At 32.3% G+C, this 63,581-nt stretch overlaps 2 protein-coding genes across 10 annotated transcripts; one reads left to right on the top strand and one right to left on the bottom strand.

Moving 5' to 3' along the window:
• Positions 1-19,022: 19,022 nt before the first annotated feature.
• Positions 19,023-59,177, top strand: LOC119644678 (DNA-binding protein Ewg). Of its 9 annotated transcripts, XM_038044356.1 has the most exons (9): positions 19,023-19,611; positions 32,183-32,387; positions 32,482-33,269; positions 33,330-33,563; positions 33,686-33,988; positions 34,386-34,517; positions 34,628-34,772; positions 45,396-45,523; positions 58,499-59,177. In XM_038044356.1, the coding sequence occupies exons 3-9, from the start codon at positions 32,487-32,489 to the stop codon at positions 58,694-58,696; spliced, it is 1,923 nt and encodes a 640-aa protein (XP_037900284.1). In that variant the 5' UTR covers positions 19,023-19,611; positions 32,183-32,387; positions 32,482-32,486; the 3' UTR covers positions 58,697-59,177. The 9 variants fall into 9 exon arrangements, with proteins under 9 accessions (XP_037900284.1, XP_037900285.1, XP_037900278.1 ...); XM_038044357.1 differs by lacking the exon at positions 33,686-33,988 and having other exon boundaries at positions 19,040-19,611; positions 58,499-58,696; XM_038044350.1 differs by lacking the exon at positions 58,499-59,177 and having other exon boundaries at positions 19,040-19,245; positions 45,396-47,469.
• Positions 40,715-44,088, bottom strand: LOC119644680 (WD repeat-containing protein JIP5). The gene has a single exon (XM_038044358.1). It carries the CDS (start codon positions 41,773-41,775, stop codon positions 41,212-41,214), a length of 564 nt encoding a protein of 187 aa, XP_037900286.1. The 5' UTR covers positions 41,776-44,088; the 3' UTR covers positions 40,715-41,211.
• Positions 59,178-63,581: the final 4,404 nt, after the last annotated feature.

The raw sequence follows: 63,581 nt of genomic DNA, 5'->3' as shown, positions 1-63,581 counted from the left end.
AAGGAAAGGAAATCATGATGCAAAATGTGGTAAAATGAAAACAAATAATAAAACGTGCTTTCGTTTTGAATGGTATTTTGCTTTGAAATGCTATTCGTTCGTCTCAAAGTGGATATCGATTTAATTAAATATTTGCGTATCCATCATCGTGTTGAAGGGTATATTTATTATTCCATAAGCATCATTCTTAGTTTCAATTATTATTAATTCTTATCATTATTATTATTATTATTATTATTATTTATTATTAATTTCGCCTGAGAAGTAAATTCTAAGGCTAAACTACTAATCCCTCTCTTAAAGCACTAGCGCATTCGAAGGCTATCGGTTTTTATTAAAAAAAAAAAACTCTACCGTAGTTGAGATTCGAACCTACGACCATTGTGATTTGCTAGTCGAGTTTCCTTGCCCTCGACCACTCAGCCAAATTAGTTTCAATTAATTTACATACATTATTAACTTTAAATTCTATGATGATTTTTATTAGGTTTGTCCGTCTTCCGTTTTGGCGGTAAATTTCATAAAAATATGTTATATTATTTGACAATTTTACTCTTTTTTTTAAACAACTTTTTGCATGTTTTGCATACTTTAACCAATTCGCATTTGTTCATTCAGTTTGTTCATTCAGTTTGAAAACTAATTATTAAATGTTACACGTAATTCGTTTGTTATTTCGAAAAATATTGAAATAGCATAACTTTTATATATATGCGTTGCTTATTGTATTTAATTGTTGCGTAGCACTTCGAATTGATCGTTCAATGATGCTTTAAAATTACTTTTAAGATATTTCCACATTTTCTACAAACATTAGGAACATTTGCTTCGAAATCCATGCGACGCGAAAGAGCATTCCTAAATTTCTGCCAGCTGCTGTAAACTTCTAACATCGATATTCGCTACTATGGCAGTCAGTTTATATGGTAATCTTTAAAATTTTTTCCGCTCAGGATCCATGAAGCTTGATCAATAAGTTAACGTGCAAGGAAGTTTTTCGAACCGTTCAAGAACTAATTACAACACATTACGGTTCAGCTACCTAATGTGTCCATGTAAGAGAACAATCCGAAGGAAGAGAACATAACGAAGTCAACAGACTGTGTCGCCTAGACACCACCTAATGATCTAATAAGAAGCGTGTCATTTATGTAGATATAACTTGCAATTATGTTGCAAATATAAACAAAAAGCAGGGAAGCTTCCGAGATCCTACACCCCTCTGATCATCAGCATCAAAATCTAAATTCTTAAGTATAACTGTCTGTCCGTCTGCATAAATATTCTCCTGGACGTAAAAATGATGCTATCAATATTAAATTTGCCAGCAACATTGGACGTTTTTGCTTTGCAAGTTCCTATTGATATTGGATCAAATCGGTGGATGGATATGCCGAAAATGGTCAGAAGGAATAAAAAATATTTTTCTTTTTACTCATTACTCATAAACTATAGCAGATAAATGCACAAAACTAAGTACGCATGTTCTGTAGACAATGGTGTAGTACCTGTACAAAAACGGCAAAAAATGGATCACGCCTGCCCAATGTTATTGTGTATTAAAAATTCAAAATTTCTTTTTCAATACCTTTATAGCGCGTGCTAGCAAGCTTCGAAAGCCCGATTTCCTTCTGCTCAACTATGTAGTAGGTATCGCCTATAAATTTGCAAAAGAATTTCGAAGTGATCGAAGGACACGTCTACGGCACTCACACGCCTAGGCGGCATAAGTTTTTATTTTGAAAATAGGAAAAAACAAAATGAAAATTTAATTATTTAATTTTTTTTTTTTTTTAGGATAACGATGATGGTTATAAACGATTCGTTCACGACCGAATGCAACTTTCTTAGTTGTTAATAATAAAAGTTGAGTCTCTATCAAGTCATTCTGGTTATTGCATATATTAAAGTTTTTCTTCTTCTACCAGTATTCAGCAAATCAATAGCAAATGATTCAATGCGAACACAAAGTCCTTTGCCTGAACACACTTTAGCACACTTAACTTAATCAAATCTTATCATAATTAATACAAGCCATAACTAAGATATTAGATATAAAAAAAAAGTTCTCAGACTCAAATTCATTTAAAATAAGACAAGATATTCATTTTCGCAGCGCAATTTTTCGCGGCCGTTTCGCGGCAAAATAGTGACTATTCGACTTTAGTGGACTGCTGATGCGTCAAATGCAAAACTGTGTCGATTTGGAACCGTAATCGGGACCAATTCCCCGCCAAATTTCAATTATTTTTATGGTATGTCAAGTTTTCGACTTTCTCCTCAAACGTCTACTCCGTTAACATGATTACTTGAGCTTCAGGCTTTCGTAGTTTTTAGCGGATGATTTCTTTCACAATCCTATCAAATGAAACTCCAAAAGGGGTCATCGTCCCCAAAATTAAAATTGTTTGCATTAAAATTTACAAAACATTTCATTCTAAGCGTTCCATAATTCATTGCATTTTCGTTCCATATCCGTAGCTTGAGCTGCGTTTGTTTACCAACTTCAAACAAAGTAGCATGCAATGCCGTTACCTTCTACTTTAATGTACACTAAACGAGTCAACTTGTAAACAATTGAAATTTATATCGTACAATCAATCATACATCATATATCACAATGCCAAGGTAATCTTTATCCAGAACTTGAGAACAAATGACTGCGTTAAGTACGTTTTATAAAATGAATTATTAAAGACGAAACGAATCTTTTATCGACTGATGAGGAGCGTGTATTAAAGTCATAATGATGAACTTATTTATTGATGAATTTTTTATTTTCCAATCTATTGTCAACCTTATGTTTAAGAAAATATTTAATTTGAGAAGAACGGGATATCAGTGTTCTCTAGCTTTCTTCCAAATGTACAAATGTGTATTCATTACACATTTGATGAAGAGAATGATAGAAAAGGAATACGTAATCAGTAAGAAAATTAAACTCGGTTACGATCGAATATTTTATAGCCGTCATCGTTATCCTGTAAAAGATTCAAAAAAAAAAAAGAAAAAATATTAATTTGTATATTCCGTAGTCTAGGAGGTGGGAGAATGTGTACCAAAGATACTAAGCAGTTGAGCAGGCGAAAGAACAAACCGACATGCTTAGGTGGACCTTGAATTTGAAACTGGTCAAGAATTTGTATACATTGTTGGGTTTTTGAAGTTTGCGTCTGTGCATTATGAAGGCATGGAAAAAAAAAAAACATTAAATTTTGATACACTATAGTATTGGGTAAACGTGGCCAATGTTTCCTATATTTGTACAGGTACTATAGCATCACCTATAGAATACGTGTTCATAATTTTGTAGATTTATCTGTGGTAGTTTATGATTAATATAATATGAGTACTTTCTTATTCCTTTCTTTACATGGTAATGCAGGCGTGTTCATGGACCGATTTAGTCCAATTTCAAAAAGAACTTCCAATGGTTCTGCCAAAATTCGAATTCCATAACCGATATATTTTTTTGCGGCCGGCAGAATGTTTACAATAGACATTACGTAGGCGGGCAGATGGACAGATGGACAGACGGACATGCGTAAATCGATTTAAAATTTGATGCTGATGATTAAGAATATATATACTTTATGGGGTTTCTGAAGCTTCCATGAATATACCGCTCATTCTCCGGTGATGGATATAAAAATAACAGCGTAAGAGGCATACTTAAATCAATTCAATATTTAATGCTAATCAAGAATATATGTACACTTCATGTATGGTCTCTGAACCTTCTGCTTAGGCGTGGCAAACGTTTCGACAAATTGAATATACCCCTCAGCCTTGGATGAAGGGTATAAAAATATTTCGAAATATCATTTTACGCCACTTTTGAAGCAAGGGCCTATTGAGTTTATATGGCTGTATGTAACACCCAAAACGACTTACAATGGATTTATAATACAATGCTTCTATTAAATAGATTAACATTTATACGGGAAGGTGGGATCTCTTGAGCCTCCTTTTAAACACAAAAACTAATGCAATTTTTTTGTATTTTGTGATGAAAGTCGTTTCGCTAGCAAACGAACGTCAAGTGTATTTTGATTTCGAAACACTTTGGTCAACCATTCGGACCCCGTCCCCATATAAGCTTTCTCATAACAGAATACACATATAGCGGCCTTATACCTTATATATATCGGCAACGTGTAATTTTTGATATTTTGATTCGATGAAAAACCATATTAACCGATATGGCGCTGGGCATTCAACTGTCAGCTGTGTCCGTTTTAAAATCTTGCTTTTTATTTAAAAAAAAAAAAAAGGCGTACATCATTCTTTCAATAATATTGTAAGTAATTTTTCTAAGGCGTTAATCCAGCTACGTTTGCTTCGCTTCGATGGAAGTTAAAAAAATTTGCTTTTTTTTTTATTCACGTGCAGTAAAGTTCGCTGCTTTAATGAAAGTACAGTACGTAACAGAGAAAAACAATCAAGAACAAGAAAGAACCAGCAGGTATTGCACTCATTCCATAATTAGTTCCAGAAAGCACTCTATCAACGTAAATCAGCAAATTTGGATCTTAAACTAGAAATGCGGTTCGTTTTTCTAAAATTTTGATATGAATTGGTTATCTTTACAGCGTCAGTGGCAAGGTCCTTTTTTAATTTTTTTGTTTTTTTTTAATGATCAATCACTTCGAGGATATCGCCTATTCCTGAAAGAAGACGAAGTGAAGAAAGGAAATGATATATGGGGAGGAAGTCGCAGTCTGTTTGCCCAATCGGTAAGTGTTAGGGCATAACATCAGTCTGTCTGGTAAGAAAATTTCGATAATCTGTTTGTTTGGCCGGTGAAGTACGCCGTAGTAATTAACCATTTGCTATTAGAACTCATAAATGTTACTTGAACGTGGATCGTGTGATGGCTTTGGAGATCAAAGTTCCTAAATTGGTAAACAAATCGATATTCTTCTTAAATATTTTGGGTCGTGTTTCTTAGTAAAATTATTGAAATAGAAAATATGATCTTTGCTTTCATACGAAACCTTGACATCCTTCGAGAGCTCTACGCGCGTAATCTCAAAAAAATAGTGCACCGATTGTGGATATGTCTTACGTTAAATAATTGCGATCCTATCCTATCATCCATGTAAACTCTTCTATCCGCTATTCAATAACTTGGACTAAATCATTTTGTTCCGTGCTTGAACCATATTTATATATATTTATCGTTTCAAATTCCCTATTTGATCTTTAAAATCTCTTACGTAATTCAAATCCCTTATGTATTCGGCTAGATTAAGTCTTGACTCGCGAAACTATAAGCATATATCGCAATTACGGAACGACGTTGCAATTAGCAATTTTTTTATATAAATTAAAATGGGCTGTGGTAAGCAAATCATCTGTCATTTCTCAGGATTGCTTATATATAGTTTTTATATATATTAAGTTTGTCTTTTAGTTGATTCATGTCTCCGAAATCATTGATGCCCGGAGTATCCTGGGTTTCCAAATCATTTCAAGTCTAATTGTTTTACAAACTTTACTTCGTTCGTTGAACGGTACGGTATGATACTTATGCGGAATTGATTTTCGCGAGGCAAACATACTACTATTTTCAAAAAATAAGACCAATTTAATTTTACCTTTTTAAAATCTATTCATTATTCTAAATTTATTTCCTCGTCTTCATAGCAGTCCCCCTGAAACACTATACGCTTACCCCAACGCTTTTTTCCAATCCTCGAATACTGGTCTTAATTTTTGAACAATCTATTAATTATTGGTATTTATTTTATTTTTTTTTTAATTTTTATTATTGCCTCGGTATTATTTTCATTGAATGGTTTGTTTTCATAATCAAGATTGCATTAAGTGCAACTTGTTCATTTCAATATAAATGAAACTAATTTTAATTATATTTCTATTATGTACTCGAGAGGTACTGTTAATGCCGTACATATATATATGCCATATATATATATATATATATGAAATGCATGCATGTTGTACGCATACATTACTTTATTCTTCAAATGAATGTTGAGGATAAGGAAAGTACAGAGATTGGTCTCCATCGTAATCTTTAGTTTTTTTTTTCTTTCTTTCTTTTCTCAGTTTTATTTTATTTATTTACTTCTTTTTTTTTTTTTTTTTTGGATAATGATAAAAACGTTTATGTTCTCTCGCATTATTGTATGCGCGTAGGCGTGGTTTCGTGATAAGAGTCATTCAATGATCAATCATTTCGCAGTATAACGATGATGCGGGTATATTCGTTTACGTATAAAACTATTCATTGCATATACGCACATATACATACATGTGCCCTGCACCCATACATACATACATGCATATATATATGCATACATAAATGGGGTCTTATCATCATCAGTAATATACAGTGTTATTTTTACATATTCTTTAACATATATATACTCAAGTATTTAAATTCTCGTTACAGTTAGGCATACGATCAGTTATAGTTTAATCTTTGTCCGGCAGGATCGTGTCAAGTATTTTATGCTTTATATGAATATTCAACACTTTTTACCCTAAATGGTTGCGATAAAATCGTGTGAAATTTTTAAAAAGATTAAGAAAATTGAAAGAAAAAGATTACAAGACAGTCCTTCAATTGGCAATTTAGCTGTTTTTTTATTGTTAGCTGCCTTCTGAAGGGCTTCCTTGTAATTTCCAAGCAACTCTATAACTCTAAATAACAAGAATAAGTGATAAAAATTTCTTAAAAAGTGCTTCAACGACGTTTAAAAAAAAAAAAAAAAAAAAAAAAAAAAAAAAAATATGTATAATAAAAATGGGAAAACAAAAAAAAAAAAAAAGAACATTTATTTTCCTTATATTATTTCTGCAAGTACAGTTGGCGACAAAAGTCTTTTATTATTACATTATAAATTGCAAAGATCCCCAATTGAAATATTCATCATATGTCTTGGAAATATGCATGAAGAACATCATGGATATTAATATCTTTTAAGTTCAAGTCACAAAAAATCGCAACTACCAAGGAATTTCTTATGGCCTTGACCAAGATAGACAGCGTTAACGATAAAGAGAAAAATAACATTTAGATGTAAGGTAAATGCATAACTTCTCAGAAAGAATGGTTGTCGCGTGTGTAACTTCGAGCTCTTCGCTTTTCTTTACTTGAACCCAGCTTTTGGGATAGACGTATCTATACTATATCCTGTTTCTTGCTCTTTGCCATTTTAAAAATGGCTTTTGAATGATCAAAAAGTCATAGTAAAAATTAATAACTACTTGGAAGCGTTTCGATTACTCTTATATAAAATTATAATCATAGTTCGAACAATTTTCATAATAACTGGGAAGTATTATTAGGACTTTTCTCCAAGTTATCTCTCTTCGTAACACGAAACGCTGTTGCTTTAGCACAAAAGCAATAATATAGGAGTGAAGGGTAAAATTGCTCGAAAATATATTCAAGCTGAAATTCTCCATGAAATTAGAATTAGACAAAGAAAAGAATTAAAGATAATAATAAGCACGTAGGCTAACCTCATATCCGGATTGTATCCGGCACTCGATAAGCGCTTGTCGTATACAGTTTATAGATTTATAATGATGAGAATTGAAATGCATCCGTTCGGTTGATGCTATCAAAAATGGAAAGAATAATTAATAGAAAAAACAAGAACAAGAATTACAGCCGGACAAGGCCGACTAATAGATATCCTATATCACACCAAAAGTTACGCATTATTTTCATGCAAAGTCATACTCGTCACGAAAGCCCGCATATTGGAGATATCCTTAGACTTACGTTGTGCAAATTCGATAAGGTTGACATTTATGTCAATTTACTCTAATGAATTAATTTTCACCATGATATATTGAAAATTACACCTTTTTACCATATAAAGATTCAATTTTCTTAGGAGCGATTACATAAGAGAGGATTTAAAAAAATTGCGAGAGATGAATGAAATTTTTTATACCAACTTAGAATGTTCAAATGCTATCGGAGAGCGGGCTTTGTCGAGAAATGATGAAAACTGTAGTTTTTTTTCCAAAGTGGTCGAAAAAGTGGACCGATCTAAATCAATTGCGCCTTTTAGCTTGAATACTATTTCCACGGATAGACAGACAGACGGACAGACAGTCTCAGACGGTTAAGATACACATACCTTTCATTATATATTAAGTTCTAAACTATCCTCTAAGCGCTTTTGCATGTTACATACATGTCGCATAACCTAACACAACTGGTTTAGGGTATCAATACATTTATTATATCCTTTCCGGCAACTTGCCTCGCTTTTTTATGAATGTTTCTAAAAACCCAGATTTAAAAAAAAAAAAAAAAAAAAGAACAAGAAAAGAATGTTCGCTCACCTTGACCAGAATCGTATAAATAGTTATTACTATAATTATCTTTAAACTTTTTTTATTAATTATAATATGAATTTTATTCACCGATATTAGGTACATCCATAGCATTTGTAGCACCAAGAGCGAAGCATCCAGGAAGCTTCAGAAAGCCCCCAATATATATATATATATATATATATATATATATATAATTCTGAATCAATTTAAGCATGTCCGTCTATCCGTCAATCTGTTTGTCCGCCTGAAAATGGACCAAATTGGTTGAAGAACACGCTTGCACTCATCTGTTTTTCAAAAAGGATACAAAAATTTGGTTTTTTGATCATCACTCATAAACTATAACAAATAAATATACAAAAATATACAAAACATATTTTCTATGGGTGATGCTGCAGTACTTATGCAAATATTAAAGAAAAATTAACCACGCCTATTATAATGTATTAAAAATTAGTATTTTTTTTCAATACATTTATACCGCGCAGAGACAAGCTTTAAAAGCTACATAAAGTGTATAAGTTTCAAATTTGGAATGGATCTACGCATGACAGTTCCCTCGTCTGTCCATATTTCCGTCTACCTAACTGCATAGTGTCGTTGGCAAACTCCCCTCCCATTCGTAAAAATGAATATATCGCTTACAAGGAATTTGGAAAGGACCCAAACTGTTCAAAGAGTACGCCAGCACAACAGCCACACGCTTGTGGGACAGAACTCTTGAGAACACTTTATTTTTACTCCTTACTCAGAAGCGGTAATGTACAGGCCATAAAAATATCCAATTCTATTTTAAAATCAGAAATAGTCAGCCACGCCCATCCATTTCTATAGAGTAATGAAAATTTAGTTCTTCTTCTCCTTTGTTTTATCTTTTCTTTAAATTAGTTGGCGATGGGCATAAAAACTTTGCTCACAATCGAATTTAATTTTCGCGACTTGTTAAACGTCGTAATGTATGAAACTAACATCGTCGCCATAGCGAGACGGTATACTTGACTTTTTGGACTTTATTCGGTAATATATTTCTCCACAATTATACCCTATTAATGATGTAAGCTCTGGTAAATGATAAACATTGGACTTCTTCTCCGGCTATGTATTTGTCCGAAAAGTTGAACATTATTGAGGAGCTTTACTCATCAGTTTACCTGGCACGTCTTGGGCAAGTGCATTTACCATGTTATCGTATATTGCTTTACGTACGCCTTGGCTTTGGCAAAAGGAGAAGAAAAAACATCTTTCTGGCTTTTTTTCTTTTGTTCATTTATTTATTTTTTTTTTTTTTTGATACTGCGATTATTTCAGCAGCGCTTCCCCGTCCCTTCCTAATGCAAATTAAGAAAATCGTTTTCCCTTTCTTCGCGAACGTGATGAGATTCAATTAGAGTTTGCTATAGCTTTTTAATGAAACCATTGATTGATTGATTTAATAATACACAAAACCAATCAAAATGGAAGACCACGTGTTGAGCATTTCGAATTTACTTGCTTGTACTAGGCTTATGTGAATGTAGTCAACACAGAGAATTAATTGCGATAGATTCATCATTTATTATACCGATCGCTTCCAAAACACATTTTGCATTTAATTAAATTTGTCTATCCGTCCGGTATTTTGGATTTCTTGTGTTCAATCTATAGAATGAAATTTTCAAGATATGATCGAATTTGGTACAATTAACTTGCTTTGGCCCATCGACGAATACAATTGCTTGTCTAAGCTTGTCTGTCAATCTCTTCGTCTGTCCGACTTATTTTTTATTGTTCAACTTATAAGCAGCAATTTTGATACATCAACATGCTGTGATCTGAGAACGAACACCATTGAAACTAGTTCGGATCGGATCTCTTCTGCAGCTTCTTTTGCCATATAACGCCTTTTTTTTTGAAAAGTTTTTACATGAATCACTGTAACATGCTCTTTACGAGCAATTTCGGTTTGTAAGCATAAATTGAGAAAAAGGAAAACAAAGGATTAACTAAGCGACGATGGCAGTTGAGAATAAAAATCTTTCAAGTGTACGCTTGCAAAAATGTTGTTTATTTCGATTAAGTTAATTTCAATGTTTTAATATTTGTGCGCTACAAATGAAACTGCAAAGTTAGCTGTCCCTTTTACTCCACTCCATCCTCAACTTGTTGTTTTTTCTTCTAAGGTCAGAACGGGTGTAATTTCTGTAACAAATTTATAATTATTTTATAGTTGAATGATTCATCGATTAGCGATTCGCTAATATGTTGTGTATTACGATTATATCTGGTGTCGGCTCAACCGCAGAATGATAAAATTAAATCAGGATAGATGTAACAATAGAAAGCCGCGAAGAGTGGAATGGTAAGATGTTATATTTATTAAACTTAATCCGAATCATGTACATATCAAATGTACGTATGTTGCATTATAATGGAACGTTCTCTTATCTCGTACATAGCGTGCATAGCCTTCTGAATTGAAGGTGAAATTGTTTTCATCTTACAATATGGAATTAAATTAATTCATTTATTTTCCTTTAATTTTAACTCATATTCTCGAAAATCAAATGAAACATTTCGTATGTAAATAACTATTACTGAGCGCGATATATGGAAATAAGCATCGGCGCGATACGAAATACATATACTCTTGGTTAACGTAAACAACGGAAGTTGTTGTTGTTGTTGTTCTTCTTCTTCTTCTTCTTCTCTCTCTCTCTCTCTCTCTCTTTCTCCCTCTCTCCCTCTCTCGCTATTTCTCTATGCATCGACGACCTATTGAAATTGCGATCAATTCTTAATACTCTCGTGCCGTCGCACTGACGGATTTGAATTGGTTGTCGCGATTCTTACCCGTTAATAATTGTAACTTTCTTAATCCTTTGCACTCAAACTTAAGAGGATAAACATAGTGATGTGTTTATCTGTTTTTCGGTTCCACGCGGTAATTACAAAGAGAAAACGCATTAAATACAAAATCTGCCAAGAAGAAAAAGATTGCTTTTTGAATGGATCTCCTTCAATAATACATAATACACCTATGGAGAGCAACTGGTTGCCTTTGAACGGAAGGTATCGAAGTTGTAAACATCTCGCCTGAAATGAAGTTCCAGTGAAGAGAAAAATACTTTGAAGGTGAATATCGGTCGCATTTGCTATATACTGTTCGAAAATTCTTTCGGGTAACATTTTGAAAGAATTTAAATCTAATTTTCTAGGTAAGGACGAGACTTGGCCTTACAATTGCTATTCTCTCTTGTAGGAAGAAAAAAAAAAAAAAAAAAAAGAAGAGGGAACCTTTACAACTACGAACTTCTTATACCAAAGTCGCTGCATGAATCTCAACTTGTTTCAGAAGAGTAATTACCGGGATGACTGACAATGAAGCTTATTCTTCATTTTGATGAACTGTTTCAGAGCAACCTTCTTTGTTTTCATTCACTCGGAAAATTATATTCATATTTTATATAATAATAATAATAATAAAATTATAATAGGGGCTTGCATGCACCTTGACCACCGACTTCTACAGAAAAGAATAAAGAAATGGGAAATGCCATTGCACAGCACGGTTGAATTCGATAGTTTTGACCTTCCTCTACGTCAAATAACAGTTTTCCATTTAACATTATTGATTTATTGAACGTACTCCGTCGACGCGTATTATGGAACCCTCAAAATTGCTTCGAAGAAATCTGCTGCCGAAGCTTATGAAACACTTTTAGAATCTTGTGGTAATGCTGCTCCATCATATCTCAATTGTCGATTTTGATTTGAACGACTTGATGTGAATGATAAAGAACGGTCTTGAACACCCAAAACGGTTCGGAGACAATGACTTGCAACACTTATTAGCCGAAAACCCAGCGCAAACTTTTGAAAAACATATGAAAAACTATGGCAGATGATGAATCCACTGCTTCTAGGCGTTCACATGCGATGAACAAGATCCAAGGAGAGGCTACTACAACGAATTGACTGAAAATGCCTTTTTGAATCATTTGAACACCACGCCTTCATTGCTTGCCGAGCAAAGAAAAAAAAGACTTTTTCGTAGCATATACTGGCTGGCGAGCGCAGGTGCAACCGCAAAAAGTCATGGGTTAATTAAGGGGAGGCAGCTACATCCATACCGAAACGGAATGTTCATGGTCATAAAGTTTTGCTGTGCATACGATGGGCTTAGCAAGGTGTAGAGCATTAGAAGCTGCTAAGACAGAATGAAAGTGTTCCTGCAGTTGTCTATCGACGCCAGTTGGAGAAATTCAACGATGTATTGTTGCAAAAAAGACCGGCTCGGTCGTAGGTTCGGAGAGTTTTCATTGGGCGCAAAATGCAGCTCAAGTGGGGAAGTTCTACCGTAAACAGCATACTCACCAGACATGGCGCTTTCTAATTATCACTTGTTCAGATCGATATAGCACGGTTTAGTGGTCACGCGGTTTCAAAATGCTAAAGATATGCAAGAATGGATCGATGATTGGTTCGCTGCTAAATCACTATCATTCTTTCTGATGGGAAAAAGTTGTACAAAATGATCGAAAATATTTTGGTTAATATATATTGTTACCAGTTTTTCTCATTCAAGCACCTAGTATTAACCTCTCATACCTATCACGCTTTAAAAAAAAAAACGCGAATAAACGAAATTTCAATATCCATTAAAATATTATGGACGCGATCGATTTATTTTCCATTTTTGTGCCGGTACTGTACGTCTACCTATAGAACGTAGGATGAAGGTTTTCTCGTGTTGCGTCTCTTGTAGTTTATGAATAATCAACAAATTCCAATTTAGTTTGCTCTTAAGAACAAGTGTTTTCAGTTCAGGCGTGTCCTTTGATCGATTTCTTCTATCTTCTCGGCCAACATGCAGTAAAGAACTTCTAATGTTTTTACTAAACCTGAACCTGATATCCTTCTGAATGCTGCTTACCAAAGACATTCAAACAGACGCATAGATGAACGGTTAGGTATGACCAGATCGATTCAAAATTTGGTGTTGATTAAGAAGAAGATTAAAATATTTTAAGAGAAATATAAAAAGTCTCTGATCGCCCTTTTTGAATGTTGCAAACGTTTTGACAAAAGGCATGTATATATAAATTTTGGTGAAAAAGTTACTTAAGCTCGTAACCTTAGGAGCAATCATAATGCGAATTGTAACTTCCAGGAAATAATAGGCAAATGCACTCTTTCCAACTATTTGAATTGTACTTTTCCCCGTTTCCTCCAAAAAGTGAAAATATTGCTACGACTCCTTTGACGCGAATTGAAACGATGGCAACACTTTTCTAAATCTAAAGTATCTGCTATCGATGTACACCGATAGCAGTTTTTTAAACCTAACCTAAGCACAACGATGCGTTATTTCTATCTTTGTTATGACACTTAAACTTTGCCGTGTTTTTACACGGCTTTGTGGGAATTAGCAAATCATATGGTCTTATTTGTTGACAAATAAAAAGAAAAAAACACGGAAGAAGAAACGAAGATGGTTTATTTTAAATTTAAAAATTATTTATCTCATTTATTTTTATTTTATACTAATTTAAATCTTATTATTTAAAGTGATTTGAAATGTCTGGTGTATTTTGTACACAATGACAGAAGCAATGAAGGTGATTTTTCAACCCGAAAGTGATTCTCCAAATTATGGAGACATTAACTTGCCAATAATCGAGCAACTAATAAAAGCAACTAAAAGTCACCGGTGGTTTCATAAATGTTGAGCAGATTACGGTGATGAAGATGATGAGAAATAGAGTTGTTGGTTAGGAACCATCTACGTTTATCGCACAATACTCGTTGCCCAAACTGGGAATTCCCGCAGAACATCTCCACCACTTTTAAGGCAATGTTCCAACATCACTTTGTGAACTATAAGCTCTGATGCCTAAAGCTGAAAAAGTATAGTTTGCATCGCAGATTCCCTATAATATCATGGAAAAGCAACTTAAAAGAAGCAAAAATATTGTATTCGTTACCACAAATACTTGCCTTTGTAATCATAAAAAAGAGATACGGATTTTCGTTTGCCATCCATTATATTTAAATCCATTCGTGGTGTAGAATACTTATATGAATACTTATATGAGCATGAGAAAATGTCTACATTTTTTGCTGAAATGGGCGACCGGATTAAATTTTTATGAACATGATCTTCAATACTTGCAGTTTCATGAAATTTTTCAAAATTTGTTAAAAAAATCTTCGCCGGCATCATGAGTTTAAAAATAATGGTCTTACTCAATATCTTCTCTTTCGCATTCATTCTTTTACATTGATGATATTTGAAATAAAAATCAAATCCTATATGAGCTGCAAACAGTGCACGGGGACACTACTTACATTTAAAAGTTTCAGTGAACATTCATATACGCAAGGTGCACAATACAATATTTACGTAAATATAAAATTTGTAGTCTATATGTGAAACTAATAAGACAAAACGGCAGAAGCAAATATCAACATATGTTAAAAGCTTTTATCCCGAAAAAAGACGTAGCGGAACTAAGTGGATATAAAACAAATTTTAAAAAACAAACAGAATGAAAATGAAATGATTCTAAACAAATTAAACACATGGCTAGCAACATTGTATTTTTTCGTATAGCTTTGCAAAATGTAACAACGTTGATATAACACTACTTCGAAGAAAGTGTAAAATAATATATATATAACACTTGTAAACTGGAAAATTTGTACCGTTTTGCTCCAAATTCAGAGACACAATAGCATTTGTTTGTTAGGCTTTTCAATTCGATTGTTTTTGGAAAAAAGAAGTAACACACTTTATTTTTAACATTTTAAATGACTTTATTAAATTAAGAAATATGATTTAAATAGTATCTAACTATACGTGAAAGAATTCCTAAAAAATACAGTAGTCAGTCGGAGCCAAGGCTATGGCAGCGTGTACTTCAAATGACGTATTGGGGGGATGACCAACAAGAATCAACCTCAATCCTTATGAAGTGGTGAGTAGTTGAGAGCATCAGCATCAGTTGTCGTTGTTAAGTATTTTACAATAACAACAAGACCATGCTATGGTGTAAACTCAAAAAAGACCCGGATATGGTGTAATTAATCAAACAAATCTCCTCGTACGTTCATCAAAATAACATTTTTGTTTTAAGGAAAATTAAAAGAAAAAAAATGAGAAATTGTAAGGAGTTTGTGCAAAAAGTAAAAAAGCAGGAAAATATAAACTTAAAAATATATAGAAAATAAAAGCCTTGTGACTTTCTAATTTTGTCTAACTTATTGGAATTTCCGTGCATAAGCCTTGATGTTATGAATTTTTTTCCATTTTAACTTCCTTTTGAGTTACATGCTCAAGTTGTTTATGTTTTCTCCAACGAAAGCGTAACACCTGTAAAACCTGACGCAAAATTCTGATTGAAATCGTATGATTTCATTAAAATTTTGAAAATAAACAAGGTGAGTTAACTTACTTAAAACAAAGAAAGTAAATTGGAAATGAGATTAAAAGAAAAAGGTCTACAATTAGTTTGGCATGCTGGAGCGTTTGTGCCCGTTTTTTTTTTTTTTTTTTATTGAAAAAATCACGTAAAATTCTAAAGGTCTATAAAGCAGTGATAAATTAGATTTTAGAAGCAAAGTTTCTCTTAACATTTTTTATGATGGAAATCATTTCAGAACAAATTTCCAATTCAACTATTTTTACGGAGAAAAAAAAAATAAAAAAAATATTCATTCTCTCTTCTTAGATAATCTGCACCTACGCGTTCTTACTATTATCGGCCGAGAATACACTAAGACGGGTTTATGCCAGGTATGAGAGAAGAGAATCTTTAAATATCGTGATAACGTCCTTCATTTTTGACATTTACTTCTATCATTCGTAGTATTGGATCGTAGCCGATTACTTGCAATGCCGTTAAACTTTACTTGTGTCGGTTATACCAGTATTTTTGCATGAAAGCTTTTACCTTTATCGCGTTTTCACTACTGGTTTGGCTTAGTTGTGATTACTTATATTGAAATACTACATAACCGTTAATTTAATTTTAACTAAAAGTTTTTTTTTTACTTTTGCTATGTAATAATAAATACAATTTTAGTAAATGTTCAATACAAAATGGAATGTTTATTTTACATAATTCTTCGTACGTAGAAATATGTGAACGAGAAAAAAACCGAGTTGATTCGGTCTACAGTTGTCTTAAAAGTTTTAAGTTGCTCTTGTGTAGTAACTTGCACTTGATTTCAAACGTACTACATAGATCTAGGTTAAGATTATAGCTTTCAATTTTAATTTTTTAACGATTCTGGAGTCTGAAGGGCGTCGACAAGTCGGTCGGCCGACCAACCTGATGAGGTCAACCTGGACGTAGATAGTAATAATACGGATTTGTAAATATTTTGATCCAATTTAATTCAATTTTAAAACCCTTAAGCGTCAAACCTCCCGCATGTCCCGCACATATGTATTTCTGCGCGTCTCTTTATTTCGAGTGAATATGGCTGATAAGAGTGAGTAATAATATATCCCCAATTTTTTTTGCTTTCATTTTATTTCTAATCTTTAAAAAATTGACATGTAATGGAGTAAATCGACTGTTTTTATAATAGTAATGAAGAGACGTAGTCGTAATTAAATCTATGTTTACATGTATTTGATAAAACGCGTAAAATGATCTGACGAGATAAGACGACGGCTTCAGGCATTGGGACAGTGAATATTTCCCTGCTTATAGCTGCATATATGTTATGGACTTTGACGTTTTGTCCTACTCTTTACTTGTATCGGTTATTCAGGTCGAATTTTGCATCACGTAGCTAAGGATTGCTCCTGTTATAACTGTTATATTCAATGTAATTCTGTTCTGCAAAGCGGCGAATCTACTGCATCTGCATCAAGTAGTTTTTAGTAGTTGTCAATGGCCCTAAAAAAAGTTAAAATGGCGTTTTATTATTCTGCTTTAATACCTGAGTTTTCACATTCGTTATGGCAGCCTATTCAGAAAATTTATATGCAGTAACGACTTTGTATATGATGTTGTGTACAGAATGACAGCATCACCCTTTTTTCGTTGTTCGGTGCCGCTGGTTCCAAGTTTTATGACCCTTTTCGAATGGTTTGGTTAGTGTGTGGTTCCCTTTATATTTTTTGATACAAAGTAGCGTATCTATCAAAATTTTACTATATATCTGTAATTATTATAGATTTCAGCAATAAAGCATAATGTGAAGATTGTAGATTATGCCAGAGAAAAAAATTATATATATTTGTGGATCAATGTCTGATCAACACTAGACTTACGTCAATTTGACGGGAAAATTTTGTAAATCGTCATAGTCGAAAAAATGGAGATAGGAAGTTGACACATTTCTTGGCATAAACATTTCTTGATCGATAAAGAATATATCTCGGAAAACGATGATAATTTTTTCAAATTTTCCTCCATAACATTCGATCATGTATTTTTGGAAATGCGCTATCCAAATATTCGCTAGAACCAAATCTGCCTATCGAAAAATCAAGGTTGTAACATTTCGTACTATTCACTAAACGTAATCAATGTAAAGAAGACTTATTCGTGCCGAACTCCCGATAGAATGGAATAAATTCACCAACAAGTTGAACTTAAAGGATAAGCGCTTCGATTTTCACTTTTTTATGATTGTGATTAATTTTTAAACAATTCCTCAATTTCTAAATAGTATAGTAGAATAACAAAAGTATGGCAGAAAACGGCATGACCAAATGCTTGTTTGGCCTACATATTATACCAAAATGTCCGATCAATTTGAAGCATTCATTTATAAAACCCGCGCGTTTTTTTATATGATGCTTACCAGCCATAAATAGAAGCTTCTTCATATTTCAGTTTAACCTAAAAATGTGAACAGTTTAGAAATATAAGTGATTTTGCAGTACACTTTATATTAAGGCAAATTTTCTGCATTTTACTTTATATTTTGCTACTTTGAATAGATATTATCTCAAGACGTGCAAACTGTGAAGCTGCAATAAACTGAAAACAGTGAATCATTTTTTATATATGTTATCTTTGCTTCCATTTGGCGATATTTTTACAAAGTTTGGGAAAACTTTACTTGTTAATTTTGATAATCACAAAATAATGTTTTAATTTTCGTGCGATGACTTTTTCTGCTATGCGCAAATACGCACAAAAAATTACTTTACTGTAATATCCATGCTTTTATTTAGTTTTTCTTACCACAATGTTACCGGATCCTTTCAAAAATTGAAATAAAATTTTATATTATTTTTTGTTGATAAAAATATATTTCTTTAAAGTGATGCACATTCAAGCTCATAGTTAGGATCCTTTCATAATAATCACATAGCTGACAGTTGTCAAATTCATAGAAACTAATAATCTTGTTTCTTTTGTTCAAATCAAATTGAAGTTTGATAACAAGAGATATAATTTTATTAATGAATGTTTGTAGAAAGATCTCTTTTGTAAATTATGGTTAAAAACAGTTTTATTTTCATCTCCTTCTTCATTCTTTTATTTAAATATTAATCCAGACTTTAAATAGTCTAAGGGCAAATGAATTTATAAACACATAAATGTTTGTCTATCTTTTCTAACGTCTAAAATGAATTAAAAGAGAATTGATAAAAAGAATGTGTCAAGAAAAATTATGTTTTCTGGCAACATTGTTGAGAAATCAACCTCAACCCCCCTCGAATAAAGAACAAAGTGGAAAGAAATGTTTTTCTATAAAAACTCATCAACCCCAATCGTCGTCTTCCATCGTCGTGCTGTTCGCTGTAAACGAGAAATTTTCATTTTGCGTGAAAATGCAATTTTTTTCTCAGCGGTATTTGTGAATAATTTATTAAAATAAAATTAATTAAACGCGTACAATGTGAGTGCAGTGACCGAAATTCGCAGAGTTTTGTGTAATAAGAAATAAATTGTCAACAAAATTTACACGCAGGTGCGTACCCGCACGCAGACGTGACAGACGGGAATTGAACTGGGCCTGCTTGCTCCCTGAAAGAATTGCAAGTTTTATGTGCATTGAAAAAAAAAAAGAAAAGAGCATTGAAATTATTTTTCTTTTAATGCGAAATGCATGTCTGTTACAAAGCATCCCATTAGTTTTTTAGTTTATTATCGAAACTCTCGTGTGAACTCGTTCAATTAGAGCATTCTATGATCATTGCCAATTGGTCAATATGTAAATTTTCAGTCTGTTACCTTTACTTCATATTCGTTGTTTGGAAAATCGAAAGATTTTAGTGTGTATCTATTAATTGTGTACGAGTGTGTGCGGCGATGGATTATTTGCCTGCAGAATGGGGTGATTTGGAGCGCTCGTTCCTCTTATATATTGTATATTTATTATTGAAATACATAGTTGCCAATGATTATCCTATTAAAGCTGATATAAGCTGATTTAATTTTCGTTAGTGCGTGCTTGTGTGTGAATTGTGTAATTGTTTACTTCGTTTTTTAGCATTTTCTCTTGTTTTTTTTTTTTAATATTTTTTTGAATTTCCTTCTTTTTTTTTTTATTTGCAAAATATCTCAATTGAAATTTGTTTTATTAGATAACAAATCGAATTATTATTGATTGCCGTTTATTTTGTGATTGTTGCTTTAAAGATTCGACCGTCAGTCGCGACATCTTTCGATAAGCAATAGTATATGTTAGTTTCTTTGATTGCTTGTCACTATTACCGCGATTGTCGCTATTTTACTGACTCTGGTTGTAATAAATAACCACAAAGATTGTTAGCTTAACTGAATGTGTGAATGGATGACACAAATTATTGTTGATGCGCGACTCTTCCGGCGCTATTACCGCACACAGTCATTGCGAATGTCTCGAAATCATGCATGCTCAATGCGGGAGTTCACTCCGTCAATTCATTTCATTATTATTTTGCATGTGTTATACGACCGCTGTTGTTCTTGTTATTATAATTTCTGCTTTCGCGCTGTTGTCGGCTTTAGATGACGGTCATAGACTAATACAGCGCTCACTTGTCTGGTTTGTTTCTTTTCTTTCTTTTTTTTTTTTTTTTCTTGTTAATACTATGTAGCGCAAGTGTTTTGTTTACATTTTACAAAAACGTTTTGGTGGGCGTCTACACCATTTAACGCAAATACTAGCTGTAAACTAAATATGGATTGAAACATGACAAAAAAAAAAAAAAAAAAAAAATGTGGACGTACCCGTCTTCGAATGTAATCAATTGTTTACTAAACCGAATACTTTAACTTCAGCTGAAGGCTATACGGATACAGTAACATGAATAATATTAATATTATTGTCCTAATGATGATGAATTCTAAACAACATGTAATTTATCCGTATTTTCCCAACCAACGGAACGCTTAATTAGGTAGTCTTGGGACGCTTATAATCCCCGCGCGTAATGATTCATGCCTATGTTGTACAGTATTGTTATACTGTTCAATATTTATAACTCAGAATAAGGAGAATTGTTATTATATGAAAGAAATATGAGATGTGTTTATATTGAGTGTAACGTTTAACTTGTTCCCCTGTCAGATAATTTGTAAATATCAAATTTAAGTTCTTTTATTTAAATAAAAAATACCGGCACTATCGATCCAAATGCGCTGAATTCAGTGCATGTGTCGCGGTGTGGTTTGTTTTTCCTCTTCATTTCATTGTTTATGAATTATTATCGTAAAGCGTGTCATTGTTTTGCGATCTGATGCATCGCATTTCTTTCTAATCTCAATTAATGGCATTCTTTGCCAGCTTTTTCACCGGAGTGAGCTTATAACTCGATTTTGAAAGTTGACTTTGATTAGGTATGATTTTCCAAAACAGGTCGGCTTTGTGGTAGGTACCTACCTCCTCTCTTCCAATTACAAAGTTTTTTTTTTTTTTTTTTTTTTTTTTTTTTGTGGTACACATTAGGATACATATATGTCGGATGTGTCTTATGTGCACATGTACAAATGCAAAAATACGTAACATTAGTGAATTGGAGCATCACTCTATCGAATTTGCATGATAATCATGTGAACGCGGTTTGCACGCGGTTGCGTTGATGAAAGCTCTTGGGATGCACTCTGTATGGGCATAAAGCTCTCTTCTCATAGAATAGTTCATCCTGCGTGGATGTTTTACAGATATCTAAATTCATTTCCATCAATTTCAATAAACATATGTCTTCACTATACCATATCATGAACTCTGTTTTCCGATAAATACTCATCATCTGATTGAACAAAAACCTATGAAGTATAAACGTGAAAAGGTTATTATAAAAAAGAAAAAACAAAACAAAAATGCATTGAATATGTATGTTAGCCATATTTTTTTTTTAAATCAACTGGACTGGAGCAGTTTTGATAAAATGAAGGGATCTTCAAAACGGATTAAGTTGCAGAAGTTCTTAAGACCATGAGATATCCTATAGTAACGAAGCTTTGTGACAACACTGCATAAGAAATGTCCCCAATTGACTACTAGCTAAAGTAAAAATTGGACATAAAACAAAAATTTTATGCAGAGATTATTTATAGAGAGTTTTTTGATATTCAGATATCCACAAAGTTGTGATTGGATTGTGGCATCCCCTGACAAATGGGTCCATATGAAAAAGCAAAAGAAAAAGTTTTAAGTTTCAATAAACATTCTTTGTGTGAACAGTCAGTCGGCTTAAACGTTCATATAACTTTTTCAGCGTATGCACGCTAAGGGAATTGTAATTCCAATTATAATTTTATTATTAAAATTTAAAGATGTTTGTTTTCCTTGCCCAAGTTAAAGAAGATCTGATATAATGTCGTCCTCTATACCATCTCTCGAAATGATTTCAATCTTTTCATTGTTTAAACATTTTTTCCAGTAATTTACGCTTATCCGTGTAAATGCAAGAATTTTTAACTGGAAAAAAGCCTCAAGCATGTACCATATTATCGATGAATCCGTATGTAAGGCGAATATTTTGAAACCATTAAAAAGTATAATGTATATAAGAAGAAGGGTTGGCTTCATTTTCTCTCCGCACAATACATATGTATGCATATGTACACACAATATATACAAACAGAGAATCTATAATTTTACCGAAAATACAAAAAAATATTCTAATTGGAAATCCAATACGTTCTATAGAATTATATTTCCCTTTATTATGAAAAGACTACATGTTCACAGTCGGTTGTGCAGTGGTGGTGATGGTGATGGTGATGGTGATGGTAATGGTGGTGGTGGTGGTGGTGGTGGTGGTTTCAGATTAGTGGTATAAATTGTGTAGGAAAGGCACGCATACGTACAGCTCATTTGAAGTCATTAACCCCTAAATAGTCTATTGAACATGCGTGACTTCTTTTAACTTTGTTCGCTTAAAAACTTTTGAAGAATGCACAACACAAGTGTATTCTATTGATTTTGGTTTATTCAACTATATTTCCCTAGAGTATGCTTAGTATAATCTTGTACTTGTAATGCGATTGCTAATCTTTTCATTCATTTTTCGCAGAGATTTCGATTTTCAGATTTAAATTGTTTACCTTCAATTCCGACTTTCAACCTTGTTCAACCTTGAAGTTCAAGTTTGAAGAATTATCTCCTTATCTCTTATGGTCATGTTAGATACATCCCGGATTTTTTTATTTTTTAAATGATTTTACAACCATACAACATCGAGCCAACTATTCTGGACATTTGCATATTGTGCCCGCAAATCCATTATCACTATTAGAGCAGCATGATGTAAGGAACGGGTTCTGACCAATTAATCTTTTAAAAAAAAATTACTCGTCATACAAAGGCGTATTTTTTGTATTTTCCCAGTAAGTATATCGTCCTGAAATAAATAAAAAAACCAAAAAAATACATTACACACACAAATATACATTAACAGATATCTTTCGACCCGGCTAGGTTCCAGGTATGGATGTATTAAAAAAGTTTTATTAAGAAACACTCATGTTGCAAATTGAATTGTAGTTGAATGTTCAGAAATAGTTAATGTGGTCGGAAAATATTATATCCCTACTTAAGGGATTGACTAAGTAAGCTTCCTGTATCAATTGTTTGTGGACAACGAAATTTAATTCTTTTAAGATGGCGAACGCAATATGAAATCGTCATGTGATGTCAATTATATTCCATTATGAGATCGACAGCTAAAAACTACGGTGCGAAATCTGTCCTTTATGCAGACAACTGAATGAATTTACTGACTCATCCAATTTCAATGCTTAGTCTCATCTCTCGATGGCAGCGACAATTCGACTGGATCCACGACCAGGAATCAATCAAACAGTATTAGATGAAAGTGTCTGTACTTCATATAAAACATCAATGGCAACGTCTAGACTTGTGCAATCGCATGTTGGAAGCTCCTTATTTTCATTTTGTTTTCACGTGTGTGTTATCTGTTGTCTTCAAAATGAAATGATTGTAGTTTATCGCCTATTATGAAAACACAGTGGGAGAGATTTTTAAACTAAGCAACATAAGTTAATGTTTTATTTTATTGTATTTTTCAAAGCCCACTATTATTATGAATAATAAAGACAAGTGTTGTGGGGCGCACATGAGCAGATGAATAAGTCATTTGTAATAGAAAGAAAGATGAAAAAATAGAAACAAATTGTATTTAAAATCCATTTTTAGAACTCCTAACAGTATACATATAAATTTTACATTACAAATGCCACTTTACTAATTCAATAAAATAAATGTAGTATTGGTCAGCTTCTGATAACAGTGCACTTCTCTCCATATATCCAAACGGCGTCCTGTGTTTGTTATTGGAATTGACGAAATTTAAAAAAATTAAATATTAATCAGAAATTTTATGTAATATCTTGATCGATTCACCAGCTATGCAAGTAATCCATTTAAAAAAGGTCAGACTTTTTTAAATCAATTGTTGAAGTATGGAGGCAAAGGTATGGCTTTGCAAATTTTTTTTGTCGTAAAACTCAAAAATGAACATCGAAGACTTCATGACGATTAGCATGCAATTCCGATTCGCTTTGCCCACCTCTCTGTCTGTACGTTGGAGCTTCTACGGTCGCAAAAGTACATATAAAAAATTGAAACTCGCCGTTTACGTTCATATAAAGAGAAATTTTACAAATAAGCGTGATGCGATCTCTCCGCCGAAGGGCTCATCGAATGCAATGAAATATTAACTGGGCTGAACCTAAATTAACCTAACCTTGAACCTAAATTAAAAACAAGAAAAAAGATTATAGTCGGGGCAAGGCCGGCCGGCCATTAAATATCCTACACCGCTTCGTCTCACTCAATTACTCAGTCACATTACACCAATAATTACACATCATTTTCAAGCAAAGGGATACTTTTAATGAAAGCCCACATATTGGAGGCTGGCCAGAATCTTATATAACTTAATTTACCTCTCAAAAATCGTACTATTTTTCAGTTTTCGGTATAAAAAACTAATAGTTAGGCTTTCGTAATTGATTTTCATGATAATTCCTATTGTCCAATAAGCCAATTTTCTTAGACCTAAAAATTTTTGTATTTGTGATATCCAAAAAATAGGCGTATGTGGTCGAAATTCGGTAAGGTTGATTTCTTTGTCAGTTTTCAGCCAATTTGGGCCAACTTTCACCATCAAATATTGAAAATTTGGCATTCTTACGATATAAAGATTTAGTTTTCGTAGGAACGATTTTATGAAAGGGCGTTTAAAAAAATTCCCCTTACCAATTAGGTTTTTATGCGAATTTAGAATGACGGTATGCAATACCATTACCCCGCCATCTTGAAAATTGTTGATTTTTTTGTCGAGTTTTGTCGAAAAAATGAATCGATCTGAACTATTTTCTATAATGTTCGTTCTTGGGTCAAAGCAAGTCAGTGTATCTGTAACGATCTGTACGTTCAATACAAAAAAATATATGAACAAAGATCAAACGGACAGACAAACCGATCTAAGGGAGTCTATCTTAAGCCATTTTTAGTATTAGACACGTTCGCGCAAACTCAATATACTCTGTACGACAAATGGTGTAGGGCATAATAATAATTATAGTGCGTTGCAGGTATCTAGAATTCGTTGCAATATGATTGGACTTTTTTTTTCTTTTATTTTGGTTTGCACGATTATATTAAAATTATTGAATCTTAAATGAGTTTTCAAAATGATTAGAGAAAAGTATTTAGATTAGCATAGATTTTCCTATGAAAACAATTTATTTAAAAGCAAACAAATCATAATGAATTTATAAAATAAAAATATGTATACGTAATTATTGTATGACCCGGACCCTAAACTAACTATATATACATATGTATGTGTATATGTATGTGTAGATACTCTTCCAAGCATATATGTATATATTCTTCAAGCATATATATATATATATATATATATATATATATATATATATATATATATATATATATATATATATATATTTGTATTGTTAGAGAAAAAGATTTCTCTTTCACTCTTTCTCTTTCTCTTTCCCTTTTTCTCTTTCTCTAATTAAAGACGAACGTATCAGCGCAAACGTACGGACATATGTATATAAATATACAACTGAAAAGAATGAATACCAAATGAGAAAATGAGAAAAGAGAAGGTTCCGAATAAATTGAAAATTTGATACCAAACCATTGCAAGAAAAATTTAAACAAATATTAACGAAGAAGGTGCCTATACTCAGCTTCGATTCGATGGGTGTATGTTTTACAAAAAAAAAACAAAAATCGTAGACAAAAAATTCAAAGTGCCTTTCAATGTAAACGTTCCAGATTTAGATCTGTATTAACATTGCGTTTTGACTTGCTTGCGTTTAAGTCAACACAGATTGATCTCTCGATTCATTTTCATAGTACAAGTAATGTATGGTGAAGAGAATTTACATGGTTTTTTTTTTTTTTTGTTTTTTTTTTTTCTAAATGTCTAATCATCCGTTTCCATCCATTTATTTTGATCCGTAATTGCGCAGAAATCACTTGTAAGAATGATAAGTCATTCAAGATAAATGCATTCATTTTTGAATTGAGATATAGACAGATCATAAGAAGTCATGTAATTAAAACTTGCAATTATTTAACAGAATTAAAATGCATACATATATATATTTTCGGCATAGTCTGTTAGTGGGAAAAACAGACAAATAAATAAATAAATAAATAATTAAATAAAAAAAAAAATGAAACGAAAAGTTAGCGTGTAAGTGAGAGTGAAAACAACAAATTAAGGGTGCAGTGCATGCGTTATCGAAATACATTTATTAAGCAAGTGTATACTCATAGCTAACCACCAGTCATACGCAGTCCTCGAAACAATTCAATCTGTTTACCTTAAATTCTAGTCAGACATATTCAATCACTTGCTTAAGTTTAAGGGTGTTTTAGTTCGAATTGAGAAGGTGTGCTATACATATACATGTATACCATATAAAAATATATGTGTGTATGGGTGTATATGTATTTGCCTGTGTGTGTGTGTGCATGTGTGGCTTGGTTAATGTAAAAGCATTATGGGTTCTATATAAGACTTTCGGTTAGAATATAAATATATATATATATATATATATATATATATATGTGTGTGTATGGATGTATGCAAATGTGTTTGAATTGATGTATATGTATGCGTTAGTCTGCCTTGCTGTTATTGATTTTTATTTTCTACAAATGCTTTCTGTTTGTGTTTTCATTTCAAAACAGAAAATTTGCTCTCAGTCGGTGGGGTGGCTTGTTAACGTGCCTGTCGTGAGTTTGCGTTTAAGTTTTTAGTAATTGAGAGTTGTGCGCGTCAACGCAAACAGACATTTCTTATAAGATTCTTTTTGAAAAATTATGTAAGGTTTTTCTTCTTTTTTTGTTGTTGTTGTTGTTTTTTTTTTCTTTCAAAATAAATTTATTCAACTATTTACATGTGCACGCGTATATATATTTATTATATATTCTTAATATTTAATACATTTTCTAATTTGCTTGGTTTTTTTTTTTATCAAAAGCAATTTCGAATAATTTTAATTAACTATTTACGCAAGCGCAAATGTGTTGTTGTTATACAAGATTTAATTTTAGTGCGGCTCCGTAAATGTTTCTCAGTACACATAGATGAATATATTTGTTTATATACGTGTATATATATGCATGTTGAGTGTGTGTGCGTGTGCGTGTGTGTGTATGTGTGTTAGTGTTGGTACCTAGATAAAGTGCAATTATACACATTTTCGATGACCTCATTTCTTATCACAAAACGATATTTGTACTTCATCGCACTAGCGCTACAAAGTGTTATATTAACATTGAATGAATGTTTTTAACTTTTGCATAAGAAATTCATATAAATCGAAATGTATGCTCTTTATTAAAAAAGTTTATATTAAATCAAAATAGTTTTTTTTTTTTTTTTTTTTTTTTTTTTTTATAGTTTAAGGAAGTTAAAGGCCCTTTATTAAATTATTATCATTGTTATCAGTTAAGAATTTCATTTCATTTATTTTATTATTGAATTTAATTGTAATTTAATTCGCTTTCATATTTAAAACGAACACAATTCAATTTCGAGACCATTTTACATTCGATTACTATTATTAATAAATTTAACAATAAATAATAAATTTATTTATGCTTCTCTCCGAGCTTGAAAATATTATATTATTCTGATGTTATTAGAAAAAAAAAAAAAGAAAAAAAAAATTAATGATTATAATAATTTAATATTTATGAACAAAGGAAAACGGGAAAAATCTGATGAGCTACAACACTTTGCTACAATAGAAGGGCAACTTGCATATAATTAGAGTTAAAAGTGATCGTGTAAGCTGTAGATTGACTGCAAGTTAAATAAATATATGAATTGCTGCACAACTGTTTGTGTTAACTGTGTATGACGAATATATACGTTGTGATCCGTTCATCCGTCCTTGTCGGATTTATTCATAAAATTGTATCATTATGAATGTGTATTTGACATAATACGATTATATATTAGAAAATATATTTACGGTTTTGTCGAGTCGTTTTTCTTTACAACCCAATCTCGTATTAAACACGCTCTGTGTTTGACCAGTAATGCGGTCGACACTGTTAACGGTTTAAGGAAATTTTCATTATAATTATTCGGCGGTGATCGTATCTCGCATACCCACCACTATACATTTCATATTCTACTCTTCTTCTCTTGTCTATTTTATACCCATGTTGCTGATATTATTAAGAAAAGTAATAATCGCGGCATCTAACATCTTCATTTGCGACTACTTGATTTACGCTACGCCTGCATACCAAACGTAATTAAATTATGATCCAACTGGGATGGGAATTTAACCAGGGTACGGCAACTTCATAGTCCATGCGATAGCCATAGTTGTAATTATCGCAACATATTTACGTGTTAGAGAATTATTATGCTCGCATTTGTTGTACGTTGGAAAAAAGAAAAACTCTCCTATATGAGATAGGCGTGGCGTGGCTTTTTCCATTTTTATACAGGCACCACTAGACTACTCATGGACTTATAAATCAAACTGTTATCGCTGTATCTATTATAGTAGGTAGAAAATCGAAAATATTTTTTTTTTTTTTTTTTTTTTTTTGCTTTCGAAAACAGAAGCGTCCTCAATTTATGAGATAATGCACATGAATGATTCGTTCAATTGATTTGGCATGTTTTCAATATTAATCTGTATGCAAGGATTATTATTGTCTTTGCCAACTTTTAAGGGAGGAAAACCTTTAACGCAGTAAGTAAGCACGGACGAACAGATACGGACAGGCTTATCTAAATCAAAACTATATACACATTATACGGTCTCTCGCAGGGTTCTTGTGCCAAAAACAACATTTGACAAAATATATACCTGAAAAGTTTTCTGCATTTCTTTTCGAGACTCTTCCAAACAATGTATATCGGAATCCTATACAAATGAATATCCTTTCACGTCTAAGTTGGAATAGACGATAAGATGTAATTAAGACGAAAGGCGAAAACGATTAAGCCGACCTGAATGGTATGCTGGCTTCAGAATGCTACATAAAATGAAAAACGTGAAACGCATACAAAAAAAAAAGAAAATCCACTGAAAGCAGATGTGATGGGCGTTTACAGTTTCCTAATTATAAATTACCATAAATGAAATAAATTTTATAAAAGCCGTAATTAAATGCACATTTCCCGGCCTGTTTATTACACTGTTTCCACTATAAATATCGATATCCGACCGAAAATTTAAAATAATTACAATGGATGCTATGGAAAGATTATAGCGAAAGATCAAGATTAAAATAAACACATGTACAAATATTGGATGGACAGACGGACGGACATGTACATAAGCGTTGATTATTTCAGGAAATAATATTAACTCGATTGATGTAACAAAAAGTAGATCTATCTTGAGACTATCTTTTGGCAGTTGTATATACTCACACAAATTTGAAATCTGCTCTGTACTACCACAAGTATTTAGTGTAGCTTATGAAAAATTTGTAAAAGTCATTATTCTTTCTGCATATACTGTTTACCGTAATTGTGGAATAACTAAGACAAAAACTCGCATCAAACTGTGGTTCGTTATGGTTTTAGAGCTTGTTCGATTATTTCTCTTGGATTTCGCCGAAAACCGTATACACGATAGATTTATTTGTTTGCACACTCGGACGGATGAGAATAAGCTTTTAAGTTTTTATTTAAAAAATCATGATGTCGTTCAAGCATTTTGTGCGTGCAATTCGATCGGAAAGTCTTCTAGTTTTTATTTGTCCAATGTTGGATGTAATATTGTGACCAAGAAATAAGTTACATTGAGAAGGTATTTTGAATACCAGAAATACTTTTTTTTTTATTTTTTCTAAATTGGTAGCACAGACATCTGTGTGAAATTTTATGTCATAGTCATTAGTGTTTCAACTGCGCTCGATTTTGTACGATACAGAAAGTATTTTTCCGATTTTTACAATGCGTATGATGGGATGATTTTTCTTTTGGCTATCAATCAGTCATCGAACGCGTTATAACGGGAGGTGAGACTTAGAGGTTCGCATACGAACGGGAAATAATCGATCAATTGAACGAATATGGTGTACAAGCTAAGAGCCAAGAGCGAAGAAACCGTGCCAAGATCACTGAAAAATCGAGGTTATGTTATCACATCAGTTTTCTTCGATTAACGTGGCGTTCTGCATTACGAACTGCTTGAGATAGATTCCAAATAATAAATAGATTTAGAAAGGAGAAAATTGAAATTGGTCTTAGTTTTTTGACACACACGCACACTTTTGACACACTGCTCTTAAGAGACCCCATCCTATAAGTGCATAAGTTGCAAGTTACTGATAAAAAAACAAGGCTAAGTTTAAAATATTTTTTTTTTTTTTTGAAAAATTTTTTAATTTTTCAATTTTTGAAATAAAAATGAAATATTTGGGTCAAGTTCATGCTTGTAAATGCTTGTAAATGCATTTTTTGTCATGTTTTAAATTTCAACAGACTACGGATTGATGGACGTAATATATATATTGTCTGTATTGTATTGTATTCTATTGTATTGTCATTTATGCCTTCTATATTTTAATGTATATATATATATAATGCATATATATATATATATATATATATATATATATATTATATGTATATATTTCTTTCTCGGCCGAATTTAAATTTGAAATTTTGACATGATTTAGATGTTCAAGGCTTGAAGATTAAAGGCCAGGTCTTTATCATCTTTAGGTAGATGAAGGTTACAGTGTACATTACATTGTCAATAAGCCACGAATAAGTATAGGGATGGTGGAAGGTAATGGACATTATTCAATTTTTCGTCAGCATGGATAGGCATTGTACCCGTACGGTTACTCAAATGTTTGTAACGCACTGAAATAAGCAGAAGGGGAAAAGACGCACATTCTTCATCAGCATAACATTAGTTTAGTCATTATTGTTTGTATGCCTGCTGAAGTCTGGGATCATGCCATTGGAATTTCTCAATGCACACAAAATTGTTGTTATATGTTAAATATTTCAAAATCAACTTGTTCGGTACATTGGTCTGCGTGCAATTAATAAAATTATAATATGTTATATATTTTCATTTGTTCAATTAGTTCTGATATGTTGTCAAGAAGTGGTCGCCATTGAGCACACGAATCAAATATCCGACCTACTGACAATCATCATTGTAACTCCGAGTAACTAAGAATTGCGTCTATCAAGTACTGTGCCCAAAGGTTCAAATCTCGATGTGCTGGAGTTTACTTTGGTTGCAGTTGTAGCGAAAGTTTCGCCGCTGTAAAGGTGTAACACTTATCGCTTAGGCACACACTCACTAGGTTGCAAGCGATTTCCTATCTATTGTCTTTTTTGCTCACTTCTTTCCGACCGTCACCATATTACACGAGTAATGCACGTCCCTTGATTTATTGATCATATAAAAAAGGAAAAATTGTAAATTGTTTTAATCAGATTTGAGTTTTAATTACTTAATATCTCGATGACCTTCTCAACCATTTGTGTAAATCATCTAAATGAGGGTTAAATTGTGTCCATATTTGCTAATCGATATTGAAGATGAGTCGAGTTGTTTTATGAATTGAAACGAATCAGAAGTTTTTATATAATATTTGTAAGCTTTTCGTGTAGGTGACGGTATTATGAGATTCGGCATAAGCCAAATACAATCTTTATTCTGATCTTTATTACTACGGTAAGGTAAAGAAATTTGCTTTGAAGAAACATGATTTTTAAGGCATGATTTAAATGCGTGATTGTGAAAGCTATTCTAGAACTGAGATGGACGCGATGCCTCTTTACTTAATAGATCAACTAATGTTCGGTGACTTTTTGTTAGTTTATTGACAACCTTAGGTTATTCTTTGTCTTCATGTTTGAAATTTCCTTAACATTTTATATTATTTTGCTTCTCTATTTCAGATTCTCCATCTCTTCCTCTTCCTCTCTTTATAAAATATTTGTTTTCTGCACTAAAACAGCTTGTCATTATCTTGTAAAAATTCACGGACGGGGAAAGTGCAACAAATTTAAGAAGAAAAAGAAAAAAAATTCAGCTTTAAAGGAACGACACCAAAGATTACTTTATCCCTTAAGGGATTCCGCTTAAAATTATTTATATATATACGTAAATATATATATATATATATATATATAAATATATATATATATTTATATATATATATATATATATATATGTATATATATATATATATATATAGTAAAAATGAATGTGACTACAGTCAACACCGGTACAAATGCCACCCAACAAGCAGTAGAGAGTATTGCAACAAACACGAAAACTTACAAAATTGAATTGATCGATGACGGCAACTTAAGTATACCTTCAGACGAAGACGATGACGATCTAATAAGTAGCGATGGCAGTATGTACGATGATAACGATTTGGCTCAAATCGCTGTGCAGGACGATTTAGCCAATCAGTTGGCCGCGGCTGGACCCGTCGGGGTAGCTGCTGCTGCTGCTATAGCGTCGTCAAAGAAACGCAAAAGGCAGCATTCGTTCGAAACGAATCCATCAGTCCGTAAACGTCAACAGAATCGCTTATTGCGTAAAATGCGCGCGATTATTTATGAGTTCACTGGTCGTGTGGGTAAACAGGCTGTAGTGCTAGTTGCCACACCGGGCAAACCCAATACTAGTTATAAGGTTTTCGGTGCTAAGCCATTAGAAGACGTTATACGTAATCTAAAAAATATCGTTATGGATGAATTAGAGAACGCACTTGCTCAGCAGGCTCCCCCGCCACCTCAAGAGGATCCATCGCTATTTGAATTGCCTCCATTAATCATTGATGGTATACCGACACCTGTAGAAAAAATGACCCAGGCTCAGTTGAGAGCCTTTATACCGCTAATGCTAAAGTACTCTACAGGGCGCGGTAAGCCCGGCTGGGGTCGTGAATCTACGCGTCCACCCTGGTGGCCTAAGGAATTACCCTGGGCTAATGTACGCATGGATGCTCGTTCCGAAGATGACAAACAAAAGGTATATTAAAAAATTGGTCCTACTTCGTATTTATTTATCAATTAATAATTTATTTAATAGATTTCATGGACTCATGCCTTGCGAAAAATTGTCATTAATTGTTATAAGTACCATGGACGTGAAGACTTGTTGCCCACATTTGCTGATGAAGAAGATAAAATCAATAATATGATCTCAAACGAAGAGGAAGACGAAGAAGAAAAGGTCATAATGCAACCAGTTAGCAACAATAATACTATAACGACGATACAAACAGTTTCCGGACATCAACCGCCTCCTACCGCGACAGCAAATGTAAGTTTTAAAAGATTTAATTGCACATATTTGAAGTCTACTCGCCGCAATCAATGTGATAAACAAGCGGAAATATTTTGTACGCGTTTCCTTATGTCTCCTTCCTATCAATCCTTATTTAGCAACAAGTCAATGTGGTGAAAATTAATAGCTCAGGCACAGTTATAACGACACATACCACAAATCCACAAAATCCAAATAACCCTGGGCCGACTATCATTCAAAGCACGAACGATCAGCATATAACTACTACGGCTACGTTACCGGCTTCTACTAAAATTGAATTGTGTCCGGCGCCCCAAGTTCAAGTCAGTCAGCAGCAGCAAGCTCAAACAACAAATACCACAAACGCTAGCGTCTCGGCTGCTCAGCAAATAGCTAACGCTCAAGTTTGCATCGAACCGATGACCCTGGGAGATGTTGATGTTCGTAACAGTCAGATAAATTAAAGACATTTTACTCGTTTATTTGCGTTATCGTTCGTGTTATGTTTCTCTTTCCTTTTTATTAAGCTGAAAATGCTTGATTATGAGTTGTTCCTGTTTTTTTTTTTTTTTTTTTTTTTTTTTTTATGTTATTTTCATTTCGTTTATTTTGAATTCTTCGCTAAATATAATATAATTTGGATGTTGCTTTAGTTTTAATGCTTTCACATTTAATTGCAATTTCTCGATTTTCCTAAAATTTTATATGATTTTGTGTTTATTGCTTTAACGCGTTTTTTGCTTGTTATTATTTACATATTGCCTGATATTGAATCGTCCATAAGATTCTGTGATTTTTCTCTTTTTTTTTTTTGTTTCATATTTTCTGGCACAACAGTATACCACTCAAACGGTGCTTTCTACCATACAAAATGCCGATGGCACAGTTTCTCTAATACAGGTTGATCCTAATAATCCAATAATTACACTACCGGATGGTACCACCGCTCAAGTTCAGGGTGTCGCCACGGTACTTTATACATATACATACATATACAAATATATACATAAATATATATACATATATTTATATACACTCTTCATAAGCGTTTAATTTATTTCTTTTATTGATATTATCAGTTACATCAAGGCGAAGGCGGTGCTACCATACAAACTGTACAAAGTCTCGCTGATGTGAATGGTCACGAGAATATGACCGTGGACTTAACTGAAGCCACCGTTGCACAAGATGGTCAAATATTTATAACTGCCGAGGACGGTCAAGGTGAGTTGCTACTAATCAATTTTCTTTAACGCGTTACCAAATATATTTAAAATTATAACAAAAATCAAGCAAATTATAATAATATAGGATAGGCGTGGTCAATTTTTTTCCATTTTTGTACAAAGACTCCAGCGTCGTTCCCATAAAAAAGAATAAAATAATTAGGAATTTATTTGCTATAGCTGAGTATGAGTAATGAGCAGAATACCAATTCTTTATTTCTTTTTAAGAACAGAGGTTTTTCTCTCAGTTTACGTGGTACTGCAGCCGTGTCCTTCGACCATTTTGGCCCATTTGCCATAATTCTTGATAAATTTTAAGTTAATTGCTTCATTTTCGCTGCCAGGAGAATGTTTACAACAGACATTACATAGACGGACGGACGAACATTCGTTGCTTATCGAAAATATATATATGTTATATGGGGGTTTCCGAAGCTTCATCCGGTTGTTGCAAACGTTTAGACAAAACAAATACACTCGTCATCCTTTGGTGATAGGTATGAAAAGCGTAGGCTCCAGATATATCTACAGGCTATATAATTTAATGGAATCATTGAAAGACAATATTTGCTGTATTTCGTATAGTGATAACTGAGATTTACGAAATCTTTAATGGCTTTATTCGTAAAGATGCCATTAGGATTTGAAATTGTTTCGAAAAAATTCGCTTAAAAAATTAGGAGTTCAAGAATATTACGCTTATGGAACAAATTTTTGACCTTCGACCGACCATCTTTGCAACTGAAAGATGAAAAATTTTATTATATTATAGTACTTAAGCCAATTGGAAAATTTGAAAAAAAAATTTTATAGTCGGGAAATGCGTAGCAATTGTATAGTAAGATATTCAAAAAGGGAGTTACTACTTAAATAAATCGAATTCGAAATTTTGGTTTCAGTATGAGTTTCACAAGCTACAAATTTGAACATTTATTTGATAACCTAACGGTTATGTTCAATCATAAACATGTTGTTATGTCCGTGTGTGCAAAAGATATAGAATAACAAATTTTGCTATAATAAAATGATGCAATGGTAGTAAGTTTTATGTCTTAGATCGGCGCACCGTAACTGCAATCTATATCAAATTTCAGTTCAAATATCTCATGCGTTCAGAGTTGCATTTAAAAAAATATGTATTTTTCGATTCGTTTCTATCCGTTCATTCGAATCAAAATCACATTCTTAGCAATATGTATCTCTTAGTATATAGGCGAATGGGTAGGTTGTGGAAAGGCATAAGTTGGATTTTTGATTATGAAGAATGCTAATGAAGTAGGGAGAATTTTATCGAAAGTAAATTGAAATGCGATGCGTCATAATAATCGAAGATAAATTTAGCTCTCTACTCATTGCTCACAGGAAAATATTTCATTGAGTTGGTTTACGTATTTTATTTATATACTTATATAAAATTCGCTGCACTCGCATGCGTTATTCTTAGAGTATCCCTTAAATTGGATTTGTATCACTCAACCGGTGAATTCCGGTGAATTCCGGTTTGTAGAAGATTTGCTTTTGCAAAGTTATACGAGGTAATTTTCATCAATTCATTACTTCCCAAGCTCGAATCTCTTCCTCTCGATTACTTAGCTTCGAATATTGCAATTTAATTGTCTCGATTTGAGTAAAATTCTCGCTTTACTTGCTAACGATCAAAACGAACAGTTAACGAATTATCGCATTTTCTTCCAATATTTCACGCAGCGATTCCACTGTACATAAGTTTGCTTTACTTGCATTTAATTTGGGAAATTTCGTTTTGAACAGAAATCGAAGGTTTCGCTATCGATTCATTTTATCAAATTTGCGAATTGCATAATCACGTACACGCCGCTACGGCATAATATTTTAATAACAAAATTATTACTCACTTATTGATAGAGATATAGAAATTGAAAATAAAACATAAACTCAAAATTCGTGTTTGAATTTTTTATTTTATTTGTCTATTGAGAATTGTCTTACTGCAACACTTGCCATATGGAGTATATTCAACTTTATATATTTATATATTTGTGATGGAATCATCATCTTTTATTATAGCGATCGATTCATAAGCATTTTCTGAATTGATCTAAACTTCTCTATCTGCCAGTGTGAGGCCTGTGTCCAGGTATCCAGGTAATATTTTCGATAAAAAATGGCTAATCGGTGGACGGTCATGTGTATATCTTTTCACAATTCTTAGCTCGCTAAGTCAAGCTATCAATTTTCTTGAATTTGAAACGAAATTATAAAATGATTCTTACACATCCTTAATTGTCCTTGAAAAAGTCGAAGAATTACAACACCAATATAGTCTTGTTTGTCATTTGTTCGTTTTCTACGTGTACAAATAGGTTTATGTGCGAGCAATGCTATTCATCAAGCATTTAATTTAAAAAAAAAAAAAAAAAAAAAACAAAGCTTCAGAGAGAACTTTACATACTATTAGGGATACAAGTTCACAGGTTGGTTAATTAAAATTATATGAAAAAATTTATTTTTATACCCATCGCCAAAGGACGAAAGTGCTATAATCGTTTTGTGAAAACGTTTGCAATATCCAGTTTAAAAGCTTTTAAGACTCCATTAAATATAAATATTCTTGGTCACATACTAAATTTTAAATCGATTTTATATATCCGTCAGTCTGTCTAATAATGTTTGTTGTAAAAATTCTGCAACATTCTGCGTCAAATTTCACAGAAAGATTGTTCACAATTTAGTATTGAGATTCGGGCCCAATTCGGACAATCGGACACAACCTTAGTACAACATGACCTGAGGAGACCATCTCTCTCTCTTTTAAAAAACAAACAACAATTGTTTTTTACAACAGATACAACGATAAAAATTTTGCATTTATATCCTTTGACTTGTCTCGCAGTACTTGTATAAAAATGGGAAAAATCAGCCACGCCTACGTAATATTCTATAATATAAAATATTTAGTGTTTTTTTCTTGTTTTTAGTCTTTTTTTTTTATCGGATAGCGATGACGGGTATAAGCGATTTTCTTATTTGTCAACTTTCAAATTTATGTTCTGCGAACATAAAACGCTTGAACTACTATTGAAATTGTTAATAAACTTTCATTGCTTCTTCTCACTATAATATAGAAATCAAATTGCTTGGCAAAATTTTGGAAAGATTTGAACTACTCACCTAATAGTTACTTAGTTTAATTGGTTTTCGAAGGGAGTTGGTTTTCAAATTACAGACACTATGAGATGTGAATGATTCAGACGATTTCTCTACGACATTTTGAATGTTTTCGATTTCATGAAAATTTCCTCAATAAAAATTTGCTCTTTTTTTGTATTGAAAGTTCAAGTTTTATATTTAAATACTCGTCAACTATACAAAAATCAATATTTTCGAAAAATTTGATGTATTTCACTAACTATAGGCATGGACTCGATATTAAATGATTTTTTGTTTTGTTTTTTTTTTAATTCAAATTTGAACCATTTATACTGGGTAGCATAGAATCAGGAGCATTGATAGGGTTTCACGAGAATGGCTCCGACATTGCCGTTTTTTAATATTTAAAACAAAAAAAACATATTTATTTTAATAATTAAATATTCGCTTAATATTATTATTCTACTAACTTTTCATCTTTCGTAAAGAAATTGGTAAAAAACGCCCTTTTTTCGATTGTTGGCTGCATCTTTACCGCTTAAATAATATTCGAAAAAGTTATATATGTCATATATGTAAGCATAAAAGGCAAGCGGAGTTAAGAACAGTACAGTCGGGTAACGCCGATTATTAGATAAGAGAGAATTTCGACTATAAACGTCATGTGCAAGTTTTTAATCCTCTTTTTTAATGATGCGACGCATACGTCAATTCTATAAGATTCGGTTAAGTTTCCATTCCGTGAAATTTGTTGCAGTTTGCAAGTTACTGAGCTAAAAATATATGTTAACCGTTTGTCTGTCTGTTTCGTCCGGGTTTCTTCTCTACTGTGAGAAGATTAAGCTGATCAAGCTGAGCTTCATGCGTGTTTTTTGAATTAAGCCTAAGGTTGCGGTACCTAATTTAATATAATTTAATATAATTAAAACAGCTTAACAATGTATATAAGACTTCATGTATTAGAATCGCAAGGTGAAAATTGCTTCGCTGACTAAAAGGAATAATCAGTAATAGGTTATCGAAATGCTAATAAACTAATTGCGTTTGAATCTTCTCTTGTTTTGCTCTTCTCGTCTATCACAGGTGTCGATTTTGTTATGAAAGGAATTTATCGAATTAACTGCTGCTGCATTAAATCCACGGAAGTGGAAATTCATTCTATAATGAAAAATTCATATAAATAAATGTTTGCGTTTTTTTGCGCAATTAGAAAATCGAACTATGCGGTTAAAAGTGCTTATGCATACAGTGTTGCGTAGAAAATGATACATAAATAATTTTTAAAAATAAAAACTATCAAATCAAGTAAAAAGTATTAGATTAGACATAGGCATCCTTAGCTCTTAAGGAAATTTTATTATTATTATTATTATTATTATTATTAATTTCGCCACAGAAATAAATTCTAAGACTAAACTCTTAAAAGCACTAGCATCTAAGGCTATCGGCTTTTATTAAAAACTGTACCGCACTTGAGATTCGAACCCACGACCATTGACTTGCTAGTCGAGATTCCACCCCTTCGGCTACTCAGGCGGATTAAGGAAATTATACTTTTTATAATGATAAAGAATCCAAAAGCCGAAAATAAGTTCGTTGAATCTGCTAATTTCACTGCTTTGAGAAACTATTCCGATTTCAAGGAAGTGACAATGGCTTTCAAAAATTTTTCTAGAGTAAGAATTAACAAGTAACGTCGTTACATTCGAATAAGGTCGACGATCACCTATCCTACACTACACTTCGCCTAGTACAAAACAGTTCACTCGTTTTGGCTATAATACATGAAAAATTATACATTATTTTCAAGCAAAGGCATGCGTGTCATGAAAGCCCGCAATATTGAAGGATGCCCAAAACATCATATGATGTCATCCAAATTTTGCAGACCTAATTTACTTCTTAAAATTTAAAATGTTAAAAATTAAACCTATTTCTGAAGGACTTAGTATTCATGAGATATCTTATACATATGGAGTGGGGTCCTACAATTAGACCTATATGGTTTAAACATGGTCCACTTAAGTTTTAAGTCAACTCACTATCACGAATAAATTTTCATCGAAAAACATTAATGATCTGGCATTTTTGGCATGTAAAGGTTTATATATTCCGACAATTCTTACATGCAATGATATCCAAATGTAGACCTACGTGATCCCAAATTCCTTTCTTTGTCAATTGACTATTATGAATCGATTTTCACCATTGAAATATATCAATTTATACCTTCTCACCATAAAAAGTTTCGATTTTCATAGAAACGGTTATATGAGAGGAAGTTCGAAAAATGACTCTAATCGAATCAAATTTTTTAAATCAATTTCGAACGTTGCAGTACTATTACTCACCGACTGTTGTCGAGAATTTTTTTTAAATTGCAATTTACTCCCATGAAACGACTTTTCAAAATAAAACATCGAAAAACTGGTCCGCCCCATATACACAATATCTTGTCAGAAGGATAGACGGGCTTAGATCGATTCAGAATCATTTTGCGGCATAATAAAAGGTGTTAAGGTGTCTTAAGTTCCCCTGTATACTATATTCGTTCGTACAAATTTAATATACTTTGTACTGCAGAAGATCTGCTTATCAAGATGGTTTTCTTTTAAGAGCAGAAAGTTGATTTGAGTCATAATGAAATTAGAGCAATTTTTTTTTTTTTTTTGCTATATATTTCTAAATTTAGTTGGCTGAGAGGAAAGCAGTCGGATCAGAGAAGGATCGGAAGAGAAGGGGTGAGAGAGGGAAGGAGAGCAATAGCGAGAAAATAGAGAGAGAGAGAGAGAGAGACAAAGAGAGTGAGAAAGAGAGAGAGAGAAAGAGAAAGAGAAAGAGAGATAATATTTGATTTCTTATATATTATTAAAAGACTTTTTCTTTGTGTGGTTAAAACAACCCTCACAGTAAAGTCCTCTCTTCATGAGTTTCTAATTAGAGTGATTTGAAATTCTGTGTAAAATTTATTGTGAGAATGGTTTAGTTAGTTTCCTTAAAAAATCAATCTGGAAAAATTTTCTTGTCGTAATTCGTGTGCACCTTAACGCATTTTAGATTAGGCTTTGCCTGCACCTTTCAAATAATTGTGATGGCACCTTTTTCACACGACTGTAGATTAAGGTCTTTTTATATTTGTTTGAAGTTAGGAAGGACCCTTAGGCACTTTATTATATGATCACATGAAAACATGAAATGATTCTAGCTAGCGGCATAGGAAAAGCAATAGTAAAGAGGTAAAGAGGTAAACGTTAATCTTTTTACGTTTGTTTAATTTTGAATGACAAAGTTTTCAATTAATGTTTTAATTATGAATAACAATGGCAACTGTTGCGTACACACATGCCCATCCAGTGACCGAGTTTTTCACAATAATTATAACAGCGAGGATAATGCGGATGGTAACGTGATAATATCCGACATAGATCGCGATCCATAGCTATTGCACGCGATTTAATTGATGCTATAGGTAATTGCTCTTTGCTTGCGTCTATTTCAATTGCGTTTTTCTTATCATTATTATTATCATCATCATCATCATCATCATTGTCATCATCATTGTTGTTATCGTCATCACCATTCTCGTCGTTATCGTGATCGTCTTCATCAGAATCATTTAAATTAACGGCACTGCGACGTATACTGCCGCGTACAGATGACGCTTCATTATACAAACAATACACAATAAGAGTTATAAACAAAATTTGAATTATTTTCATGTTGAGTTTACACGCCGCTATTCCATTGAGAGAGATTGTTATACTTTGAATATTAAAAATTAAACTGAACGACGGAACAATTCGAAAAATCTTAGCAGGATGCAAGCAAGTAAAGAATGAATTTAATGGAAAAGTTCGTTCGTTTCTTATCATTAAGTTAGTTTATTTATTAAAAACAACTCAATCAACAATTTCTAATTACGAACGATGAAATATTTGAGTTAATCTCTCGAATCGAGGTTTCGAAGGCAAACAAAGATTTTTATTGGAAAAATAAATGCGACCTTGTTAAGTTTGCTTCTGCATAAACTTGTTACAATAACGTCTCCAATGTATTTGAATATCTTAATGATTCAATGAACATTTTCATCCATTTCTAATAAACTATTTCAAGCGTTTTATTAGAACATTATAGTCGGATAAGATCGAATATTGAATACCTAGCACTACAGTCTTCTAAAGTAAAGTACAGTGTTTAAAGAATAACGAATAAAAAAAAAAAAATTAAAAATTAAGGTTTGTTGTCTTGTAGGACATGAGAAGGTATTTAAAGCATACTCTTCCTATCCAATTCACATTTTTCATCCCCGTTTTATCTATCGAAATATTGCGCAAATAATGTTTTTTTTTTTTCTTTATATATAAAAACTTTTGCAAGCTTGCAAGCATATGACGAGTGAGGAGTGAGAATGCTCTGCTCGATTAATTTTTGATACGATTAGATATGTGGAGCAAAATATATCAATTTCTTTAAACATCTCAAAGGTATCGACTTGTAGTTTAGCCTACAGGCGAACAGAAAAGCCAAGACTATTTCAAATCATTCTGATCCGTTCTAAACTTGCTATATCATTACTACAAGTGATGTAAGGTATAATTAGGGATTCATCAAAAGCTTAAAAACTATACCTGCGGCGGGTAAATTTATTTATTCCATTTATAAAATACAAAAAAAAAAAAAAAAAGGGCGAAAAGTATACGCATCTGGTCCAACTTCATATAACAAATATCTACGGTGGACTAATTTTCACCAGAAACTATTAAAAACGAAGCCGTCTTTATGTGATTTCTGGGTGGCGGGTCACATACTAATATTCTTTAGTTCAGTATCCTTTATATAAAAAGAAAATAATATATAAGTTTGGAGACACGTCACAACATTACATATGAAATTCCTTGTCAATTAAGATTGTATATCGAGCGGTACTTGATGTATAGCTCTGAGCGTTGCACAACGCATGAAAAGTAGAGAACTTCTTAGCCGCAGGAGCAATTACCCAAATGAATGACATTTGGATCGTGAGTGCCGTATTTGGAACGATTTACCAAGTACACGCACAAATACGCACAAACACGCACAAACACACACACACACACACACACATTAAACGGCCCCTTATGATATTGCGTACAAGAACGAATTTAAAATTCAAAATCTGAATAATGACATGTGATGTCAGAGACATTGTGTATAAAAAGATAAGTAATTATATTGAAATTAAGATGACTCTTTTGATATCACGCGTCCGCTCGTGCAATATATGTAGTTTGAAATTTTAAATGCTCCTTAAAGAACATATGAGATTTGATATGATTGAGATCTTCTTGGAATTTGAATTTATCTTTATGTGATCATGAAATTTAGAAACAAATCGTATGTCGTGAATTGATCTAAGTTATTTGTCTTCGATGTTTTTGGACCCACTGAAGCAATTATAGCAATCGCGGATATGAGCTCATGTCAATCTTTTTCGCTTTCGACGGGACTAGTGTTGATCTATCTCCTCCGTGTATATGGCCGTTTATTAAAATAACTTTTTGTTGCGATGGATAAAATAGCGGACGGATCAACAACCCAAGCGCCTTACAATGCCCAAGGAAAAGAGTAGTTTGTTATACCTTCCTCTCCTGCACTCTTTCATTCGTTTCAAATGCTTGAGTACAAGGTGATAAGATTCGGTATAAATGCAATAGTTATTCAGGTTTCTTTTTTTCTTTACATATTTATCCTCACTAATGAATCTGATCAGACAATAAGCCTTCTCTTGATCTAAATAATCGAAGCGATTAAGTGAACCGTTATAAGTATTTAATCGGATCTAATGCCTGATAAACTGATTTCATATCCGCTCGAGACATTTTACCCTTATTCGTTATGATTATCAATAGCAATTATTTAGTCATCGGTTCGTCGCTTATCTATCTGTCAAATCTATCGTCCGTATGGAATGTGTTATTTAAATACCTGAATTCAAACTCAGCTGCAATCGTGATTTCACTTAACGAATTCTTTAGATTATTACTACCCAACTGATAAATTTAATGTATATATATATATATATATTTGTTTTGATGATGCAGCTTTAGAAAAAAACTGCGAAATTTCGTCTCTTTGATAAGCTTCAAAGCGTAAATGTTAAATAATAGAAAAAATAAAAATTAAAATTTTACTTATCCGGGCTTTAATATAAATTTCAATTAATTCAATTTATTATGAAATCCAGCATAAAAAAGTTTTTATAAAAGAATATGAAATTTATAAAATTTTATTTTATTCAATGTAAAACAAAAAAAAAAAAAAAGAATATTATTATGACTAAAATCAAACAGAATCATTCATATATATACATACACTTATGCGTGGGTATTTCTGTGCATATACCTGCAACATATATAAATCAACTTCTGTATGGTAATTGTTAAGCGTACAATTTGAATGAAAAAGTTTTATTTTATTTTTCCACTTTTTTTTTTTTAATCCTTATAACAATTTCTTAGAGATTGCGGCTATGCTGATTTCATTATTTTGTTTGCAACATACCTCAGAAACGCTATAAACAATAATTCGAAGGTGGTTGAAAGACTTATGTATTTGAACGCTTCGATTCGACTTCCCAAGTTTAATTCATTTTTAATTTACGCAATTCGGGCTGATATTCTCTCATTACATCTAATTCCCTTTTTACACGATAGATATGTTATCAAAAAATTCGTGTAAAAAAAGATATTGGCTAAATGGGGGGAAAAAAACTCTTATTAGATTTCATTTAAGCCTATATTTTGTGCTCACACATTTTAATTCATTAAATGTTATAATATAAAAAATAAATTATATCTTGAAAAACGAAACTAAATTGCGTAAAACATACATTACACCTTACATGCATAATTCGGGAAATCCGGGGAGGTACAATCTAACTGAATTGTGAAAAATACGACACGAATGCATATTTGTGAGAATGGAAAAATTCATAGAAATATCAACAAAAAAAAATTAATTAAAAAAATTCACTAAAAAAACCTCGTCAAAAATATTTATAGAATATTGAAAAGAATTTTGTCGTTTTAACGTGTGTTAAATGAAATTTCATGTAAAAGAAATTCGTGTAAAAAGAGAATTAGGTGTGTAGCCATTATTAAGGTTTGCTTTTTATTAGGCGTAAGACCTTAAGATCATCCTTTGCAAGCACTTACGGCATGGCCATACGGTTTATCTGTCTTCCTATTTTTTCGTCTTGATTTATTTTGATTTACACGGTAGGTGTTGTTGTGGTATTTTTGCCAAAGTTTATATAGAATTTTGTAATTTGATTTCACTGACGAGCTTTGAAAGTAAGCATAATTCGCGATAACTGAAAATTGGCGGGTAAACAATTCTCGCTTAACGGATAAGATTGCTTGTGCCTGCTTCGTGTTTTTATGTACAAATAGTGTGTCTAATTAAATTACCTGAAATTGCTTACATTTCTTTTTTAATACTTTCTCACTTTCAGGTTATCCAGTTTCAGTTGGAAACATGATAACGGTACCGGTTTCAGCATCCATGTATCAATCGATGATGGCCAATATACAGCAGATACACACAAATAGCGATGGCACTGTCTGCATCACACCCATGCAGGTAGATTCTACACATAGTCATAATAATAACAACAATAGTAGTAGTGGTAGTGTAAATAGTAATAGTAGTGGCTCTGATTCAGCTATCGCCAGCAACGTCAGTCACAACATCAAGAACAGCTCATCGTCCAATGTCGGTAATACAAACAACAACAACAATAATAATAATAATAATAACAATGATAATAATAATAATAATAATAATAATAATAATAATAATAATAATAATAGAAATAATAGTAATAGCAATAATAATAATCAGAGTCATGGCAACGGTAGCAATCAATTTCAGTGTTATTCAATTATGGCAGCAGCACCATTTGCAGCCGGTCATCATCATCATCATCATCATCATCGTTTGCTAACGCACGGCTCACCGCCTATACAAACTGTATTACATGGTATTGGTGTTAGCAATATAAATAATTGCATTGGCAATGTTGGTGTTGGTAGCAGTAATACGGGTGTTGTTGGTTGTGGCAATCAACAACAGCAGCAGCAGCAGCAGCAGCAGCAGCAACAAGTTCGTTGCCAAATATTAAACGCATCTAGATTAGGTCATAGTTCTAGTCATCATTCAAACGGTAGTTGTGTAAATGCTTTGCAAACAGCAACGGCCAAGGTATTCATTGCTACAGCCAATCCAGCACATTTCAATATGGCAACTGGTACTATTTTATTTAATAGCAACAATAATAATAATAATAACAATGATATAATAGCAAATAATAATAATAATAATAATAGTAATAATAATAATAATAACAACAACAATAACATCATTCATAATAACAGTCATATAAAACTTGGAACAGCTATGCCATTGCCATTTGTCATTGGTACTGGCGCACGTAGGGCTCGACGCAATAATATACAACATTCAAGTGCCAAAACGGGGCATAAACGTCGTAAACAGACCCTTGCCAAACTTATGCCCATTAAATTAGAGGAGCATCTATCTCCGACGAAATCTTCATCTGTTTCTGGTACTGCTTCTGCTGCTGCTGCGGCTGCTGCAACTACCCATGCTGCTGAAGAGCTTCTCAGCATACAATTGGTGAATGTTGGTGCAAACGCTAACGATAGTAGTACTAATAGTAACACCATAGGTTTAACTTCAGCTAACGTTTTGTCCGCCAAGACCATTAAATTAGAAAACATAGAAAATTAATTACAATTAATGATGACAGTGATATATAATACGTTAAAGGCTAGCAATGATCCAAAAGCCAAATTAACATTAACAAAGACAGATAGACAGACAAACAGACAAACAGACAAACAGACAAACAGACAGATAGATAGATAGATAGATACAAAAGTATAATATGGATGGAGGATGAATACAGTAATTTGACCGCATCTCACAAGCTATATGATGCTCTTAACCAGCAATCCATCTTAATTATTCATTTTTCTCTACGATTGATATATTCTGTCGCCACGTATTACATTTGCATCCTCAACAATAACTGGGTCACTGTCTTATACGGTCTATTCCTACGTATCTATGTATTTCGGTATACGTACACCTGCACGCAAAGTAATTATTCTTCATTTTAATTTTTTTATTATGATAATTTTTTTTTATTCTTTTGTTGTTTGCTTTATGAATATTTTCTCTTCCTTTTTGTTTCTCCAATTATCAGTTCTAGTCACCAAAGTTACCAAATTATTATTTTAATGAAAGAAAAATACAAAAAAAAAAAAAAAAAACCCCAAAAAAAAAAAAAAAAAAATGGAAAAAAGGGAGATAGTGGAGAAGAGAATTGAAAGAATATTTAGAGACTTTTTTTTCTGTTTTTTTTTTTTTTTTTTTTTTTCGTGTTAGTTGTTGAACTTATCCCATCGGCTATTGAAAGTGAATAGTTTGCCAAAAATAGATTTATATTCAGCGCAATAAGCTTTATAGTTTTTAAATAATTCTTAGCATAGAAAATTGTTGCAATAACAAATTTTCAATATATTCGTAATAGCTATTCGTGCTATAAATAAAATGATAGTAATTTTTCTTTTTTTTTTTTGTTTTTGCTTTGAAGGCGTAAGTGCTGTGCTTAAAGTTTTGAATGTATATGTAAAAATACAATAAATTAAAAGAAAAAAAAATTTCGCTCAGAAATTTTCATGTGATGACATTAAAAAAAAAAAAAAAAAAAAAAAAAATACAAACAAAAGCACTTCAATATTAGCAAAATAAATACAAGATCTTTGCCAAAATGGTTTACTACTTTTAATGAGCGAATTGTAACAATTTGCTAGTGTGTATGTGTCGTATAGTAGTCCTTTTCATTTCATTATTTTTATTTTTTTTATTGATAAACTGACGTGCTTACGAACGATATTCATTCATACATTCAAAAATTTAGATAGAAAAATGATCTTATCTTTAGCGAACGCAAGCTGATCTTATCAATTAGATGAAATGTGAATCTCTTTGCAATATCTACTAAAAACTTATTCTCATAAACTGGCCGACCGACAATGGTCAACATGGTTACTACTTTTATGAGACTTGTCTGTTTATCAACTAAAGGGCATCTTCTTTTAGGCTGTCATGCGGCGAATCTTAGCCAAAAGCAATAGTAATTGTTGCGAAAAACTGTCTAGCAGTAGAACTTGGTCAAAATTTCGATCTTATTATTATTTCTTATGTGCATTGATTACACAATCAATATGTTTGTCGAACCGAGTGCACGGAGACTTTTCATCGATGTAGATTTGTAAATTCTCTGGTATTTAGCGCAGGCAGCTAGGTTTACACGGCGATCTCGTTAAGAATTTAATTTAAACCTTAAGAAGATTTCGATCGAGAGGATTTGTCTAGCGTTGATACATAATTTTTGCATCAGATATACCGCATAGCGATATCTTATGATTTTGTTGTAGAGCACTTTGGAACAAATTACTTATTTCATTCTTTATTTGCCATCTCTGTAAAGCTAGTACTCTTTAGAATCTCCTCATAACCGATTCAAATTGTCTAAGACATATTACTTTTTCGAGTACCACCACGCATCCAATAATTGGTAAGAGTAAAATGTGCATACTTTCCATCAAGACAACCGATCGAAGTGAAAATCGAGGTAGAAGAGATCCATTATAAATACAGATCTTATTCGAAAATAAGGTTTTTCCCTCTAAGCTATATTTAAAAAAAAAAAAAAAAATTGGCGTCTACATGTGCTATTATGATCACATTTTGTACGAAATCTACGGACTATGACCGGTAATCTTTTATTATTTTTAAAATATTGTTCAACAATCAAAATGAGTTGATTTCTCGTGTAATGCTACATTTTACCGCGCGAATGACGGCAAATTCAAGTTTAGCATAAATTTTGGGACATTCTTTATATGTATCGTCGTATATATGAGCCGTGGCAGATCCTAAGTACTTGATTGTTGGATACGATTTATATTTCCGCGTTTATGGAAGTCGATAATTTGCGAAAAAAACATATATATATATATGTATATAAAAGGAATGGGGGAAAAAAAGAGAAAGTGAGAGGGACGCGAAAAAACAAAAAAAATATGACATGCAAAGTGGAAAAAGGGAGAGAAAGAAAGGCTAAAAAGAAAAGGAAGAAAGAAAGGTAAAAATAGATGGAAAAAATGATCAAACCAATGCAGAGAAGATTAAAGCACGAAAGGATGAAGATTATGAAAAATCGATGTTGACATGTCCATCTGTTTGACAGTCTATTAAAGTTACGCTTTGAATATCAAAAATTTGTGTAGAAAAAAATAAAAAAAATAAAAAAGAAAAGCAAGAAAGCTTAATCGAACTTCGAATGCCGATCGACGAGCTCCTCGAGGCAGGAGTTTAAGTAAATGAATCTTTTTTCCTTCATTTTTTTCGTCTTGCTTTAACATTGAATAATATTTATTCAATCATTTTTTGTTTTTTTTTTATAATTAATAGTTAATACTGAATAAAAATTTAAAATATAGTGAAATAGTGAAACATTGTTGTTAGGTCTAGTGAGTGGAAATTAAAAGAAATTTGATAAACGTTAGTCGATTAAAAACACTATCTAAAATTGCTCCATAAAATGGATTGGTAAAGATTTTCAAGCTTAAATTTAATGCTATTTCGTGCTCTCTCTAAATTGATATTCGTTACGTTAATGAGCCACGGAGTTCAAGTTCGTTACAACTAAACTTGACCAATAACGAATGTTAGTGTTTTTCGTATTGATTATCCAAGGATGTTCAATAACGTTTTTAGCAAAAAGCTGTTACTGTGACGTGCAATATTACATAAAAGAAAACAAAAAACCCTCCTACTGCTTATCCTATTTTTATGAGAGGCAAAAGTGGTCGAAAAATTGTTGTTGTGAGCAAAGCTGCATTGAACTTTTAAAAAAGTTCCTTATAAAATTATCTGCTCCCAAATTGGGAGCTTTTGGACTCCGTTAATTTGTGTGTCAATGGCTCTACCAGCGTCCTCGACAGAGTAGACCCAAACAAGACGATTTAATATAAGTTAAATGCAATTCGAGGTCTAAATCTTTATCTTTTAGTGCTTTGCCTACTAGTCTAGTACTATCTTGAAATCGGTTGCAGAGAGACCGAGATAAGTCTTCGTTTCGTAGAAGAAGATTTTTTGGGGTTATCGTAATGAAAAGCGTGCAATAAATTTTAGAACAGATCTGCACAATGTTTCAAATGTTGATCAATGATCCTTGCGCTTCATACATAGTTGTGTGGATAAAAAATTTTATTGCTCCCCCTGATTATTGTTTCTACTATCTCTTGTCAATAGTGAAAAGTTAGCTTCGTTGGATTTTCTCTAAGCAAATCCCTCTCACCGATGTTGTTTTTGTCAGTGATATTTCTTTCTCTGAACGAAATTTTTTTTTTGCAGTAGCACAAACTCAGTCGTTTTTATTACGTATCAAATACTTTCGCTACCGTAGCGCGAGAAAAGAGCAGGTAGAATTTGAAAAATTTTAAAAATTGACTCTTATCCTACATATGTTATGAAGTCCTTCTAAATGTACCTTTCAATGCATCAAAGTGTAACGGCTGAGAAAGTGAGCTCGTATCTTGATGTATAAGACAAGTAACTACAATGATAAGTTTTTTCCGCTAGGAATTACTTTAAAAAAAAAAAAAAAAAAAAAAAAAAAAAAAAAACAAAACACAAAATATAATTAATTAGTAATATTTTGCTTGCCATATTTTATTTGTTGTTTTTTTGTTTTTTATTTTTTTGTATCTATATGAAAGCATAAATAATTTTTATATTATATATTTTTTTTTTTGAAAATTAATTTTGAAGATGTGCAAAACAAAAAAAAAAAAAAAAAAAAAAAAAAAATTGAAGAAAATTGTATAAAAAAGAAAATGGAAAACTTTATAGAAATGTGTAATTGAAACCAAAGCGGTGTTGAAAACACTAAAATATCTCCGAATCCACATACATTGAACTTATCCCCACCAAACAACCAAAAATTTAATCAAAAATATATTCCTACAACAGCAAGTTATAAATTTGTTTTTACAACATGTTTATCCTAAGCAAAAAACAAAATAAATAAATGAATAAAAATAAATGAATAGAATTTTTTATATAATTTTGTAATATCATTACATTTTTTGTTGCTATTATATTTAAATTAAAAAAGAAAAAAAATTGTTTGTGTGTATATATACTTATATATATATATATATATATATATATATATATAATTTTTTCGTTTTTTAAAATTGTTTTCGTAATATTTTAAGTTGAAGTATTTGCTTAATTTGTTTATTAAAAAAAAAAAAAAGAAAAAGAAAAACAAGAAAAAAAGGACAACTCTTTTGTATTACTTTAAAATTTTTTCCTTCTATTTTCTCTTTGAATTTCTAAATCATTTTGTGTTAAGTAGTTTAATTTAGTTTATATATAGTTGAATGAATTTTTTCTTTTAAGGATTTTGGCTTAATTCTTTATTTTGTTTATAATTTTAGTTAAAATTTTGTTCTTTTTTTTGTTATTATTACTTCATCTTTTTTTTTATTTTTTTGAATAAACGGAAACTTCTAAAGTGTTATTGAACAAAAAACTTTTATGATTTATGTTGCATATTACGATAATTTTTCCTTTATTAGCTTAAAAGAAAAAAAGCAAACAAACAAAACAAAACAAAATAAAACAAAATACCCATAACGAATCAAACAAGGTAGTAAGTTATAGGTTTGCTTATGAAGGAGATCTTGAAAGTTTAGAATTTCAGTTCAGTTTCAGGGAGGGCCCCATCATCCATCATCGATATACCACGACGAGCATATTCATATTGTCAAAACGTTTGCAATCGCAGATTGCAGAACGAAGCTTTACAGTCCACACAAAGTACATATACTATGGATTAACTTTATCAAATTCTAAATCGATGTAAGCATGTCCGTGCGCCTGTATAATGTCTGTTGAAAACATTCTCGCGTGTTACTGCGCGCGGATTCGTATTAAAAATAAGTCAAATTGGTTGAAGGACCTGCGTACAGTTCGACGTAGACTGAGCACACCTCTGTTTTTCATAAGGAATAAAAAATTGGATTTTTGCTCATTACTTGGAGACTGCGTGCCCATTTATATTACAGCATATTAGAATTTAATTTTATTTTCAATACCTTTATAAAGCACAGAAGTAGGCTTTTAAAAATCACCACCTTGACCACCTAAGCGTATCCGTCTGTTCGTCTGTTTATCTATTCTTTTGTTAGTTCGTTAAACAGATCAAATTAGACGATTGTAACGCCCACAGGTCTATACAATCAATACTAAGAACATCTTTTGCTTTTGCGATGGATATAAAAGACTCGCTCCCAACCGAGTGTGAAGTCGACAGTGCAATTTTTGCGGCCAAGAGAATGTTTACTATATTCATTACATAGACGGACATCTGATCAAGAATATGTGTACTTTGTGAGGCCAATGCAGCTTACTTGTGGGCGTTGCAAATGTTTTGATGAAATGAGTATATCCGTCATCTTTCCGTGATGGATCAAATCAATCAATGGATGCATCATATTTGGATCACGTAGGTCTACATTTTGAATATCATCGCATATAAGCATTCTCAGGAAATGTAATTCTTTATATATCAAACATGCTTGATTATTAATGTTTTTTTTGTAATGAAAATTTACCCATGATAGTAATTTGATATAAAAATTATGTGCACCAAATTTCGAATCACATGGATCTATTTCGTGGACCACACTCCATATAAGATATCACATGAATGGTAAGTCCGTTGAAAACGGTCTCAATTTTTACTATTTTAGAATGAGAATAATAAGTTCATAGCAGCAATTTAGCAAAGAAATTAATAGTGAAAGATTTGGTTCGTATAGAACTCTTTCTTCTTGAAAAGCAAATTCTTATATGGAAAGAAAGTTGACCTTGCCGGACTATAATGTGCTTAATTGCTTTTGTCTAACGTGGCTATTATAAACTTTACAATAAGAGAACAAAGAAAATTCGATTTTTGTTGCTGCTGTCCGTGTATCGGTTACATTACATAAATTGCAAAACGTGTCAACTGTTAGCGTGAAAACAGATTGATTATTATTATGTACGAAGTGTATAATAATCATCAGTAATATTAATAAATAAAAATTTAACATTTTTGTTTCCTTTTTTTATTTATTTATAAATATTTATTTAATTATATGATTGTAAAGCAATTAATTGACATTTCGTAATTGATTATTTATGCATTGAATAATTACGTGGATGTATGCATGGCGTTGTATGTAAAATAATTAACATTAAATTTATAAATTATTATCTTTTTTTTTTTTATAATTCAATCAAAAACATTCACGTTACAAAATATTTTTATTTACTTTCCACTCCAAGTCATTGTCAACTCTTATTGATTATTATACACACGCACCTATTAATAAAGATTTAATTTCATATCAATAATAGTCAAAGTGTAGAAAAGTTGGACTCCTGCTGGCCTCGTTAATATTATGGTTACTGGCGAAAGCATGCCGTTATACTGTAGTAGATTGCAATAGATTTGTCACTCATTTTGCAAGATCTAAAAATGCACATTACAGACTACCGAGAGAGAGAGAGAGAGAGAGAGAGAGAGAGAGAAAGAGAGAGAGAGAGAGAAAGATAAATTTGTTTTCATCATTTTTTTTATATATTATATAATTTGACTCAATAAGTCTCAGGTCTGACAACAAGTCTTAGCATAGCATCTAAAACGTCTAAGCATAGCATCAACTAGACAGACATAGTCTCAACCATTAAACGATATATAGTGGTGTTATTTTTCTGGTCGCTTTGAATAGCTTTCGCTGATAAAATATTAAAAGTTAAACCTTTCTCCGAAGGACTTATTATTCTTGAGATATCGTATACATATCGAGTGGGGTCCCAGAAATAGACTTACGTGGTTTAAATATGGTCCACTTAAGTTTTAAGTCAACTCACTATCGCGAATAAATTTTCATCGAAAAACATTAATAATCTGGCATTTTTTAGCATGTAAAGGTTTATATATTCCGACAATTCTTACATGCGATGATGTCCAAATGTGGACCTACGTGATCCCAAATCCCTTTTTTTGTCAATTGACTATTATGAATCGATTTTCACCATGAAATATATCAATTTATACCTTCTCACCATAAAAAGTTTCGATTTTCGTAGAAACGGTTATATGAGAGGAAGTTCGAAAAATGAATCTAATCGAATCAAATTTTTTAAATCAATTTCGAACGTTGCAGTACTATTACTCACCGACTATTGTCGAGAAATTTTTTTAAATTGCAATTTTCTCCCATAAAACGAGTTTTCAAAATAAAATGTCGAAAAATTGAACGGACCCACGTACACAATATCTGGGATATTAGGATGTGAAAATTGAGCATAAATTTAGTCAGAAGGGCAGACAGATTTAGATCGATTCAGAATTATTTTGCGGCATAATAAAAGGTCGGCCTATCTTAAGTTCTTTTGTATACAACATACGTTCGCACAAACTTAATATACTTTGTACCACAAGTGGTGTACGGTATCAGAAGACCTGTTTATCAAGATGGTTTTCTTAAAAAAGCAGAAAATTTATTTGGGTCATAATGAAATCAGAACAATGTTTTTTTGTTTTTCTAAATTTAATTGGCTGAGAGAAAGGTGGACGGATCAGAGAAGGATCTCTAGAGTAAGGGGTTAGATAGGGGAAGATATATATATATATATAGAAAGAGAGGGGGACAGAGAGATAGAGAGATACATAGAGAGAGATAAATAGAGATAGAGATAGAAAGAGAGAGAGAGAGAAAGAGTGAGATTACTGTAAAATTAGCTGAAATTTATTTCTTACCAATTAATTATTTTTTATGGCATACTTAATATTTGCAGTTAGTAGGAATTTAAAAGTTTCCACGAATATCTATGGGAGTTACTCTTGGAAGGTAATTGCGAAAAGAGTTTCACTATTGATTATGAAAAACCAAAGTTTGTAGTGTTTAGCTGGATGATGAGACGGGTATCCAAGATTCGCTTCACGGCAATCATAGCTTACTTATTTGCTTTCATTTATTAAAATTTCTTTGTTGTTGTTTTTCTCTTTTGTAATTTTTTTTTTTTTTATATATTTATTAATTTTTGTTTTTTCTCATATGTGTAATTTATTTAATTTTCCTTTGTAATGTAATCAAGAAAAATCGTAAATTGTTTTAATTTCATTTACTTTAAATAAAAGAATAAAAAAACAAAATTATTCATAATGTAGTTTTTATTATTCGTTCAATTTGTTTAACATTGTTGTGTTGTAATTATTTTATTTAAACTTTAAATTGAATCGATTTGGTTTCTATACAAATGTTGAACGCAACCCATTTGCTTTTTCTATCGCAGTGAGATATCACGTTGAACACTCAAACGAATGTTTTGAAAACTCGTTGTAATCTTATCTGTTATAAATGTGCCTTTAACTACCAAAAAAATGACTCTCTGAGATATAAAATCTTCGTAAGTTGGTTACAATAGGCAATGGGTAATAAAACCGATTCACTACAATTTTTTGCTTATATGGGGAGAAATTATAATTTGTAGTTTTCTATGGATGGAAACTATGTGTGCAAAGTTTGTGTGCAAAGTTTGGATCGTGTTATCTGATATTTTGGGTATCTTCTAATGTGCCTACTTTTATGGAAACGAGGCCTTCGCATGAAAACAATGTGTAATTTCTAATTATTGCCAAGACAAATGAATAATCCTACTAAGGGAATTGGTGTAAGATATTTAATGGTCGGCCTAGTCCGACTATAATGTTCCTACTTGTTTACTGATAAAAGGGTGCCTTTTTTTTGGTTGAGAATTGAACTTTTTCGTTCGAACACTCGCCAATCACACAAAAATTAATATTTTCAAAAAATTCTACGCATTCCCCCAGCTAAGGGCTTGTAGGTTAATTGATTTTTTCCTTCTCTCTCTTCTTCTTTTTTTTCCTTGAAATTCACGTTTACACCAAAGCAGGCGTAGGTTGCAGCGCTCCGTTAGTTAAAGATACTTGACAAGATTGTTTCGCCGAGTCTAGACCTATTGTGTCTAGCTGCGCTTTTCCGTATGGCGCTGCAACATTGTACATGATTTTCCGTAGAAGAAGTCCAACAATCGACTCCTGCGGTGCGCCTGCCCTTACGTCGTGGACCCTAGTACTACTTTCGCCATTATACGTGAGTCTGCGATTTGCAAAGCAGCTCATGACGAGGCTTATCATTTACGTCAGGGCTCTCATTCTCGTAAGTGCCTCTCTAATGCATCCTCAGTCTTCGTCTTGAATGTATTCTTGCCATCAAGTGTTACCACGGCGCAATTTTTATTAGCACCACCTATTCGGCGTTCTCTTACTAAAGCATCAACCATGCTATTAAGCACCCGTTTAGTACCATCTTTAGTGGACTGCTTCTTTGTGGCAGCCTGCCATCCTCTTTTGCTATTGTAAGATGGCGACTGTACACAATTCCCTCGAGGGTGGTATCCATTACAAAACAGCTTGTTTTACTGCTCCGTATGGCTTTTTTCAGCTTTCTACATAGCTGTTTATAGACTTCTAGCCGAATGTTGAAGTCCGCATGACACGCTTCGATTAGTGCACTCCGATGTACCATCCTCAATCGCGCAAGAGAACATCATCATCCTGAACATTTCCTCGTCCAACGCTGCAATATTCCACTTAGGGCCGAAGAGCCTACGGCTTTTGCTCCTTCCACAATGCCCATCGTTAATATCCAAGAAGATTGCTCAGGCCCCATCTCGATGTCGGCGCCAGGTTGTCGTTTACAAATGTGATGTCGATCATCAACCCCACTGCCACTGTGTTTCTTAAGTGTTGTGCATTAGCAGGTAGGACTGCGAGCGTTTCTAGGAGGCTGCGACTTCGTAGTCGACAGGCGACTCGGCGCCCTCATTCGACGGCCGAGGCATTAAGCACTACAGTGATGACGATTCGGTGTCTGTCGCTTAGATCCTTAAGTATTTGCTGAAATTATGTATGTGATTAACTTGGAGAAGCATAACAGTTGTCAAAGTATATGCCCCTTAATTTACTTGTATGTGTCGGCTATCCATGTGCGGATGAGCAAGCTTCTATAGAGTTTATTCACAAGCTTAAAAACGATCCACCTCTCTCTCTCTCACGTAATTTATTTCCCTATAACAACTTTTCGAAATAAGACGTTGCATGGGGATTCTCCGATCCGAATCACTTTCAAGAGTGTACCTTCTTGTGCCCAAAAATGTCAATGTATCAAATTTCATCAAAATATCTCAAAAATTTGCGATGTGTAGGTTGAACACAAAATACATAGACACACATCATAGTGACACGCAAGCTTAGATCAACTCAGGAAATGATTCTGAGTCGATATAAATGAAAGCTGGATCTATATCCTTCTGAGTATTATATATATCTGCGTAAACTTAATATAACTTGTATCACAAGCGGTACAGGATCTAAAAAGCAAAAATTGGTGTAACCATAAAATCCTGACCCCATCTGCTGTTCGTTTAAAATCAAAATTTCAATAAGAAATTGGAAAAAAAGAACCGATCGCGATGTGTGTCCGCCCCTTATTGAAATTACTTATAAAAACTATGCCTAGAAATATAAATCTGATCTAACATTCTTCTTCAAGTTCAATTTGAACGACCTGCTATCGACCGTACACGAAATGCTAATGGTTTGAAATACGTATGTGTAGATGTTTTTAGGGAATACATTCCTACCCAATTTTCCATTCATATCTTAAACGTAAGCTAACGATCGGTGAGTGATACTCAGAGTGATATTTCATTATTATTGGGATAATATTTAAAGGAGTTGTGGAAATGGGATAAGTTTTCTATGTTTTTTTTTTTTTTTTTTGAATACGTTTTGGATTCCCGTGCTACATGGCACCGTGGTAGGTTGGGGTGTCTTGCTCCTTGATTAAAATCATGAAAGAAAAATATCATAGAGATCTCTATCTGGGTAAGATTGATCGGAAAAGTGCAAAAAACTTTTGATTTCGTTACGCAGCTACGTCGCGGGATCAAAGTCAATGTGCTTTAAACTATATTGGGAAAACGAGTAACGCAAAACGAGTTCCTATTTTGTGGTATTTAGAGAATCGCTTGTTTAACGAACTCGCACGGCTTAGTGTTATTACTAGCTTCTATATCTGATAAGAAACGGGTGGTGGAAATGTTTTAATACAATCAAGTATTGGTTAAGATTGCTTGTCTAAGCGTACATTTTGGCATTCATATGCGGGCATCGACTTTTCATAAATCAAGAGATATATTATAGACAGATTCTTGGTCTTGTATTCCTTTGATGATATCACTATTACATTGTTGGCGAAATCTTAAAAAGTTCCGAGTATATCCGGGTTATTCGCATAATTTAAACTCTGTGTATAAAAAAATGATTTTCTAAGATTGTATTTTCTTCTTCTTTTTTTTTTAAATTAATTTCAGGTTGAAAATGGTGATCAATTGGAGACTATAACCGTATCGCCTGGTGTACATCAAATGATGATACAAGGAGCACCAGGCCAAGAACCGCAGGTTCTGCAAGTGGTCAGCCTTAAGGATGGTACATTACTTTCAAAAGCAGTTGAAGTTATAACCAGTGGTAATGTAAAAGGTGATGAAACCATTATAATGGAACAATAAAATTACAAAAAATTAAAAATAAAGTAAAAAAAAGACGAAATCATATTTATAAGAAGAAAAGAAGTTATATTCGCCTTTGGAGTGAACCTTCGATGTTATTCCCCATCTTAAGCCAATTCACAGAAATTTCGAAGCGAATTTTTATTTTCATTTTCAATGCAATTTTTTGTCTTTTTTTTTTTTTTAATTATGGGCGTGTCAGTTGAACAATCGAGAGCTCAAATATTGAGCTAAGGTCTATCCACAGATTGTAAGTCATCCTCAATAATATTGTGAAATTTTCGCCTATAACTAACTAAGGCGTTTTGGCTTTTATGACCGGATTTTGGAGTGAAGCCAGTCCGCGTGTAAACTCTATCGAGTATGTCGAGCTTTAACGATGTGACTGAATCAAGTCTTAAGATTTCGGGCGTACAAATGACAGACAATAGGCGAAGCGTTTGCAACGAATGGACAGTGTGACAGAGACTCGAAATTACCTGCTAAGAGCTGTGCAATATGCTCAATAATTTTTTTAGTTTTTCTTTTTTTTAATTTATTTATTTGTATTATTTTATTATTTTATATGTATACATATATTTATATATATATATATATATATAAAACGACGAATTGAGTTTATTTTCAAGCTCTGGCTGATGGGTAGAGAAATATGAAATGAGAAGGAATTTAGTCACGTTTGGACTGGATTCCTATATATATATATATATATATATATATATATTATTTAAAATTTTTTTTTTAATTATTTAATTTTTATATATATTTTTTATATACGTATATATATCTATATGTATAAATAAACAAGTTTAAGCAAAGGATTCAATGCATGAAATTATTTTTGTATGCATAAGTACCTGAGAGGTGTTTAATGTTTATATTTGTGATTTATTTTACATTTTTTTTTTTTTTCTTGTTTTTATTATTTTTTTGTTGCAATATATATTTATTCATTCTTTCGTTCTTTTTTTTTTTATCTATATAAACTCTTATACTTTATTGTTATTTTATTTGTAAATAATTCATTATTATTATTTTTTTATCAAAAACGTTGTCTAGTCATTTGTATTTACCTTTGTATGCATTCATCAATATACTTTGTTCTAAAAAGTTTTAATATAAGGCCAACGAATAGGAAGAAAATAAACGAAAATGAAGAAGAAAACAGAAACAAGAAATTGTTATAATCGGTTTTTGCCGAAACTTTGATATCAAATTATGTCCATTGTGTCTCAGTCTTTGAAAAATTCACTTGTGTATAGAAATATGAAAAGAAAAAAGTTTAACATGAACTTTGTGACTCAAACATAAATATTCCTATAAATGGTATATAAGGAAAATCCAGAATATATCCGTATAGTCGATTTCTTGGCAGTAGGCAGATTACAATTTTTACGTTCATGCTATTGCAAGTTACTATATAGCACTAAGTTGTCATGTTTCTTACAACGCGATTAATTCATAACGCGTTATATTGAATTCCTGTTATATAAAACTTAAAATTAATTCCAATTCAAGAGATGCGTTACAATTAAGGCAAATCAAATTGATTTATCCCGTGTCGTGTGACAATTCCTGGACGCGTTTTATAGAGACCGTTTTATGGCAAAATCATATGTATTCGTATCCTAGCTAGAGTTTCGGAAATAAGTAAGAAATCAAATGTAAACAACGCTTAATTGTTTGCTCACTTTTAACGAATATCCCTGATAACTGGAATTGAGAATGACGCATAAATATCCATTCCTTCGGGGCCGAATCTTTTATACCTATCATAGCTATTTGAAGAAAAACTTTTAAAACAAGGAAAAAATACTAAATTTCCATATGCAGCGAAGGCCCTATTTTCTGTTTTCTAGATTAAGGGTGTAAATATTTATCGTCTACCTGTTGTAGCTTACGTGTAATATGGAAAGCAAAGACATTCTCAGTTTTTGCTGCACAGACGTGTGGGCGTTGTAGGCGTATTCTTTGATCAGTTTCGCTCACAATTGGAGCTCGTGCCGTATGCCGAGTTAGTTTTTGTCGCTTGACCTATGCAACGTTTCATCATTTCAACAAACTTGACTATATGTGCTACGTGCTACGATAGGCAGTGTAGTACTTAATAGTTGCTAGGCTGATCGTGATTTCGCGGACATTATCTTATCATTTGTGATCTAAAGATACAAATTTTTATTTATCCGAATTAGTTATGTTCATGTTTTGATTAATTTTCTAAAGTGAATCGGAATGACAGAAACAGTTAAGAAATACATGTTCTCCTGCATAATAGTTATATATAACAGGATATTCTTTAACGCATTAAAAAACCGATTAACGATTTTGCTATACGCTCTGAATGATATGAATATGAACATGATTCACGTCATGTTGTGCAGGTTAATAATTTAATAATAAAAATAAAATTTAGAAAATTCTTATTGCATATATAAATTAAACAAAAGAAAAACCAAAAAAGAAAAAAAAAAAAAAAAAAAAAAGAAACGCAACGTGTTCTTAAAGATCTCAGAAAAGTAAAAGAAATATTAAAAGAATAAATAATTGTGTGTACATAAATTAGTCATAAATTAGTTAAGCTTTAAATGTATTTTATTACATTCCCTACGGAGTTATATACGCCAATGTTTATATACATATGAATATATAATAAATTAAATACACATACATATACATACACATACACACACTCATACACACACACACACACACACGCACATACACACATACGCTTTTACTTGTATACAAGCAAGTGATGTAACAAGAAATAAATAAACGCATGCATTTATTATTACATACACCCGCAGTCGTTTGAAAAAGGATAACCATTTTTTTTGTCGTTACTTTTTAAAATCATAAATGAGAACTTTTTTCCTTTCCTTTTGTTTTTCTTTCTAAATACTCTCAAATATGTTGTAAAGGGACGGGAACATCGTTTCGTAAAATCGTTTCGTAAAATCGAAATCTTTAAGGAACTAAACACTATCAGAGTAGTTCTGAATCTGCTCGACCCATATAAACTTCTACGTAGCCTTGATAGGTTGGAGAATTTTTAGTACTTCAGAGAATAATAGACCTTAATAAAATATATGAGCCATATTCCCGAATCTTTTTCCAACTTCACTATCAGAGTAGTTGTTACTCTGCCCGGCCCTTATAACGTCTACGTAGCCTTGATGAATTGGAGAATTTTTAGTACTTCAGAGAATAATTGACCTTAATAAAATATATGACCCATATTCCCGAATCTTTTTCTAACTTCACTATCGGAGTAGTTCTTACTCTGCCCGATCCATATAAACTTCTAAGTAGCCTTGATGGGTTGGAGAATTTTTAGTACTTTAGATAATAACTGACCTTCAGATAATATGTGAGCTATATCACCAAATTTTTTTCCAAAAATTTTCAATTTATTTTAACAATTACTCAGGGGATATCGCCTAGTGACGGTCGGAAAGAAGTGGAGGAAGAGAAAAAGTTAAGAAAGCAGGTTAGTGCGAACCTGAACTTAGTAGTCGCAATTTTTATTTACTCGACTGCTTATGCGGATAATTGGGTATAACTTCATACTTTCAGTTAAGTAGCTTTCGATTTTTTGCTATAAAATAAGGTTATGATTTAAAAACAAGTAAGAAAATCACGCCCGGAATCTTTTATATCCATTCCCCGTTTTCCTATGCAAGATTGAAGAAAAAGAAAAACATAATTTTCCACAGTCTATAATATTAGATTATATTTTTGTAGAATAATTTTGTGGAGCGAGCAAAAGTCACGGAAAGCAGAAAAGTGTTCTCAACTTTGCATGGGCTATTTTCAAACTCTTCACACGGATAGGCAGACCGATAGACAGATATACTTAAATCGATTCGGAATTTGATATTAATCAAGAATGTGTACACTATGTGTGGGAGAGTTCGGGAAGGTGGTGGAGGGGGGGGGGGGGGGGGTGGGCGTTGCCTGAAGCTACCCTCCTGACGTTGCAAATGATTTGACAAAATGAAATTTTTTTATTGCTTCCATTGCCTGCCTTATGTTCTATCGTCCGTCTTGAACGATATAGTCGTTTGCCATACCTATCTCATTCATTAAATAATCGTGAGAATGAATTTTTTATTATCTGAAAATTGTTTTAGCGGCAGCTTCTCAGTGTACACTTGTTAGAATATTGATTATTTTTATTTACATATCATCTTTTTGTAAATTGAAGGTTTAAATCGCAATTTAAACGATATAATTAGAACAAACGATTGTTTTCATTAGAACAATGCTACAATGCTTAGAAGCGAAGACAAAAAAAAAAAACAAGAAAAGAAAAAAGAAAGAAAACTTTAATCATTAACATGCAAACGAAAAAAAAAAAATTCTCCTAATATCAACAAATTTTTATTGAAATGTATTTAATATATTTTTTTTCCGCGTTCCGCATTCCGCTTTCCGCTTACCGCTTTCCCCTTTCCTTATTCAAGTGACTGCCAGCGTATTTCAACGCAAATAATTTGCGTCTTTCTCGTCTCGAATCATAATTTTGTGTAGAATTTTTTTTTCTTTTTTTCTTTCATAATAACACAACATAATAATAAATACAAGATATTAATATTTATTATAAAACATATTCATCATTATATATATATATATATATATATATATATAAATATTACGTGCAATTATTATTGCATATGTTGAAACACGAAAACACAATTTGTACCGTACTTTCCTCTTAACTCATTCATGCTTAGAAGGGCATTGACTTACTTGCTTTTGATCAAACTAAATCATAATTGAGGAAAAAGAAAAATGCAAAGGAAAAAGCAAAAAAAAAACATAAAATAAGGATGAAGGAGAGAGAGAGAGAGAGAGAGAGAGAGAGAGAGAGAGAGAGAGAGAG

This window comes from Glossina fuscipes, unplaced genomic scaffold (genome assembly GCF_014805625.2).
Source record: "Glossina fuscipes isolate IAEA_lab_2018 unplaced genomic scaffold, Yale_Gfus_2 0, whole genome shotgun sequence".
NCBI lineage: Eukaryota > Metazoa > Arthropoda > Insecta > Diptera > Glossinidae > Glossina > Glossina fuscipes.
This window is presented reverse-complemented; position numbering and strand designations above follow the sequence as displayed.

What these genes read in the sequence shown, in the direction of transcription:
- LOC119644678 (XM_038044350.1), top strand. Translation starts at nt 32,487, where the DNA reads ATGAATGTGACTACAGTCAACACCGGTACAAATGCCACCCAACAAGCA. An exon ending in CTCCTACCGCGACAGCAAAT is followed by an intron (nt 33,564 to 33,685) that starts GTAAGTTTTAAA and finishes ATCCTTATTTAG; the next exon opens with CAACAAGTCAATGTGGTGAA. An exon ending in TGACCCTGGGAGATGTTGAT is followed by an intron (nt 33,989 to 34,385) that starts GTTCGTAACAGT and finishes CTGGCACAACAG; the next exon opens with TATACCACTCAAACGGTGCT.
- LOC119644680 (XM_038044358.1), bottom strand. Translation starts at nt 41,775, where the DNA reads ATGATAAGAAACGAACGAACTTTTCCATTAAATTCATTCTTTACTTGC.